Raw genomic sequence first — 72089 nt, forward strand, 5'->3', positions numbered from 1 at the left:
ACATAGCTACACACGTTGGATGTGTTTATCTTGGGCAAAGTCAAGGATTCCCATTATAATCTAGCTTACACACCAAGCATGGGGAGTTTGGAGATACTGAGCCTGATTCATGGGGCTCAGTCTGTGTACAGAACTAAGGGATACATACAAGTTGAATTCCCTTACTTAAAATGCTTGGGACCAAAAGTGCTCTAGATTTCAGATTTTTCAGATTTTTAAATATTTACACATATGCAGTGATATATCATGGGGATGGAACCCAGCTCTAAACACAAAATTTATTTGTGTTTTACATACTTTATGCACTAAGCCTGAAGGTAATTTTATAGGACATTTTTAGTGTGCCTGCCTTTTGTCTGCGACCGGTCACATGAGGTCATACATGGAAAGTTTTATTGTGGCCCTATGTAGCTCTCAAAAAGGTTTGTATTTTGGAATTTACATGAGGGGTGTTCAAAATTTCTGTTAGCTTTCCCTGGTTCAGAATCTCCACCTTCTCACTTACCTTAGTTCAGTGCCTAGCCCTTTCGATTGCTTCACTTCTGTGTGCTCTATTTAGAGGTCTGAAAACAGATGAAGGCCAAGAAAAAGAGTTGGTCAGTAGCAGCTGTGGGTCTACACCATCTCTGTTACGGCTGTGTCTAGCTGCCCACAACACCTCACGCAGGCAGTCATCGAGGGAGCGCTTTCCAGAGGTGGCTGGATCTAGAGTGTGTGGTGCTGGGATCAAAGGTGCAGGATTAATCAGCCCACTGATGGGTTCGGCATAGTTCTGGGTAGGGTTAAGGGTGCGAGTCTAGGGTGGGTAGCCTGCATAAAATGTAAGTGACAGGAAGAGGACTAATGTGCTCTCACCTGCCTGCTTGCTGTGGACTGTTTCTCCCCTGCCAGGCACCCCTGACAGGTCACCCTGCCTTGCAGCCAGCTGACTATGGACTGAAACCTCTACAAACAGTGAGCCAAATAAACTTTTGGGTATTGGGTATTTTGTCTCAGCAACAAAAACAGTAACTAAGACAATCATCACTAATTTAAACATAATTTAAAATTTCCAAGTGTGACTTAGACAAATGCACTAAGGTACAGAAGCAGATCAGAAATCAAAAGCTCTGTTCCCCAAAGCAAACTGTGGCCAGAGTGGGACAAAGCCAGCCTGTGAATGTACGCCTTCTCCCCCTCCTGGCCATGCTGGTCCTTGCAGACTTGGCTTCCTGGGTTAGAAATGCTCCAGAGGCCTCCACCTTACACAGCAGGACGCAGTGGTCACTTCCGGGGGTCACCACAAGAAGAGTGAGATCCTTGCCATCTGCCAGTGACCGCCTTGTGGGACCTGTGGGTTCCCTCCCCAAGCATAGTCTGAAGGAGAAAGTGGGCAGAGAGCAGAGAAGCCGCCCCAGGAGGGGCACGTAGGGCCTGGGGGGTTCTGGGCTGACTTCCCTTCCTGTAGACATGAAACCATTTTCAATCAATTCCACACTCACTGATTTTAAGAAAGGACAACTAATGAAAAGACAAATTCTCTTTTGAATCCATTGGGTGTATATTATTCCCACAATTCCCACACACACTTTACCTTTGTAAATTCTCTGATCCCTGCACAATGATGTCATTAGACCTAAAATCTACCAATGATATAATACCTTCAAATAAACTTAAAAGGAAGACTGTAGCTTTCACTAGAAAGTAAACAGTACAGAATGTGATTGCAGAGCATTTTCAGCCCAATTAAAGAGTTACTATGTTTTTTCATTTTATTACAACAGTGATCTTCCCTGCTTTTGAGCTTTATCTTTTCCCAGAAATGTATATTGATCTTTAATTTTCCTGAAGTGGATTGAATAGTGTCCCCTGAAATTCATGTTTCCCAAAACCTCACTTTGTGACTTTCATTAATTAGAGTCTTTGCCGGTGTGAACTCCTGACGCTCTAGCCTGCACAACTTCATCACTTGATCCCCTTCCCATTTGAACAAAATGCATATCTCCTTACTTCCTATTATCTAGCTTTTATTTTGCTCTTGATTTATATTTTCAACTTCTCATATAAGCTTGTGTGTCTGATTTATGTCACTTAACATTATGGTCTCAAGGTGCATCCATTTTCCTGCACATGATTCAAGATTATCCATCCTTATGCCAGTGTGGTGCTCCATTGTGCAAATACCACATTTTCTTTATCCCTCTATCTGTTGATGGATATATAGGCTGCTTCCAAGTGTTAGCTATTCTGGATTGGGCTGCTATAAACCTGGGCATCCATGTATCACTGTAATGTGATGCTTTTAACTCTTTCTGGAAAATACCTGGAAAGGGACTAGCTGGGTCAAATGGCATTTCTATTTTTAGTTTTTTGAGAAATCTCCCTACTGATTTCCACAGTGGTTGTATTAGTTTACACTCCCACCAACAATGTAGAAAGGGTCCTTCTCCCCCCGCAGCCTCTCCAACATTTGTTATTATTTGATTTTTTGATGATGGCCGTTCTTTCTGGTAAGATGGAATCTGAGTGTTTTAATTTGCCTCATCTTGAACAATACTGAGCACTTTCCCTGTATCTATGGGCCATTTGTACTTCTGAGAAATGTCTGCTCATCTCAGACATTTGCCCATCTTTGGACTGGGTCTTTTGTTTGGACGTCGAGTATTTTTCAGTTCTTTGTAGATTCTAGAGAGTGGTCCTTTGCCTGAGGAACAGCTGGCAAAAAAGTGTCCCATTCTGTTGGTTGAAAGTGAAAGAATGAGATTCTGGCCCAGCAGAAGCTCGCTAGTCTCCGTGGCCTCGAGGGGGAGCCCAAGGCTCTTTGCCCGAGGAAGAGTTGGTTAGAAAGCAATGATGCCCAGGTGTCAGAGGAAAGACCCACCAGCTTGGCCTCCCGGCCTCAAGCTGCAGCTCTCCCTCCATGTCTCCACCTTCTGCAGCCCAGCAGGCCCCTGCTTTCTGCCTCTCCCAGCAGGCCTTGTTACCGGCTCCTGGACACGGACTTTCCTGCGGCTCTTTCCCTTGCTCTTCCTTCTGCCCCTAGCTGGGCGTGCCCTCGCACAGGATTGCTAACTTGAATTTGAATTTAAGATAAGCCACCATTATTTTTTAGTGTCAGTGGTTCGAGTGTCACCTGGGCCCCACTGTCCCTGGGTGCAGTGCCGACGTGGTGAGGTTGCCCCCTTCTGCTGATTCTGCTCGGCAAGCGCCTCGGAAGTCGGCCCCGGGCTGGGAGCGAGAGGGTGAATGGGTCCTGGCCTTCACAGCCAAGTCAGTGTGAGGCTATTTCGGAGCCCAGCTTGGAGCTGCTGAAGTTCCCCGACGACAGCCTGGCTCCTGCCAGCACTCTGAACTCACGTTGCCACCAGATCTAGTTTGCAGATCCAAGCTCACGCCAGACCACTGGTGCCAGGGGAGAGCGGTGGTGGCCCCAAAGTTAGCATCCAGCAGACCCGGGGCTGATTTCCGTCCTGTTAGGCCTTCTGTGCAGGGCTTGGTACAGACAGCTGCTCCCCCTGTAGTGGTTAAATGTATCAGGTTGAAATTTAGATTAAAAATAGAAGTTTTAGATTAAAAATTACAGTCTTACATGCTGAATAAAAAATGGGCCCTAACCAATTGCCTGCAGCTCTGACTGCAAGCGGGTGACATTCCGCTGGTGGCATTCAGAGTGCTATCTTTGAATGCCATGGTAATCACTCGCTTCCCTTCTAGGCTGTCGTGTCTGGCATGAAGTTTAAGAATTTTAAATACCAGATCAGCAGGCTCATACTCAACAGACATGGCACATCTAAATGTGCAGTTAATGATTACTTGCTGCATCTATTTCAATGTAAAAAGGGAGGCAAGTGGTGATTACCGTAAAATGAAAACAAACAAACAAACCTAAGCTAAACAAATAGAAAAAGAACACTTCTACAGAAAGGGAGTGGGGTTCAAGGTTGCAGATAGAAAGTTTCAGGCTCATTCACCCATTGGGTTCCAGGCTGCACAAATCCAGCTCCCTCTTCATCTGTCAGAGCCGAGCCAATTTCCCAAACCTGCTCTAGCGCATGAGCTACTTGTGGACCTGAGGGTGCGGAGCCTCAGGGGCAGGCTTTGGAGCTGGACCTTGCTTCTTAGGTAGTGTTTTGCACCAATACCAGTAGCACAGAGTAGATGCTCAGTTAGTCTTTGAGGAATTAATCTGCTGGCCTAAAATTGAGGGAGATGGTGATGTACATCTTGGGGAATGCCTTCCTTGATAATTCCAAAAATCAACTAATAATCCAGTGAAGTTAGCATCTCTCCAAATTGCAACCTTCTCCTATAACTGACCTCATGTGTGCTGAAAATAGATAGATAGATAGATAGATAGATAGATAGATAGATAGATAGATGTATGTCTCCAAAATGGACATGGACAGAAATCCACCCTGAGAATTTTCTGGTACTTTCTGGCATATTTTGTACAACCACTATAAGCATTAAAATCGGTATATACTGTACTCTAATGGTGTCCAACCCCACTTCAGAGCTAAATGAGCAAGTGTAAAATCATTCTCTAATTCAGAAAGGGTGAAGTCTCACATTTGGGAGGACTATTTCTGATTTGCACACATGGCGTCATTTCAAATAGAGCCAGGAATTAAATATGAGCTCGGAAACAATTTAGTGTAGCAGTGCTGCAGGTGAAAAATAATGTGAGCAAGAGCGAAATGACATCTGCTCTTTGAACTCTGGGCAGGGCTCTGAGGAGAGGACCAGCAACACACTGTAGACTGTATCCTGATGACATTGCTTAGCTGTGCCACAGGCCCCCAGGAAGGTCACCCAGAGCACTAATGCTCCAGGAAGGATGGGACTATCCAGATGGCATGCTGCTCCTGTGTGCAAAGCCATGGTGTGTCTTGCACCCCGAGTCTGCAGTTGCCTACAGCTCTAGTTGCTAGACAACAAGAAACTTCTTGTTTCTGTTGCAGAATCAGATTAAATAAAACAAACTTAAGTAGTTGCTATGATGGAGACATGTATGAGAAGGAGAGGCTGAGTCTCTTAGATCAGATGTTAAATAATGAGATAAATCAAAACTGATGAAAGCAAAACATCAGACTTTAGCCAAATAGCTAAATAAATTCTTAAAATCTTACCATAAATACATCTTTTCTATTTTGTTCTAGTGAGAACAAATAATATTGGGGGCAGTACTTTGAATGAAACAAAAAGCTTGCAAAAGGCTTCACCCTGGGAGCAACACTCACTGCCACCACCTTGGATTCTAATTCTGTTCTCCAGCAAAAGCAGTAAGGGTTCCCTGGAGAAATGGCTGATCCTAGAGGGACAGATATACAAGAAGAGCCTCTTTATGGAAGAAAGCAAGGAAGTGCTCAAAAAGTCAAGTGATAGGTTCATAAATGGAACAAAGGAGGCAGTTTAGAGCTGCCAGTGGTCAATGCTGGAACAGCGTGAACAATAAAATGAGTGACAGTATCCTGAATTATAACCTGAGGCACAAAATATATATCCATGAGTCTACAGTGGTGTAAATGTGCTTGAATACATACATAACCTGAGGAGAATAGGAAATTCTACATGCAAAAGAGTTCCAAAAAAATGTTGTGGCCATTCTGCTCTTGAAGAGGTGGAATTTAAACTCTTCAGCTGCTTCCTTCCAAATAGTACAATACAAAAAAATGGGGGTAAAATCGTGGAGAAATCTGACAATACTATCTGAGCAGGTGGTCAAGTTCAGCACCAGTAGCACTGAGTCAGGTTGATTGTATCTACCCTTGATGTAAACTCCTAACCTCCATGTAAGCATGGGGGGATCGCAGGGAGACTAGTATTAGCAAAGCTGTCACAGCCAGCAAGAACAAGGCCAGGCTGAGAATCTGTCACAGCCAAGAGGAGCCAAAGCAATGTGACAACTGAATGCGACCTAAGACCCTGCATGGAATCCTGAAGCAGAAAACAGACATTAGGGGAAAAGTGAAGAAATCTGAATAAAATAGGGACTGGACTTAATTTTGAAATGCTTTCTAGTGCCATGATAAGACCCAGACTTCCAGGGTGGGCATTCTTCAAATTATTTTTAAAATGAGAGAAAATATGGAAGTAAACATATGGGAGGAGGAGGACTGAGGCAGGGGAGCCTACGATCAACTGTTCTCCTTGAAAATGTAGGGCCACTGTGTCCTGAGATTCCTTTTGGAGGTAAAATTAGACAGAGCAATTGTTTGCTCGACACAGCCAGTGAATCAGCTTGTCAGCTTCATGGCAGCAAGAAACCAGGAGGGGTTTTCACTCTGCCTTTCTACCAGGCAGTCATATTCCGTAAAAAGTGGATTGGACACGTGAGCCAAAGGGGAACGGTGTGCTCATAAACACGGGCTGGCTTTCGGCACAGACCTTCCAGTGAGTGCCTGCTGTGGCCACAGTGCAGGCAGATGCAGTCCCGGGACCACGCCTGTCCACGCCTCGGGCAAGAACCCGGGGAGGAAATACGAGTTTTGCTCTATTTTACAAAGCAGTTGTGAGTCCCAAGCGCACAGGTACCTTGTTTGCTGATTATTTAGTCACCCTGGTGCTGCACTCACGGTGGAGACAAGAAGACGCCTGAGGGAGGACTCTGGGAAGTGGAGTGTGGGGAGCACCAGGAGGTACGGTTTAGATTTTTGATGTCCCCCAAAAGGCTTTGTGTTCTGGGCCCAGGCTTCTAGATCACAGGGTCCAAGTTATCATGGACTCACCTGCTGCTGAGTTCCTGAGAGAATGTGTGGTTAGGAGGGCTGGATGGAGTAGGCAGGTGCCTGGGGCGTGACTGGAAGGTGGGACTGTGTCCCCAGCTCTCTCCCCATCTCCTGTGGTGAGCAGTCTTCCTCCCTCATGCCCTGCTGCCATACTGCTTCTGCCCTGGAGCCAGCACAGCATGGCCTGACACCCTGAGCCAAAATAAACCTTTCCTGCTGCTGCCAGTGTCGGGATTTAACCCCAACAATGGAAAAGTGACGAATGCACCAGGAGCCTGTCTGACAGGTTCTGCACATCAGGAACCTCATGGACAGAATCTGAGGTGAGTATTAAAATGCAGGAGTCTATTGCAGGCTTGCATCTTCCAAAGAAAGTGAGGCTGCAAATTGTGATTAATTTTGGTCGAGGTTAGCTCTGGGCACCGGTGCGCCCTCCCGTTCTCACTGTTGGCCTGGTGGCTCCAGCTGCGCAGTGTTCCTGGAGGAACCTACACTTGGATGCTGGGCCACCGGAGCAAGAGCACAAGGGCATGTTCTGTACCCGCGATCCCAGCTTCAGGAAGCGGAGTCTGGAGCACTGTGAGTCTGCGGCGGGTCTGGGTGACTTAGCCAGGCTCCATCTAAACCGACAGACGCATCCTGTCCTCCACTTGTGGGGGCCGCTTCTGATCGCAGAGCTGCAGACCACCCCCCTGCTGCTGCGGCGCCTCCCCTGTCTCTGCAGGCCCCACCTACCCCATAGCACTGTTGTTACGCCCCCTCATTTGTTTGCAACTCCCCTCTTCTCTGGCTGGAGTGACTTCCAGCACATCTCTCATCAAAATATAAAAACTGACCCTAAAATGTACATGGAACCTAGAGGGACTCCTAATAATTAAAACAAAAAGCTTGAAAAGAAAGAAGAGGAACGGAGGACACATATTTTCTTCCACCTTACTCTCTCAAAATAATTGCCAAATGAGACAAAGAAAAAGATAGTGACTGGGGGAAAATATTTTAAACATCAACAAAGCAAATTCACGTTACTCTTATGATATTTACATAGGTAAAATGGTAGATAGACAGTTGCGTAGTAAGCACTAGTTAAATGAATAATAGTATTGCCCTAGTTTTAAAAGTGAATGACCTAGTGATAATAGAGGTAAGTTACAGTATCTATTGCACAGTGAAAACAATGGTGTGCTATGAATTAAAAAACAAACTGGAAAATGGATTTTAAATGTTTTCATCATAAATAAATGATAAAATACTCTAGGCATTGATATTCATTTTATTTTTTAGGCATTGATATTCTTACCATGAATTGAACATTGTACAACATATACATGCATTGAAATACCCCATGGCAGCCTATGAACATGTATAATTGTTGCATGTTGATTTAGAAAAGAGGGGTAGGACATACAGGAGGTAAACTTGGGGGGGTGGAGCCCTCGTGTATTGAAACTTAATCCCCAAAGCCAGGGCACTAGGAGACGGGCCCTTTGGAATATAACTGGGCCCTGAGGGTAGAGCCCCAGGGATGAGATCAGTGCCCTCACTCCAAGAGCCCCAGAGAACCCCTCCCCTTCTGCCAAGAGAGGACACAGCAAGAAGGTGCAACAGTGAATCAGAAAGCAGGCTTTGCCAGACACCAAACCTGCCAGTGCCGTGAGCGTGGACTTTGCAGCTTTCACAACTGTGAGGAATACATCCCTGTTGTTGACAGGCCATGCAGCCGATGGCACTTTGTACAGCAGCTGTGATGACCAAAGACTCAGGGCAGCACTTTGGGCAAGGGTGGAATGCTGTCACAGATCACCGCGGGAGGGGACGGAAGTAGTTGGAGCTCTCACTGGTGTCCTTCCAGTGCAGGAAAAATCTTACTTTATGCACAAGTACATTCAGCCGCATAAAAATCAGCAGATGGGCTTTGATTTTAGCAGCAGGAAGGTAGTTCTCCTCAGTTTTAGTTTTTCTTGTACTCAAATTTATTTTCACATCTAAAAGTCATTTAATAGGACTGCAGCAAAGCTCATTTAAAATTATAGACATTCTCAGGGCCTTGCTTATTTTCTACTAAATAGCAGACCCTACTACAGGCAGCATGGTGGGCATCTAGCCAGGTGGCAGTTTTCCCCCACAGAGATAGAAAAGCCGCAGCAAACTTCGGCTTGCAGCAGCCGCGGGCTTCTGAGTCAGTGGGAAGGCCTGCCAGGGGCGGGGACAGTGCACAAGTGTCGGTGCTGTGGGCCATGGCTACCAGCTTGGCGACTGGAAGCTACTCGCTCTCAGGACAGCACAGCTCTGGGGGTAACACGCTCACGCAGGCTCCTCTGCTGCTCGCCGTTCTGGATCTCACAAGCCTAGGCCAAGTCTAGGCTGGGCTTGGCCCTGACCTGGAATCTGCTTCTAAATACATTCAAGTTGTGGCAGAATCGGTTCCTCACGGTTGCGGACTGGAGTCCTTCCATTCCTGGGGGCAGCCAGTCAGTGGCTATTTTCAACTTCTAGAGGTCATCTGCGGACTACAGCTACTTAAGCCAACCACGCATGCGCAGGTCTCGTCGCGCGTGGATTCTGACTTCCTCTGTCAGCCGGCGAAGGGCTTTGAAGGACTAGACCGTGGGGAGAGGCCCAGCGCACGATGTCTGTCTGTCTCTCAGCCTCCCTTTCTGTAAGCACATTGGACTGGGCTCGCCCAGTCACACGGGGTCAGGCCCACCGCACTCTGTGTCTTCTCCTTACTTTAGAGAACTACATGGCAACGACTGTTTCCAAACAAGGCCACATTCAAGGGTACTGAGGGTAAGGACTTCAAGACATCAGTTATGAGTGCACAACATCCCACCGCTGCCCTTCGTTCTCCTCCAGAGGTCGCCCTCCTCCCTTGGGATAGCGGTCCTGTCACCCGCGATTTTCCCCAGAGAGAACACGCTACAGAGTTCCGCGCTGGGCTTCCTGCAGTGAGGTCCTCAGGAGCAGCTTCGGCCCTCAGGAGCTCCCCGTTTGTGCAGTCGGGGGCTGTACCTGACCTGACTCAGAGCCTGCATTTTAACAAGACCCCCAAGGGATTTTTATATCAGAGCTTGAAAGGCACCGCTTAATATACTTGATGAGGAATGGTTAGCGAATTCTTCAGGGACCATATTGTCAACTGCAAAGTAATGCTTGTAAAAAATTGGAGTAAGATTTTGGCAGAGGGGACACAAAGGACTTAATCTAATGTACTTCTCATAAAAGGGTAGATTAGGCTCAGAAATATACTAAAATTGTTGCTTGTTTTTCACTTTTTTGCAGTGCTGGGGATCAAACCCATGGTCTCAGGTTTGCTAAGTTTTATGGTTTGGCTCTGGATGTCTCCCCAAAGCCTCATGTGGTCATAGCCTGGATCTAGAGTGTGTGAGGCTGGGATTGATTCACGGGGCAGTGCTAGGCTCAAGGGCATTAGGATTAAGGGTGTGAATGCTACCCGCCCTAAATCTGAATAAGATAAAAGAGGCAGGAGACGCTGTTAAGCCTGTGCGTGCCATGCTGTTTCTCCTCTGTGAGGCCTGTTTGCCATCCCTGCCTCAGAGCCAGCCAGCTATGGACTGGAACCTCTACAAACTCTAAGCCAAATAAACCCCTTCCCCTCTAACTTTGGGTGTTGGACATTTTGTCTCAGCAATGAGAGAAAAGTTAACTAACACACTAAGTATGCACTTTATTGCTGAACTAAATCTCTAGCCCTAGTTATTTATTTGTTTAAAATAATGCCACCAATTAGCACTAGGAGAGGATTCTGCACGTTCGTTTAGCTACACTTAACATGAGAGCTAGGCATCACTTATTCATGCTATAAAGCTTCATGGAGCCTTACACTGTGCCGTGTGTGCCAGTGAGCAGAACAGGGATGGGCATCCTGGCCGTGCTACTCCTTGGATTATTCACCCCTGTAGGTGAAAGAGAGTGCTGATGGGGGAAGCAGGGGCCAGAGTCTCCCCAGCTGTCCAGTGGGGGCAGCCTCTTCTGGTCTGCTGCCTGGTCGCTGACTCCTGCAGGATCCAGGGAGGGCGGCTCAGCCCTGGCTCATCTGTCAGGACTCTGGTGCCTGCCTGACCGACATCAGCAAAACCCCACTGTTCACCTGGAGCTGCAGCCAGCCAAGGCCCTGCCCACCCCTCACCTGGGCCTCCAGGGGCGGGTGACCAGCCACTGTGGGGAGATTAGGGAGCTGCACACATTTCCATTCACCTTTCCTTTTATTTTTGCTGATTGGTCTCTTTTGTTTAATGCTGAGTCCCCACTGAGGCTTTGTAAGCATGTGTCTTTTGGTGTAGAGGAGGCAGCGAAGTGGGGGAGCTGGTCTGGGCCAGCTGATGCACAAGAAGAGGTCAGCAGAGGGGACCTGCTCGGAGGGCACTCGGCCCCGGGCCTGCAGGTGGCGGAAGCTGGCTTAACTTCTGGGACCTTTTGTGGGTTCTTGAAGATCCCTAACCTGAGAACCTCTTCAGCTGTGATTCACTGCCCACTCCCCAGCCTCTGCTACCACAGCCACCAGCTCCTCTTCCTGCCTCTGAGGTTTCCAGTGTCTCCAAACCCAAACTTTCCGAGAACTCTGCCTGGCTCCGAGGCAGAGAGTAATGGTCCAGAGAAACCCTCCAAGCTGGAGGCCAAGAAGATCAAAGCTCCAGGCCTCCTTCCCTGCCTCCATCTCTGTCCCTGTCTCCGTCTCCCTCCCTCTGGTCCCCAAGTTCTAGTCTCTAAGCGTTGAGAGTGTAAACCTGTACGGAGCATCTCCTTTTCTGAATTGTGCGCAACACGGTGGTCGCCACCCTCCCCACTGTATGTCGGCTCTAGAGGAGACTTCAGTTTACATAGCCCTTCACTGTGTCTGCACGTGGAGAAGCCCTGCCAGGGGCCTTGTGGGCAGGGAGAAGGCGGAGGCTGGGCCAGGTGGGGGAGCTGGGATGTGGATCATCTGGTAGGAGACCATCACCCTGAACGTTGTGCGCCGCTCCCAGGCAGGATGTGAGTGTGAGACACGGGAGGCAGGGCCCTAGGGCTCACCGGCAAGGTGGAAGTGAAGGGGGCAGTGTGCGACTCAGGTGTGAAGGCAAAAGCAACCGTGGCGATGGGAATGGACAGGGCCATAGGAAGGTGCCACTCGCTCACTGGAAGACTCACCCCGCCAGGGCCCCTGGACCTGAGGGACTTCCTGCCTGTGCTGGAGCTGGCTCCTGAGAAGCCCTCCTCCTGGTGGAGCCCTGGAGTCCCACAATGGGCTCTCACAGCGCCGTGTCGGTGGGTGCACTTCCCCCGTTCTGGTTAAGGACCCTTGCTTCACCCGCATGTGTCCTGATGTGCTGGGCCCTGCCCTCAGTGCTGGGGCTGGGAAGCTGCCAGGCAGCTCTGTGCCTGGTGAGGCCTCTTTCCTGGGTCGCAGGCTACACCTTCTCTCTGTGTCCTCATGTGGTGAAAGGCTCAAGGCTGCTCGCTCTGTCCTCTTTAAAAGGGATGAGTCCCTTCACGAAGATTCTGTCCTCAGAACTTGATCACCTCGCGTTTCTTAACCCAGCTGTTACTGGACAGTCCATGTCTCGCCCACCAGATATCCAGGTCCTTTGTATCCCAAACCAAGGATGGAGCAGGACCTGCAGAGGTAACGTGAAAGACAGGCTTATTACAGGCAAGTGTGCGTCACAGGGTGGAGTAGGCCTATGGGAAACTCAGAGTGAGTGTGACCCAGAGCAGCCCTGGCTGTTCAGGATGGAGATGCAAGTTCACTCGGGGGATTTCCAAGCAGGCAGCACCTAGAGTAATAAAACCACACCTTCCAGAACAGAGTACCTGACCGCTCCCCAGATTGTATGAAAATGAAAGAAAAGCCAACCCTGGAGCTCCAGCCAGTTGCCATCTCTCTCTGCTCTCTGTTCTCCAGGGCCTTTCATTCCTGATGGCTGCCAAGCTGAACTCTGCCTACGTGCACTCACCAAATGCACTTACCCTCATACCTCTGCAGTCTGCAGCGTGTACTTCCCTTTATACATCTCTGCCTTCCCAAAACACCTGTGCAAACCATTCGATCTTGTTCAGGAGATAAAGAGCCTCCATGTCGAGTGAGACTAGAATCAAGCAAGACCCATGTCCTGTAACACCCTCACCTCAGGGGTTCAGACATCAGCAGATGAATTTGAGCCACACACAAACACCAGCAAGGAGCTGCCCTGTGGGTCGTCGCTATCTCTAGAACTCCAGGGTGCTTGTGGGAGTATCTGGAGGTGAGAGTGCTGGCAGTCACCTGAGACATTTCCAGCTGAGACAGCTCCAGACCTCAGGACCCACGGGGGCTGGAAACCTGGGCTCAGGGCCCTTCACAGAAAGCCTTTGGGGCTTTCAGGGCCAGGCAGGAGGTTTGGTCTGTAACTCACCTGCAGCACTGGGCTCTTACTGAGAAATGTGGGGTAAGGAAATTATATGAGTAGAGCTGTGTTTTAGGGAAAAGAATTTGGCTGTTTTGTGCAGAAGAGGTTGGCTGGAAATCAAGGACCTGTGAGAAGCTGTTGCAAAAAGAGATGTGTAATGAAGCCATCAAATGCAAGCTAAGGGCCAGGGGGAAATTCCAGGTTCTAAAAATACATCCTGGCTCAGCAGGGCAGGTGCTGAGGTCTGCACCGCAGTGGGGTGCGGGGCCTGGGCTCTTCTCAGTCTGCACACGTTCCCTGTTGCTGGGGAGCAGGAGGCTGCTGGCTGATTAGTGCTTCCTGCAGGACAAAAGCAGCTGGTATTTTCCTTTCTAATTCCAGCCACTACATCCCAGCTTAACATAATAAAAGGACTCCCTGGTAAGGGAGGGGCCGGTCAGATGGAAGACAGAGAGGAGCAGGGGATGCCTGTGGTCCAGAGCTGCTGGGGACCCACACAGCCCCAAGCCCTGCCCAGGCATGGCCAGGATGCTTTACAGCCTGAGTCCTAGGCTGACGTTCTGTGGGTGGTGGTGATAGAAGCCCAAGGAAGATCAGAAGTATCCCTCTCATCTTCCATCCTTGGAACCCTAAATGTTGCCATTTATCTTTAAGAAACATGGAGAGCACACAGGCCTAGGCTTGCAGTGGTGATGTGCTGTGTGATTCCTTTTTATATAACGTTCCTGAAGTGGCACAGGGTAGAAATGCAAAACAGATTTGAGATCATCAGGAATAGGACAGGAGGGAGGGCCGAGATGGGCGGGGGGTGAAGGGCCAAGAAGGGACCCTGGTGGGGACGAAAATGTCCTGTACTCATGAATAACAGGTGTGCGCATTGCAGCTGGTGCGGCCCATTCATAGGCATCATGTTTATTTTTAGGTACCAGCTAAAAAGTAATTGAATTAAGAAGAGCTCTGTATCTCAACTAGTGGTGGAGACGTGAACTTCCACAAATGATAACACTGTACGGAAATAAACACATAGAGAGACACAGGTGACTGTCGGTGAAGCAGGGGAAATGTGAACGTGACTGGTACGTGACACACAAACAGCACAGATACCCTGGGTCTGGTCCTGTTCTTCTGGAGACGTTACTACTGGGGAAAGCTGAATAAATAGGGTCTGTCTGTATTATTTTTCACAACTGCATGTGGATCTACAATTACCTCAGTAAAAATTCCAATATGACCATCACAGGGAGGGCTGGAGAGTGGAGCGGTTGTCAAGGAAATAAATACATGGGAGCTGCGGGAAGATGGCCAGGAAGCCAGGGAAGCAGGCAAACAGCCACTGCGGAGACCCTGAGCTGAGATCCACGTGCCCCGGGCGAGCTCCATGCCTGGCACTGAAGGAGACAGGAAGCTACTGGAGGTGCAGGAGAGAGTGTAATGCTGACGTAAGAGCATGTATTTACCCACCTTCCCAGCCCCTGAGAAGGTGGGTCTGAGGCCAGTCCCTTCCGGGAGGAGAGAGTGGAACAGGCAGACGCCACAGCTGGAGCAAAGCTAAGCAGAGTGTGCTGGAGTCCCTCGCGTTCTCTTTTCCACTGCCACAGCTCCCTAGAAGCTGAGTGTTCCAGAGGACAGGGCTGCGGGAGAAAAGCGAGCTGCAAATTTGAGTCACCTTTAGAAAGGACTCTGCCAGAGCTGCCCCTGCATCACAGAGCGAAAGCTACACTGGAGTGATGAGGTGAACTTTGTGTGTCACGCCCCAGGATCTCAGGCCTGGCTTGTATCTGCAGCGGACGCAACTTGGCCCGCCCACTGCAGCAAGGTCTGGACAGGGAGTGGACTCACTTGGTTTTCATTTCAGCAAGGGCTCTCGGCCTTTTTGAGAGTGGGCTGAAGTGCGGAAGAGGGGGATTCACTCCAGAATATAACTCAAAGGCGATGGCAGCTGGAACCACCACGGTTAGACTGCGGGTGGTGGTTTCTCAGGGTAGACGTGGCAGCGTTTCCGGGTGGATTAGATGTAGCGAGCCTAAGAGAAGAGTCAGAGATCACACCGAGATTTCTACCCTAGGTGGGTGGAAGAATGAGGTCTCCTTTGAGTATCGAAGATAACGGTGTCGAGCGCTGGCTGGGCAAGACAGAACAGGGTTCAGAGAGCACACTTTGGGAACATGAAGGGCGCACTGAGGGTGACTCCGCTCCCTCTTAACCACGGAATGAGTCAGCACGCTGGCCCGGGCCTTCCACTGGTCCTGCCGTCTCCCACAACTGCTCCCGGACCTCATGGCTCCGGACTTATTTTCATGTTTTGAGTAGCATTATAAGCATGGTGCCTCAATTAAGACCATGATAAGGTAGGGAGGTACAAGCATTTAGCTTCCTTTTCCTTTATTTTCCTCTTGGAACATGCGTGGGCATCTCATCTCTCAATGTGGAGCATCAGTGGCTGGGATGATTCTAGACTGTGCTTTAGATGGAAAGAGTCGGGACGGATTCTTGAGAGAACCCCGAGTCTGCAGCTCAGATCTCTAAACTTCCACAACTGTGAGAACGGAATTCGTGTTGCTTGTGAGTCACCCAGGCTACTATATCTTCTTACAGCCTCCTAAACCAAGTCAGTCCCCGACTCACAGAGGTGTAACTTAAAAAAATTTAACAGTTGATGCAAAATACTCACAAGTGTGCATAATACATGATGATGTCTAAATTCATGTCAGTATCTGTTTACTAGGGAAGTAGCATGTTTCCACAAGGGACAGTCCACAGGCCCACCTCTGGTTTTGGAGAAAGAAAGAGCAACACCGCATACCTCCCATGTACCAGGGCACCTGTTGGTGAAGGGTGGTTGGCAGCACCATAGGAATAATGCTACTCTCTCTCTCTCTTTCTCTCTCTCTCTCTCTCTCTCTCTCACACACACACACACACAGAGCTCACAAATGTGATCACCATGACAACCCTTTGTGCTTAAGGAAATATATCCCATGTTCCAAATAGCTACCTTATGAGACATTGTTAGAGCACAGTTCCTGCTTCTGTTCTCCTGATATCTCCACATCCCAGTCAGGGCCAGAGTTAGTCATCTTGATCATTGAAGGGCAAGTTCTTTCCTGGCACTCCCCAGTCCTAGATTGAAAATATTCTCCCTTGGTCACTGGATCCCTGTGACTAGCAGTCTAAGATTCATTCTGCACAGCTTCCTGACCATGAGCTTCCTGACCATGAGCTTCCTGACCATGAGCTGCCTTTGCCTTGGCAACCAGCCAGTGGGCCAACACTATTAACAATATAGTTTTATTTTTTTATTTATATGTATTAATTGTATGTATTGATAGGCTTCATTGTGATAGCTCTACTCATGCGTAGACCATGCACTGGTCAAACGCAGTGTCCCTTTAGCCACCTTCTTCTCCCCACTCCCAACTTCTAGTAAGCATTATTCTATAGTCAGGTCGACCTTTTTTAGCTTCCATGTATGAGAGATAACATGCAGTGCTTGTCTTTGTGTGTCTGGCTTGTTTCACTTAAGACTATGTTTTCCAGTTCCATTCAGTTTGCTGATAATGACAGCATTTAATTCTTCTTTGTGACTACAGTATACTCCATTGCATATTCATCCGTTGATGGGCATCTAGACTGATTCCATAGCTCAGCAATTGTCAGCAATTGTCTTAGTTGCTTTCTTGTACCCAACACCTACAATTTAAAGGAAGAGAGGTTTATTGTAACTCACAGTTTGTAGAGGCTTCAGTCCAAGGTGGCAGGGCAGAGGGGAAACAGTCCACGGCATGGCAGGCAGGAAGCAGTGAGTATTTCTTCTTTCCCTTTTCATTTCATCTAGGCTACAAGCCTATTGATTGGTGTCACCCACAACTAGAATGGGTCTTCCCTCTCCAGAAAGTCCACCATCCACACCCAGAACCATGTTGAACCAATCGGTGGACTAATCCAGTATCACATGCCCATGATCCAGTCACTCCAAAAGACCCACCTACCAGCCCATGAGGCTTTGGAGTGTCATCCAGATGACAACAGTGCTGTCCCTTTGTACACTGATTTCATTTCCTTTGGATCTAACTCAAAGGAGGATATCTGGATCTCACAGTAAATCTATTTTTAAGTTTTTGAGGAACTTCCACACTATTCTCCATAATGGTTATGCTACTTCATATTCCCACAGACAATGTGTAGAGTTCCCTTTTCTCCATATCTTTGACAGCATTTGTTAGTTATTTTTTAGTAATAACCATTCTAACTGGACTGAGATGGTATCTTGCTATCAGTTTTCATTTCCCTGATGGCTAACAATAACCGAGCTTTTGAATATATGTATTGGTTGGGTTTTTTCGGTACTGGGAATCAAACTCAGGGCCTTGTTTCGTGCTTGCCAGGCAGGCACTGTGCCACTGAGCTACATCTCCAGCCCCTTGGCTATCTGTGTTGTTCAGAAATGTCTGTTTGGACAGTTTTACACATTTTTGTCACTTGAATGGAAAAGCTCAGGGTTCCACATACATCACCCTTTCATCGGATGGGGACCACCTCTAAAGACCATGTTCTGGGGCTTCAAAGTCTTGTTCAGGGTCCACATGTCTCAGGTAAGTCTTCCCCAGTTCCCTATCACACCTTCATCAGTACTGGGAGAGAAACAGCATGATTGTAACTCTCACACTTTGATTATTTCATCGGAAACACACAAGGCTCTCAGACCACTTTGCAATAGTAAGCGATGAAGTCATCGCTGCTTCCCGTCTATCTGGGTTAGTTTTCTGCTTCTTGCTCCTCTGCCTCCTTGCTGGTGCCTGCTGCCTCACCTGTTCTGAGGTTATCGCTTCTTACTTAATAGGAAAGAAGGGAAATATTGATGTTTAAACTACAATATACTTTCTAGGTGAAAAAACTGAAATTGTAGGCTTTAGGGACAACGAGCAGTCTCATAGGGAGTCTTTAAATAGACAGGTTGTGCATGAGCCAGAAGGGTTCTTTGTGAAAATGGGTAAGGGTGTTAAAATGGAAGTGTTCCCGTGGCTGTTGGCCATCCTATAAACAACAGAAAAAAATACTTCACTCTTACTCTTCCTTCCTAAAAACTTATTCCATTGTATTTACTCTATTGTAGTTAGCTAATTACGGAACAGGGATCTAAAAAACATTGCACACTGTACATCCAAACATTAGATATCTCAGAATGTTTTGGACAGAAATCAGTGCAATGCTAAAGGTTTCAGTTCACCCATGGATTTCCAGGGTTGCTCGGAAGATTCCACTTACAAAAAATATCTAAGGTGAATTCTGTGGAGAATACTGCATTTCCTGAAGAATTAAAAAGAATATTTTAAAGGGAGATAGAAACTGAGATTATCCTGCCAACAATTCAGGGACCCAGCAGCTGAGCACCCCAGAGCTAGGGGTGAAAGGAGAGCAGCTCCATTCATAGCTGGGGGAGTTGAAGCTGAACTTTTCTCAAGAATTACTCCTGAAGCAAGAGCTTTGTTCCTCTCATTTATGTTCTTTACTCTTGGCCTTTCTGACCCACATCTGCGTCAGGAGCCTAGAGATTCTCTCACAGCTGTAGATGTGGGTCTTGAAAATCTCCATTTACAAGAAAATTTCCCAGTGATTATTTCAAGTGGGACATGGCCTTGGTGAGAGTGTGGACCTGCACCATTGGCTCTGCCCTAGGTGAGCGGAGGGGAAAGTCTTCATGTTGAAGAGGGAGCTGTGATCTGGGGACTCTGGCTTTGGTCTTTATTTTTGTTCTTGTTATTAACAGGTGTAAGTTGTCTATGGAAGGTAAGAAGTCTTCCAGAATGGGGTTCATAATAAGAATTGAGGGAGTTTGGAGAGAACGAGGTGGAGGGATATGTTCGGTGCCACAAAGAAACCCAGAATACAGAACTGTTTGTGGGTCTGGAGATGGAGCTCAGGACCTTGCACATACTAAGCAAGCACTCTATTGTTGAAATACATCCCGGGCCCAGAACTAGTAACAAAAGTCTTTTAATGACCAGATGCTCTGTATTTGTGATCAGTTAATTAGTAGGAATCTTAGACTAGACCTCTGAAACCACGTAAACCAATGTCATTCAAATCTCTGTATCCTTTCATGTGTCTAAAGAAATGGTATTTTTTTTTTTTTTTGCTAAGTTCCCAACAGTTGGGTCTATGCTGTGGGAAGAATAAACAGTGAAGGAAACCACACTCTATGTTACAATGTGCAGCCACCTGATGAGACTCCACTGTAGTGTTCACGTAGCATAACAGTAGCAGAGCTTTCACTTCAAAGGCAACACAGGTCTCTGTCATTCCGAATTCTCCCCTTGGAATTGGTGGGCACACTCACAGTTGCAGATGTGGCAGTTACATTTGCCCAGATTGTGAGAGATGTAACTGTTCAGCAAACGTCAGACTCCCAGCAGCCACTGCCAACATCCAGTGCTGTTGTTGTGTACATCTGGAGCTGTAGCCGCTACACAACTATGTCAAGTGTGACAGTAGCAGCTTAATACTTGGGAAATTCTCCTGAAAAATACGCTTTTCTCCCAAAAATAAAAGCCACATTTTAGGTCTGTGTGTGCTATTGAGGAAACCGTATGAATGGATGCAGTTGTCCTAGTGAGCACCCTTTGCTGGGGCACTGTCTTTGGAAGTCCTAAGAAATGTCACTCAGTCCTGCCTCCTGCTTTTGCAGGTCTGTGTGTTGTGCCATCAGCTAAATACAGCAAAGGGATTCAAACCAGAGCGTGAAAACAACTCCAGTTCTGAACCAGCAGGGCTGGTTCCATGACCTTCCCAACGCTCTGCGCTGGAGAGACCCCTGTGGGCCCAGAAACTCATGGAAGACCAGCCACCCTTTTCCTTCACCAGCCTACCCTTCCCTCATTACCTAGCTCGCGTGTTTGGGGATTTAACACCTTGAGATGGGTCTTGAATTGCTGATTCTTTACCTTTCCTGTTGAGGTTTGTTTGTTTGTTTTCAGTTGTGTAATACTGAGCTCCTTGGAGGGATGAGTCAACATTTAAAACTCCTTTATAAGTCCTATTACATTGAATGTGGTGCGTTGGTATGCTCTGTTAGTATTTCTCAAATCTCTAAAAGATAATTGAAACATAAATGCAACCAGACAGTCCGCATCTACACACAAACCCTTGTATGGCCCAACGTGGCAGCATTGCAGCCCAGGAAGCCCCATGGCCGCCTGTACACTGTCTCGTGGCCTTGGTCACCATCAGTTTTCAGGGATTAAGTTGTGGTGGGCTGTGGGTGGGCAGAAAACGGATTTCTAGGCCTGGGATGTAGCCCAGTGGCACTGGGCCTGCCTGGGAAGTGCAAGGTCCTGAGTTTGATTCCTGGTACTGAAAAAAATGGGATTTCCAAACCTTATTTTCTTCAGTTTAAATCATTAATTGTGCTTAACCATCCAATTCCTTTCACTCTCTGAGGTCCTTGAAGAATTCTCTGATTTGTTCTCTCTTCACCAAGTAATGTCTATGTCTAATAGGATCCCTCATAAAATGTAAAGATTGTTTTTACGCCTAAGATTCCTGAGGAATCAAGTGCAAAGGACATTTGACTAAAAGGCACGTGCTTCATGTTTGAAGGCAGCCTCTTCTCTGACTTCTGGATTAAACAGGCTCGGTCAGCAGCCTGGTGCCGGAGAGGCATCGCGCTCCCCACCCCAGCTCCCAGGCCTCCTCTCTGCAGAGACACAGATGTCTCCCCAGGAGCACCACTGCACTCTGAGCCCCCCTAGGCTGGAAGATCCTGTGGTCCCCATGTCAGCTCTTTATCTTCCTTCCTACTCAAGCACTTGTCCACCAATGGGTGGTTTGGAAGCGGAGAAAGCGGCCTCTCTCTCTGACTGCTCCCTGGGGGAGAGGTGTCTATTTCCTTGTACTCAATAGGCTTCTTTGTCTGAGCTCTACTTTCATTTTGAGTCCTACCTTCCACTTGGATCTTTTGTCCAGTGTACAGGGAAAAGCTGAGTTTATGAAATACAATATAACCTTAACCCTAACCACCAACCACACTGAGAAAGGAATTCTTTCTATATTTCCAGCATTAGGGAGTTACATGATATTGCTTTTAACTCTCTTTAAAAGTGGTAAATGTTTATATGACTTGGGTTTCCGTGAGTGAATCAATTTGTCTGATATGTCAAAGCTTTCACACGCAACATAGATCTCAATAGCCAATAAAATGTCCATTATATTTACCTAGAACACAACCATCCATAAGTTACATTCCCTGAATGCTACTTCATTCTTCAAAGACACTAGAAACCATTCGTTGTCTCAGGGAGTACATTATTTTAGTCTAATAATGGCATAAATTGTGCATTTACTGGAGAATGTGCCAAGGGTGAATCCATCCAGCCAGAGCGGGGTCAGGTCTATGGTGGAAGCATGCGGCATGCGTGACTGCTGCCAGCATTCTCTGTGCCCCCTGCATCCTCTGTGCCCCCTGCATCCTGTGGTCAGGACTCTTATGACCATGTCCTCTCTGAATTTCTCAAGGACTAGTACACAAAATCAAGTGCAAAAGAAATCTTTTATCTATTTATTCATTTTTTTTTCTGTTTTTGTTTTGTTTTGTTTGAAACAAGATCTTACTATGTAATCCAGGCTGGCCTTGAACTCACTATGTAACGGGCTGGCCTTGAACTCATGGCTGCTTTCCTGCTTCAGCCTCCTGTGTGCCACCACATTCAGACCAAAAATATTTTTTATTATTAAAACACATCCTAAAGCAATTTTGAGCACTAAAATGATTCTGTATGTTTCAGCTAAAAGGAAAGGATTAGAAATTATCTCCTAACAGACTTTTTTTTAGTGCATGTCAGCAGTATATAATGATCACGTTCATCGTAGGGAGTTGGTACATGTACGGAATACATCTCAACTGAGATTCTTCTCACATCCCTTCCCCTCTGCTCTCCCCTCTCTATCTTTAACAGATTATTGACTGACTCTAGTCACAGTGCTAGTGCTTACTTGCAATTCTGAAATCCTTGAGCTCTGGGCACCCAACACTGATTTTAAATTAGGCATCAAAAGTTATCAGCCAGGCAAATGTGATTCAGTGGAAAGCTATTTGTGGGGCTTAATTATTCCAACATAGGTACTGATCTATTACACTGCAGAAATATCAATGTGTTGATAATGTGCTATTCTCTTGGACATTGCTGGGGTGCTATGTACCATAATACCTAAGTCAAAAATGCTCTAATTTCAAAATATATCTGGCTCTGAGTTTTGTATAAAATATTGTAGACTTACCACTTACAATAATAATTTATATTACAAGATTTCGTCACCTGAAAGATTACATTTAACTGCTATCTACATGCAACCAAAATAATTAATACTATGAGTAAAGCCATACAAATAGTAACGTAGTTGTGATCAGTTTTCTGCATTTTTTATTTTCTTTTCAAACAATTGAGTAGAAGTAGCTTTAATATCCAGTATGGGAAATTCTCTTTGTCCAATCTAAGGAAATTCAAGATATTTGAGAATATCCTCCTTGAAATGCCTTGTTCTAGGTACTGTTGGGAAAATAAAGCTATTGACTACACAGGCACTAGAGTAAGTACTTCTGAAATTTTTAATATAAATCTTAAAATGATAATTCATGCATTTGTAATTCATCCAGTAATAATCCATCCAACATATTCCATTTTTACTGCCTCAGTTTCCAGTCATTGCTAAACATGATAATAAAGGTCACTAAAGTTTTGTATACATTTGTAAATGTTACTGCTCTTACCATTAAAGTTGTCCTTCATTCTGTTTCCTGCAGTTTTTGTTATAGTTATGTAACAGCTTCAAAAACTTCTTTAGAAGTTTAAATTAGAAATTTATCTTGAACTTGAAATCTACCGCCCCACTGTTTATCTGAATTCCTTTGATCTAACATCAGACTGAATTTGTAGAGAAGCAACAGATTTTTCTTTACAAATATTGCTTCTGGTGGGATCAAAGTTCAGTGAAAAAGAAGTTTTCTCAAGGGATTTGGAAAGGATTTCTTCTAGGTTAGGTTGGATAACTTTGTGAAATCTAAAGGAAGAAAAACATGTTTTCTGAGCCACTCAGAAATTCTGAGGAGAATGCACTCAAAACAGAAGCCAAAGTTCTGGAAAGCAAAATTTAATACTTTTTAAAGGACTTGGACATGTATCTTTATTAAGAATGCTTATTTTACTCAATTGAACATGTTTTATTCATTTCAAAAGCTGCATGATGACTATGTAAAGTTGGAAAATAGAGATTAGAACAATAAACAAAAGTGAAATGCATTCTGCTACCAACCAGAGAAGACATTGTCCACCCTGGGGGACACACCCACAGCTCCTTTCTCTACAGAGAGACACATGTCCTTACCAAGAGGAGATGGTACCAGTTATATTTTAAAGCAAATAATATACAATTTTTATGTAAAAAATCCCCTATGCAATAACAAAATTCCTCAACTGTCTGTTAAGTATCTTCCAGAGTTGTTCTGGCTAAATCTGGACCCAAATCCATGGCCACGCATTGAGTCTGGTGGCAATGGCCCTTGTACCTCTTTTCAAGCAGCATGGTTTATTTCCTGTCACCTTCCTTGATCCATGATACCAACTTACTGAGAAACAACTCAGAGGCTAACTTCTCTGGGGAAAACTCTCACCCTCTTTTATTTGTGTGGTTACTTCTGTGCGGTCTTTCTCAGTTTAACCCTCCAGCTCTTTAGTTTCTACAAATAGGCAGATAGATCTGAAAGCTCGATCGTTTCAGAGTTCATCTTCTGCAATGTCACATACTTGATATTTGCAGCACATCAGGGGCTTGGACATCTGGCTGACCAACAGCTGGTGACAGGAGACACCAGCTGAATTGGGATGGTGCCAGTCTGCCCCTCTGTGTGCAGTAACATTTCCCTCATCCCTTGCAGGTAGGCCATGTCCGATTACTTTAGTTGCATGCAAATACCTGGCTCCCCATGAATGATATAAATAATGTGGTGGATTAACTAATGGTCAACTTGTAACGCCCAGCTGAACTGAACAGTGTGGTCTAGGCATGAAAGACCCACCTGAGGATTACTGCCAATGGCATAAAAAGAGACCTGGAGGGGAAGACTGTGGGCTGTTGATTTTCTAGGAGAAGCTTGCTGTGGATGGTTTCCTGATGTGAACTGGGCTGTTCTTATTGAAGGAGGAGCTTGGGGCCTTGCTGTCCCTGGGAACGGCTGCTGTTCTGTCAGGGGAGCTCTGATCTTCACCGTGAGCATCACTTCCTGTCTCCAATTTAGGTCCCTCAGCCTGGTGGCCCAAATCCTTCCCCGCACTGGTGCAGGCTTTCTGGCTTCCACCACTCGCCTTTGGGCCTTCCGGGTGTTGATCCTCAGTCTGAACAAGCATGAGACATGGCTGTGGGCTCCAGGCCACTGGCTGCACTTGTGGAGGACACTACCTTAGGCCCTAGGCCTTCAGCTGGATGTGTGCAGGACACTGTCGTGGAATCCAGGCCCTCAGCTGGATTCTTTGGGTCTCTAGAGTGTGGCTAGACCTCTTGCCCTCCTCTGCATTTGACTTTTTGGGTGAATATTATAAAATAATCCTATAAATTATGTGTCCTGCAGTCAATCCACTCCCCTGCAAACCCTGATCACCAGAATTAGCCTCAATACCACTTAACAATCCTGTCCCTGAGTGGTATCATGATAGCGATTTTTCCAATTAAATCATCTTTCACCCCTACTACTATTATCTGCTTTCTCATACAACAAAAACTCTATCACCTGGTATTATTTTGTCACCTTTCCTATATTTCTTTCCGGAAAAGTAAGATAAAGCACCCCTTTAAGAAAAATAGCATGACCTTTAATTATTTTATCCTGGTACTCTTTTTGCTGTGTGCAGAGAACTGGTCTATTTTATTGATTGAATAGGTTCCCATCTACTCAGTGGGACTGCTGAGTCCTGTTGCCATGACCCTGTGAGGCTGTAAATGCTTTCTTCATTTATGGCACTTTGTACCTTCTGGTGTTCCCTGTACCATTATTTGTCCAAGGGTCCAGGATTTACTCACAAATAACTGAAGAAAGCCAGGCACAGTGGTACATGCCTGTAATCCCAGCTACTTGGGAGGCTGGAGCAGGAGGATCATAAATTTAAGGCCATCCTGGGCAACTTAGCAAGATCCTGTCTCAAAATTCAAAATTATAAAAACGAGGAAAATGAGCTAGCAGAGAGCTTGCATAGCATGCGTGAGGCCTTGGGTTCCATGCCCAGTACCTACTCATCAACCAATAAATCAATAAATTAATAAATAACTGAAGAAGGCTAAAGTTTAACCCCTGAGAGCTTTGGTTAAATGGCAATTTTTGTGCTAAACAGGGAGTTAACAGTTATTTCTGTCGATTTCTCTTGCTTGAAAAGATCTGAGGAATACAGGGCCAAACTATTATTAGAAATGTAAAGTACATCATCTAGAGTAATCACTTCATATTTGTACATGGATAATTCAGAACAAAAAATTAGCTGTCTTTCCTCCAAGAACTATAAAAATTTGCTTAAGTAAATTTTAGATATGCAGCCAGGTCTGATTTCAACTCCCTTTTTCATTTCCTCTTGCTGGAAAACTGGATCCAGACTTCCACAACTAAGTGTTCAAGCCCATCTGCTACAGAAACATTCCTATAATATTGGAATTGATTCAGTGGGAGGCAGTGGGGTGATGATACAGCCAGCTGGACTTGGGACCCAGGAGAAGGGGAAGCTACTCTCTGGAGGAAGGGACTGTCCTCAGGAGAAAATGAGTTCAGCAGATCCTTCGATCTCTAGAGGTCCTCAATCCTGACAGCAGAGTTCATGCAATATTTGGGACATAGTTATACCAAAAATTCTGTCTCAACACCTGTCCTTCCATGGCTGGAAGGGAGTCAGCTCTTCTGTAGTTGTCCTTGGCTTATCCAACACCAGCTGCCTACCTGCTGGGAGCTTTATAGCTACTGCTTATGTTTGTGTTCCTCACCTGCTATGCCTGGATCTCAGGTGGAATCAGGATCTTAACTGATAACCATGCTCTACCTCTCCTTCCTACCTTGAGTCACGGGTGTATATATTCAGATCCTATGTCCCTAAATTCCTGACTCAAACATAATCCACTTTTATTCCTTCCTATGTTTGGATGTCCTGTTTTTCATGGTCCTGAGTTCTGCCCTGACTCTTTGTTCTAGGTATCCACAATCAAATACACATTTCTAATGCCCAAACCCATGATTTGGAAGTCTAGATGGCCTGCATGCATGAACAAAAGACTGTGTCTATCACAGGAGAACCTTACTATATGTTATGTTTACTCCAAGAGCAGCAATAGCTTGTGCTGTATGTGTCTGTTCTGCCTTGTCACAAATGGCTGTCATAAACTATACTGTAAAGGGGACTTTTTGTGGTTGGAGTTTTGCTTTGCTTTATTAAGAAGCAGTGGGTTAGATTGTCTCTGTTCAAAGCTAAATGGGTCACATGGGTATTAACATTTGGCCTGTTAACATTATAATTTGACTATCTTGATCCTGAACACAACGTTGTTGTTTGTTTTCATTGTTCCTAAATACTGCCTTCACCTAGCTCTAAAGAATCTGATTCTGTTGTTCTGGAGTTTGACCCAGACAATCGTATATTTCAAAGTTTCTCTCATCACCCTAATGTGCATGTCAGTTAAGAACCAAATGGTAAAATTAAGCACAAATTGGATCCACGTATCATGGCATAGATTTACTAAATATCTACTTCTGGGTGAAAGAAACTATTTCTGAGAAGGTAGAGAGTTCTGGGTAGGATTTTTAAATAATTTCACTCTAAGAAAAATAAAAAGAGTTATGTAGGGAGGGATAGAAGAGCAAGCAGAAACCCACTGAAGGAACAAGGAGTGTGATCTAGAAATGCAGGAAGCACCCCAACAAAACAGGCTCACACTGGGCCTCACATTCTTACTCTGGCCACCTGGCTCCCCAGACTGTTACGGAATCCACACTGAGAGTGCACCTGCAACAGTCCTTGTTCGCTTGGTTTAAAATTAAGTCAACAACTAAGTTTTCTCTCAATTAGAAGAGAGAATCATGTCAGAGAAGACCTGGATTAGGGTATTGGCAATCACCCTGGAATCGTAGCTATAGATATGGATGAATCATGGAAAGATGAGAAAGAGAAGCCAAGCCTGAATATTGAATTGCTCTCAACTGGACATTGTCCCCAAATTGAATGGCACATCCTGTCCCAGCCTCCTGGATGATGCAACTTCATAGTGCAATTTCTCCACATGGTTGTGCTTGTGCATGCTGGGCCTCACCCACACTCCTTAGCCTACTTCTCCACAGCTGGTCCCAGCCATTGCTTCTTCCCTCTCCTGGAGAGGAATGGAAAGCTTCACTCTAACCATTTTAATGAGAACTCAGAGCATAACAAGAGAAATTATTATAATCATTGTCTTTGTCTGTGATTAAGAGATGAAAACATTTTTCTGGTAATTTCTTCCCAAACAGGAACAACTTAAGATGGATATGAACCATCCCTCTTCTCTTTGCAGTATCATTTTATTATGGTTGATGTCACCCTTAAAAGTCTTTCTATAAACAAGGAAGAAGTAGTAGTTGCTGATGTCTGGAAGGCTTTAAAAAGCTGTACAGGTGGACTTGGAAGCCCCATGGGCTGTGCCTCACTCTTTGGTCATGGAAGATGATTCTGGAGGTAAAAGAGTACAATGCTGTTCAGGGACACCATGGAGGCAGACAGGGAGAGTGCATGTGGCTGACTTGAGAAACTCACGGACAGAGAGGTAAGGGGGAATGACAGGATGCAGCCACCCACTGTGCCTCCTTCTCTGCAGGCTCACTTCCTGTATTAGTCAATTTATTGTCTGGGGCAGAATACCTAACATTCACAGTTTAAGGAAGGAGAGGTTTAGCTTGGCTCAAGATTACAGGTCAGCTGATCCAAGGGGGAAACAGCATGGGAGAAGGGTCTGAGCAAAGAAGAGCTCCTCACAACGTGGTGGCCAGGAGGGGAGAGAGAAGGGAAGGGAGGAGCCACGTCACACCCCAGTGCCCACCTCTGCTGGCCATGCCCCATCTAACTGCAAGTCAGCTCTATCGCCTCATGATTCACTCACCTTTCAAAAGCCCCACCAGTGAGCACCTGAGGGCTTTGGGGCATTCTTGATCTAAACCACAACACATTCAAAGAGGTACGAACGCTTAGGAAAGACCCTTTGTCCCAAAAGGTTTAGAATTCAAGCAATTCATAGATGTAAAGATTGATCAAGCATGTAGTATGGGAAGAGAAAGATAAAATGAGCATCTAAGATGAATGTATTTGTTTTTCAGAAAAGAACATAATAAATCCACCCAGGGAAAGTTAAACATTCTTCACATAGACTGTGACTATTAATAAATTTAGCTAATGGTAATGAAAATTAATACATCGCTGGATTTTTTCATTACCATTTTCTTGCTCACAGGACTGGCATTTTATAATAAAACCTGAATTATTCCTGGAGAGTTTAGATAGATACGGTATAAGTTGAAACTACACTTTCTTCTGTGACATTATACATGGGCATTTTGCCCAACTGCCAACTAACTCTCCCAAGACCCATTTTTAATCCATGAATGAGTTAATGGGCTGTGCAGATGATGGTCAGGGGAAAGGTTCACCTTGTGTAGCCTTGACTCATCGCAATAAATTTTAAATGTTACCAGAAATAGTTGTCCTCTTTGTGGAAGTGACCTACATGCCATAATTCAAACATTTGTACATCCAAACGTCTTGATGGAGGGCATTGTGCTTGCCTGGAAAGATCTCTCTCTCTCTCTCTCTCTCTGAAGCCTGGAGGAGAGAGAAGCGGGTTGGAACCTAGTGATGTCACAAGGAGACAGTCCAAATCACACAGCACCAGGAGACCAATTAATAGTGCAGTCCATCTGTGAGGTAATTGATGCTAATGGAAATCTTTTTAAGTTCAACCAAAGAGACACCTTCTTTGCTCTTCACAATGTAGGAACTGCCTCTTGCCTTCTTCATGCTTTCATATATACTAAATATGTTTTATATCTGCCTCAATCATTCATTCAGTAATGCTAGATCACAAATGAATAAAATAAATGATAAGAACTTTAAAGTGAGACATTCGTGGGGGAAAGATTTGGCTGTATTACTGTATTATGGTATAAATCTGGACAAGTGTCCTAATTCATAACTTCTTAGAGCTTAGGTTTCCGTATACATATTGATGGAGAAGTGCTGTACAATAAGACGGGCCCTGGCCTTGCCTCCATTTTTCCTCCCTGAGAATGTTTTGTTTTGGAAATGTAGATTTGTGCTGCTGGGCTCCTGTCAATGTATCGAAACGGATTGTGACTGTTTGAATTGTGTGATCTCTCAGGAATGTTCTGTTAAGCTCCGCCCCCTCACAAGAAGGTTCTGTATAACAAAGGATAATATTCCCTTTATAACCAAGCCATGGTGAGAAGGAAGTGAGACAATAATGTGAGCTTCCATGGCAGCACTGGGAGTCTGTGATGTACAAAGACGATACCAGGTATTGGGGAGACATAGATGGGTAAGCAATTCTTTTTTTTTCATAAATTCTTTTATGGATAAGCAATTCTTATGCATGGCCCATATGCACAATGATCTCTGTGTACTGAAAACTTTATGAACTACAGGGTAGAAACATTCCATCTTGGCTCATTTTCAAATATTTGCTTTGTTTTTATCTCAATTTTGAAAGATCCTTTATTGGAATGTATGATTTCCTGGGAAACTCAATTCCCCTAGTTTCTTTTTTCTTATGAGGATGGTAGTTACATCTTTGTATATTGAAGTCTTTGTTGAACACACTATAAAAATCCTTTCTATCAATAGGATGAAATACGTAGCAAAATTTTCAACTGAAAGTTAAAATTGTATGGAATCAATAGTAGATGAATGTCAAAGCTGTACAGAAGTAAATAACAGTTTCTGATACTCACATTTTAAGCTAGAGTCTTAGGAATTTAGGACATGATTTGACAAGTTATTATGACATTGCATCTGTGAGTGGTGTATTGGACAGGCAGAATCAACAACTGAAAAATAAATGGCTTACAAAAACAAGTCTTTGTCCTTCACAAGAGGTCTTTGCTGACATCATTGAGGTCACGTGGGTACTTGAGCTAGCACGCATCCCACAGCTACCCAATTCAGACTTCAGGGTGCACCATGATGGGAAGAGAAAATATAGAATATTGGTCACCAGTTCTTAAGTACTCTCCTCAGAAGGGATGAACTTCCTCAACCCATATATCATTGGTCAAAGCAAGGCATGAGGGCACCCTAACCTTAAGGGATGGAGATGTGTTGGGAAGAAGGGAGAATCAGGCATGAATGTCACCAATGAATATCCACCACAGTCAATTGTTTTATTTACTCTTATTCCCTACTACAGCCAGTCTACACCGATTCCTTTCCTAAAAATTCCATTTGCTTCATCAAGAGTACATGGTAGTGTCTTCATCAGAAATGTGTGCAACTCATTTTGATCCAAAACTCCAGGAACTGAAAAAAAAAAACCAAAAAACAACCGTTGTCTAACACCACTGAGCAATTGGAGGACAAGGACAGGACCTGACAGCACATGCTATCCCTTGGAAAGGGGAAGGTGAGACACAAGCAGTCACTAGCCCAGTGTGAACCACACTGGGCAGGCCGTGGGGTTGTCCCCAGAATGGAGGCATGTGTGTAGCTTCAGGAAGAACTCTTCATCCCACTCCAAGAAGCCTCCTCCTGTGTTCATGTTTCCTACCTTCACCCTGGAGATTCTTCCTTCTCCATTTTCTTCCTCACCCACAGCTGAAGAGGTGTTGGGAATAGAGCTCCCTCAGGAGGAAGAGAAAGAGGGAATGGACATGAGGATTTCTATGCCACATCCTTCCCAAATGGTTACGTGCCTCAGGAAGGTAGCCTCCTGGTTTCCATGCCAAAATCATACCCAGTTTCCTATTACTTAATTCCAGAAAAGAGCAGGTGCAGGCCATGCCCACATTGTTTCTGAGATGGTCTCTAGAACACCACACAGATAGTCCCAACTCACAATGGCTCAAATTACAATCTGTTGACTTTATGGTGGTGCAAAAGCACCCATAAAACCATTCTTCTTTTTTCATTTTCAGGGCAGTATTCAATAAATCCCATGAGATATTAAAAACTTTATTACAAAATAGGCTTTCTGTTGGATGACTGCACCCAACATGGGCTAATGTAAATATTCTGCACACATTGGGCTAGGCTAAACTAGGATGTTGTGTAGATCAGCTATATTATGTGCATTTTCCATTCACAATATTTACAACCTGCAGTGGTGATTAATTAGGACATGACATCAACATAAGTTGAGAAACATCTATACTTCTTTGGTTTCCTGATTTTTAGAGGAATGTCACACATTGGAGTGACTATTACATTGGGAGGGACACGATGATTGTGTCCTCTACTCTGATTTTAATTCAATTTAAAAAACATATTGCCAAACTCTACTTCTTCTTTTCCTAAAGCATTTTAAATAGTTGAAAGGTTTTACTGTCATTTCAATGTGGAAAGCTTTCTCAATCTTTTACTATAATATCAAGAATATTACTGTCCACTTTGGCAGGCCCTGAGATTTTGGATATTCTATATTTCTTTTTACTTCTGCTTGCATGCTGGTCAGTTCTTTCCTAAGCTCACCTTATCTTGTAACACCTTATCAAGCAAGCTTACATCAACATTGTTACCAGCGTTAAGCTTATTGACTTCTAGACCTCTAAATCCATTAGGTCTGTGGTTCATTGAGTCTGTTGGGTACAACTTCCTCCTTGGGGCAGGTGAGTATTGGAACAAATGTTTTGCCACTGAACAATAAGGAGAGCCCTCTTTTGGACTTCTTTCATCAGAATCCTCACTGCCTGCAACTAACTGTTGTCGTGCTAATGCCACACACTTTATGTTTCTGCCATAGCTATATTTCCCTTCAGCATGACAATTCCCATATTTGTCAAGATCATGCTGCTATCATAAACAATATCCAAATTTTAGCAATGAGCAATAATAGTTTATCTCTCAATTATATTTCTTGCCCAAGAGAGGTCAGGGTGGGGGAGAGGACAGGAAATGCTTTATGCATCAGGTGTCCAGGCTGACAAAATTGGCACTTCCTGTATTTCCATGTAATGCCACATAATGAGGCTGCATGGCCTGCCATGGAGGTGAAGAGGAAGGAGCCTTGTGCCAGGCATGGGCCTGCTTTCTCCCAGAAGTTCCTCATGTGTCCCTGACTCAAGCAAGTCACAGAGGCATCTATAACTTCAAGAAAATCTTAGGCTAGCAGAAGGAAGGTCTTGGAAGGCATTGATAGTATTTCCCACAAGTAGTGAAGGAGGAAAGGCATTCAATGCATTATCTAAGGGATAAAGTGGAGAGCTCAATTCTTAAATGTCCTGTTCCACTAGAGGTTTGAATCAAGGCGTTCATAGACTTATGTCTAAATCACAGACCCAAACTGTCATATTTCTCAGCCACAACCCTGCTCATTATCATTGGCTCCCAAAATGTGTGCTGTCAGCACTGGAACACAGAGTGTGGAACATGGAAGGGGAAGAAAACTCAACCCTTGAGACTGTGAAGGACTGGGGCTGGGAGAGGCTTTGGTAATCACTAGTTGAACATGTTTTGGGAGACAGTTGCCCTCAGCACACCAAAACTATATCAATCTGAGTGTTTTCATTCTTTTTATGTTTATTTATTTTGGATGTAGAAATGGTGTAGGGAAAAGACACTAGTCTTTATCCTTTTCCCTAGTTTGGGAACAACTTCCTCTGTTACTGTGCTTTCATCTGTTCGCAGATAGTAACCAAAGATCATTTTTGAGGGGCTACACCTTGCATGTTTGAAATGGACTGCTCCATACTTTAGCCTTCAATCTCATAATGCCCATCAAGAAACATGTTACTGCTGGGAACCCAAAATCACTGCTCTTGTTAATTATTATCTAATTGTTGTTCCTTTCAATGATATAATCCAAGAAGATACCTTGATTGGAAGCTATTGCTTTTAAAGTAGCACAGGATAGCTTTGAATTTTTGTCACAGAGTCCATTTCCCATTCATAAGTCTGTATTATTTTTTCAAAGTTAGGATATTAAGGATACACAAAAATTTGTGATTATAGCCTCTTATAAGTCAGTTATGAAAGTCTGAGTCTTTGTAAACCCAAACCATATCCCCATGAACTCCTCTCTTGTATAGCAGGCTCTTTTCTTTCTTTCTTTTTTTTTTTTTTTTTTTGGTACCAGAGATCAAACTCGGGTCCTTGCGCTTGCACAGCAGATGTCAAAATCACTGAGCTAAATCCCCGGCCCAGCAGGCTCTTTTCTTGATGGTGTCCTTCTGGTCTGGAAGTGAAGAAGAGGTTCAGAAGCAGTTTGGCTGGGCACACATGGGAGGTCATCCATAGTGAGGTTTGATACAAGATCAAAAGTCAGGTAATTTCATGTCAAATCTACATGTGCACAGAGAAAGGGGGATGCAAAGGTGGGGCTTCTGTGGCCTGTGGACATAGTCTTCTAGTCAATCAATCATCCAATCAAAAAACATCTCCTAAGGGCTTCAGGCTCTATGCAGTGTCCCAGACACAAAGAAAGACAACATGGGGCTTTTCTAACACCAAAATTACATTCTTAATGGGAGGTAGATTAACAAAGTAAGCAAAAGCTATGAGTAAGACTGGGATGGTGCAAAGGATGAAAGATTACTTAGAGTCAGCACCTAATTCAAATTCCAAGAATGCCCAGAGGGGTTGCCCTTAACCAAGGTGTATCAGCATGGGAGAGTCTCATAAAGACAGCCCCAAACTGAAGCCTCTGTGGCCTTCTAGTGATAAAATCAGGAAGCAAGGATAAAAATAAAAAGAAAGGCATCTTGACAGGAGCTCATGCTGCAGACAGAGGAAGCAGAGGGACAGTCAAGGTGGTCTGTTAAATGACTGACTTTGGGACTAATTTAAATGATAAATCAGAGTATGGGAAGGACAAAGGCCAGAGCATTCATTTCTTAAGGCAATGCATTTTGTTCCTGCTGGGACTTGTGGTCCTTCAGGCTCTTTTAATTTCTAACCATGCATTCTGGGAAGTTTTGGGCAAGTGGCACCAAAAGTCTCTTACCTCTGCATATCTGTCTCATACATACCACTGGCCAATCCCCTCACAGGCATTCAGAAAGGATGGAATGCAGTAACTATGAGCAGATTCTCTCTACCCTATTTCATACTCTCCCTTTTACCCCATGTGCCCTAGACATATGAGGAGTCAAACATGTGCCATGCAGGCCCTTTTCACTTATCGTCACCTCTTTCTGGAATGCTCTCCCTCCTGAACCTTCATAGGGAAAGTCTGTCCTCATCTCATTGAGATCTTCTCCTCCAAAACCCCATCCTATCTCCAGCAACAATGCCAATTCATGTCAGTTTCACACCAGCGCAGAGCCCTCTGTCCTGTCCCTCTTTCATTCTCCATGGTGCCTATCACTGTATAAAACATTTATGGAATTTGTTATTTATTTATTACTGATTCCTGCTATCAGGACACAGACTGCACCACAGCAGGGATGTGGCCCATTACCTGATTATCCACACCCAGTGTCCTGAACAGAGGACAGCCCTGTGACAGATGCTGGATGAATGGCTGTGAGTTATGATATCAATGTCGGAGTAAGAGCAGATGTGACATTTCTGAATCTCTCAGGCATCCTTGCTCCTCCTCAGAGAACTGCCACTAGCCCCTTAAGACACTGCCCAGTGCCAATGAGTCTGCCTTCTACTCTTCATTTTAAAGTAAGACTAGAGTGGGTAGCAATATGTCCATTACATGTGTCTAACTTCTAGCAGAATGTGATTGTGAAGTTTTGTTTTCCTTAAAAGGTCAATGTGTATATAAATTATTTCCTGTGGCTGCTCTATCAAACTTACTGCTTGACAACAGAAATTTATTCTGTCACGATTCTAGAGGCCAGAATTCCAAAACCAGTACCAACATGGTAAAGTCAAAGTATTAGGTAGGCCACACTCTCTCCTGAGGCTCTGGGGGAGAATCACCCTTCGACTCTGCTGGTTTTTGGTAGATTCCAAGCTTCCTTGGCTTTTGTCTGCTTTGCTGCAGTCTTCAGTGTCAGGGTATTCAAATCTCTTTTTCTCCTCTCCCTCTTCACTTCTCAGGGTGTGTGGGTCACACTCCAAAAACTCCCTCTGCTTCCCTTTAATAAGGACACATGCAATTGCATTTAGGGTCAACCCAGATAATCCAGGATTACCTTCCCACATAAAGATCCTTAATTTATTAAATCTGCAGACTATTTTGGGGGGATGGGGAGGATATCATATAATACTCACGAGTTCCAGGAATTAAGATGTGGATGTCTTTTAGGAGGATATTTTTCAATCTACACATTATAGATTTTATAATTTCTTTTCTTTTTTTTTTTTTTGGTATCAGTGATTGAACTCAGGACCTTGTGCTTGCAAGGCAGGAGCCAGAACCACTGAGCTAAATCCCCAACCCAAGATTTTATAATTACTACTTTAAAGGCCATTCATAAAACATCTTATAATTTCAAAGACAAAATTAAATTAGGAAACAAGGAATTAACTTTCAGTATTCCTATGTAGACTTGTGTAGTTTTCTTCTAAACATCATTCTCCAAATAATATGTGTTTCTTGGAACTACTTTGGGTTTGGCATAACATCCAATATGGAAAGATTCATTATAGTTACTTCTAGCGAAAGAAATCACTGGCTTTAGAAAACCAAAATGCAGGGCTGGGGATTTAGCTCAGTGGTTTCGCCGCTTGCTGTGCAAGCACAAGGACCTGAGTTCAGTCCCCGGTACAAAAAAAAAAGAAAAAAAAAGAAAGATGCAATTATATCATATTGGAAAAATGAAATTTGTTTTTAGGATGAAAAAATGTCTACTATTCTGGTTTTACTAGCTATGTGTTCATGTGTATGTTTGTTCACACAATCAAAGAATATCTGTGAAATCTGTGGTGGTGCAAACACCTCCTTTCATCTTTCGAAGAAATTGATATATAAAAGTGCATTTCATTATGCAAGTATAATGTGTGAATGGTAGTATAAATATATCTTTAGTCATTATGAATTGTATGTTTTATTTTTTAAAGGATACTGTTTTGCTTTTATTCATGGATTATGAATGAATGAGAGACACTACTCTTCATTGACTACACTTACATTGGTGGAGAACAGAATCCTTTCCTTAATAACATATTTGATCTCTGGCACAATCATGTAAAAAGTTGAGAATGTTATGAATAATACTGAATATTCAGACATAGATCCAGAAGAATCTTTAACTGCCCCAGATTTTAAATGATTTTAGAATCTTTTCAAAACCTCTTTAAAAAGCAGTTATTTGAAATGCCACCATGTGTTATTTTGGATAAAAAGGCATTTATATTGAGAGTTGTGAAGAAAAAGAGAAAATGGTGTGAAGTACATTTGGTTGAGATTATTCTAATTCCCTTTCACCCTTGAAATTCTGGGGTTTTATTGCTTTCTTTATCCTGGGCTTCTTAAAAATCTCATATTGCACATTCCCTCCAGTTCTAGGACATGTATGTTTATTTGTATGTTTTAATTTGCTGAGAGTGTAGATCAGTGGTACAGCACTTGCCTAGCAGGTTGTAAGGCCCTGGGTTCAAGTCCCAGCATCACAAAACAAGAAACCAAAACAAAAAAACACATTATTTGTATGTTTTAGCATTCCCAAAGTTGTATCTCCCATAAAGAAGGGAATAAATTATTATACCCAAGGCAAGTTTTTCTCTATCCAAATAAAAATAGCCAATGGGGTGAGGAATATTTTTATTGATTATCACTCTAGTTGAGCTACTTTCACTGGCAGTTTCCATAAGGCGTTGACTTGTAAATTTATTTTATAACCCCAGCTGGTGACTAAAAAGGCCTTCCATGAGATGACACTGCAATTCTGAATTGAAACAAAAATTGTCTGTACGCAGTGTTGCCTGCCAGCAATCTTTCACAGGAAGCATTGCTAGGGCTCTTAGAATGGCCTCCAGATATTTCATAGGTGGTTCATGTCCTTGGATATCATCATGCCAGCATGAAAATCTCTGCCAAAGCATTGTGATGCTATTCACACATTGGGAGATGACCCTCCATGATGTTAGTTGTCATACCTCTGAGCCCTGGAAGCTTTTAGCTCAGGCTCTACTCAGAGGGCAGAGCTGTTAAGAATGATAGAATTACTCCCAGACACCTTCCTTGAAGGCCGAAGTGAAGTGCTCACAACTGCAATATGCTCTGCTCTATCTGAATTAATGTTTCTGCCAAGTAGAAATGTCAATACTGAAACCTGAGAAAGGGGACTTCTGGGAAGATAGTGGAAGGGTAAGCAGCAGAGAAATAGCTTCTCTGATATTTGGAATCTAGATGCTGAAATATAGCAATGTGAGGAAGAACAGGAGGAGGGAGTGGGTTCTAGGACCCAGCAAGGATCTGCAGTGGGAACTGGCACCCACAGAAAGAGTGAAGAGAGGGACTGGAATGCAGAAGAGGGAAGTGGCCAGCAGCACTTTCTCCCTGAGCTCTAGCTTACATCATGGGAAAGATGGCTCAAATTTACAGAGGCACAAAGACTGCTGGAGACCCCAGAGGTTTCCATAGAGAAACACAGCAGTGGGACAAAGCAGTGGACACTGAAGACTGCAGTGGATGGTGAGTTATTCAGATTCGGACTTCTCCCAGCAGAGGGTGACTGGCCAGTCGCCATTTTGGAAGGGGCTAAGAACTCAGAACTCAGAGAAGCTGTGGGTTGGCTCCATCTAGCAGCTCCCAGTGTCAGACTGAGGCAGAAGCAATTTCAAGCTGACAGAAAGCACTCAGAGAATTGCAGGCTAAAAAAACTCAAATCCTAGCCTTGCAGCCAGAAAGCAGAAGCAGTTTAAGCTTCAGGAGAACTAAAGGCCCAAGTTTGCTAGGATTATTCACCACCACTGTAATTTTACTGCTGATGTGCTGGGATCAATCAGTATGGGTCTGAGCTCATCTGCCGCCTCTGTCTACCAGTGACAGAAGAGACACAGCCTGAAGCAGACTTTTAAAAAATCCTTTTCTTCCATTCTTTACCTTTTTCTTTATTTTTTTCTCTTTTCCTTGATTATTTGTTTTTGTTTTTATGTGTGAACATTGTAGTTTTGTTTTTGTTTTTTGTTTTTGTGTTCTGTTTCTGTTTCTTCCTTTGTTCTTTCCCTCCTGTCTTCTTCACCAGTTCCCAAAGCTTGTGTAATCTTCCTTTGTCCTCCAGCCTTGCTTCTAATTTCTTCCTATTCCTCTATTTTCCCTCCTACCCTTTTAAATTTTCTCTCCAAGGGTAAAATCTCCTTATAGAGGGCATATTTACTGTATACAATTTTCTAGTTTGTTTTAGATTTTGTTATGTAACTACAAATCTTGTTCATATGCTTAAAGGTGGCAAATAATTATTACCACAGTTTGTCATTTTCTAGGATGTGTTCAATGCCACAGTTATTACTGATTATACTACTTTAGCCAAGGTGACATAATTATTCTAATTTGTTGTTCTTCTTTGTATTCCAGGACTGAGATTGACTAGGGGACATAAAAAATATGATAGGCCCGTGTCAAAGAACCAGAGCCTAGGTTAAATAGGCAGCAATTTCACATCCCCAATAAATTGAAAAGATAATATTGTGCAATAAACTCAAAACCCAAAAGCCAGCAACCTCCAAAGACATCTCTGAAAGTAGTGATTTCCTAAGGGTTCTCATACTAGCAATAAAAATACGTGCCATAAAAAATTTACAAGCCACAATGCAGGAATTAAATAAGAAAGAAAGAAAGAAAGAAAGAAAGAAAGAAAGAAAGAAAGAAAGAAAGGAAAAATCAGAAGAATGGAAGCAAGATGTAAACATAAATTTCCAACTCACCAAAGGCATACCCAGAGGGCAATGAGGTAAAACAGTTCAAAAGCCACTCACCTGGACTCTGCAGTGATAACAGCAGAGGTAACATAGCAGATGAATGAGGCTGTAGAAAAAAATCAAATCAGAAATAATTTCTCAGATAACTTCAGAGAATATGACCATAGCGAATCTAGAGTAGAAACAGATTTAAAAAGAAAAAAGAGAAGCTGAGGAAAATGATAGATTCCATGACTGCCCAATATAGAAAAGAAATTGAATCTGTGAAACAGATTCAATCAGATATCCAGGAGATTAAAAATTCCTCTGAAAGTATACATAACAGAACCAACCAATGTAGACTTCTGGGAAGATGGTGGAGTGGTGAACTGCAATCATCTCCCAGATTTGGTGTATAGACACTGGAATATAGAAACATGAGGAGGGGAAGAAGGAGGGAAATGGGTCCCAGGACTCAGAAAGGATCTGAACTGAGAATTGAAGCCCACAAGGAGAGTGAGGAGAGAAATTGTAACACAGGAGGTAGAAAGTGGCACTTTCTCCCTGAGCCCTAACTCACTGCAGGGGAGGAGTGGCTCGAAATTGATGCATAGTGACTACTGGAGACCCCAGAGGCCTCTGTGGAGAAACATACTACTAATAAAGCAATGGACACAGTGGATTGCAATGGCTGGTGAGTTATTTGGGTTCAGTGTCCCCCAGGAAAGGTCTATTGGCTGCTCACCATCTTGGAGAGGGGCCAACTAAGCTCAGAACTCAGAGCAGCTGTAGGTAGCTCCATCTAGTGGCTCCTAGTGTCGGGGTGAGGCAAAACTGAGTTCAAATCAGCAAGAGGTCAAGGAGCTGAGTTTAAGATGGCAGGGAGCCCAAAGTAGGGAAGAAATGGAATCCAGGAACCAAATTCAAACAGATATCCAGGAGATTAAAACTTCCATTGAAAATATATGCAGTAAAATGAGCTAATATAAGGACAAAATATCAGATCTAGAAGATAGGATTGCAGTTAGCAATCATGAAAAGAAAGATTTTTTAAAAAGAGCAAGGGGTCATGAAAAATCAATCCAGCAGTTGTAGATGATCTAAAGAAGAATAACATAAGATGGATCAAAGTCAATGAAAAAGCAAAAGATAGCACAAATGACGTACAAAACCTCTTCACAGAAGTAATGGTACAAAGATCTCAAGCGTGCAAAAAGAATTTGACATACAAATATGTGAAGATATAGAACTCTAATTAGCCATGATCAAAAAAATCTACACCAAGCATATAATAGTCAATATTCCAGAAATTCAGCACAAGAACAGAACATTGAAAGCTGTTAGAGAAAAGAAACAAATCACCTATTAAAGAAAGCACATCAGAATTACAGTAGACTTTTCGACACAAACCCTTAAGTCAAAAAGAGCTTAAAGTGAAGTATTTCAAGCTCTAAAAAAGCCACCTCCAGCACAGATTGATGTACCCTGCAAAACTGTCTTTCAAACTGTATGGAGAAATAAGATATATCCATGACAAAAAACACCTGAAGCAATTCATGACCGTCAAACCAGCACTCCAAAATGTTCTGAAAGACGTTCTAAAAAGAGATAAAGAGATCTACAACTTCATGAAATCCACATAATAAATCCAGCAGTCAAAACAAATAATTAAATAGAGGGGAAAAAATAAAAGGAATGAGGGCTGGGGATTGAGCTCAGTGGCTCTGCTGCCTGCCTCACATGCTCAAGGTCTATGGAGTTTGATCCCCGGTAGCAAAATTATAAATAAATAAATAAATAAATGGAATGAACAACAGAAAAATAACATGACAAGCACAGGTCAATACATATCTGTTATAACCATCAATGTAAATGATCTCAGTTCACCAATCAAATGACACAGACAGAAAGAATGGATCAGGAAGCAAGATCTAATGCTATGCTGCATACAAGAAACACACTTAACTAAAAAAAGAATCTCATAGATTGAAAGTTAAAGGATGGAAAACAATACTCCATGAGTCAGGAACTTGGGAAAAAGCAGAGGTAGCTATACTATTTGCAGACAAAGTGGATTTCAAGCCAAGAGTGATCAAGAGAGACAAAGGTTCCTTGTAAAGGGAACAATCTGAGAGAAAAAGGTAGCAATCATAAATAATTATGCAACAAATACCAGTGAACCTAACTATATAAAACAAACACTAAGCGATATGAAAAATCAAATAAGCACCAATACTATTGTAATGGGGGACCTCAATACTCCACTGTCACAAATAGATCACTAGACAAAAAAAAAATGTACAAATAGCAAAATTGAACCAAACTTTTGAACAAATGGACTTAGTAGATGTCTACAGAGTGTTGTAGCTCACAATATCAGAATTCACATTCTTCTCAGGTGCACAGTGACATTCTCAAAAGCAGACCGTATAACTAGCTCATAAAACATGCTTAAGTAAAAAGTAGTTTAAATTATCCCATGCATATTATCAGACCACAGTGCAATGAAATTAGAAATCAATAGCAAAAGAAGCCACAAAAACTCCATAAACATATAGAAATTAAATAACACACTCTTGAACAACCAATGGGTCACAGAGGAAATTAAAGAAGAAATTAGACAGTTTCTACAATTAAACCATAATACCAATACAACACACTGAAATTTATGGGATGAAATGAAAGCAGTCCTACAAGGAAAATTTATAACAGTGAATTTTCATATCAGAAAAACAGAGCAAGCTCAAATAAACAACCCAACGTTGAACCTCAGGCTTCTAAAAAAGAAGTGCAAGTCAAGTTCAAAGCTTATATGAGGGATGGAATAATGAAGATCAAAGCAGAAATTAATTCAATTGACACCAAGAAAACAATACAAAGGATAAAGGAGTTGAAGTATTGTTTCTTTGAAAGATTAAATAAAATTGCCAAACCCTTAACCAACCTGGTCAAAAAAAAAAAGAGAAAGAAAGGACTCAAATTGATGCAATTAGGAATGAAAAGGCTAAAATCACAATGCATACTGGAGAAATCCAGAAGATCATCAATACCTACTTCAAGAACTTATATTCTAATAAAATTGAAAACACAGAAAAATGGACAGATTCTCATATATATGGGAATATATATATATATATATATGAATTACCAAAGCTGAATCAAGAAGATATAAAGATTCTAAATAATCCAGTATTAGCCAATGGAATTGAAGATGTAATTAAAAACCTACCAACTAAGAAAAGACCAGGTCCTGATGGATTCACTGCTGAATTCCGAAAAAATTTAGAGGAGACCTAATTCAAACTCTATTTCTCAAACTCTATAATGAAATTGAAGGAAAGAAATATTCCCAAACTCATTCCTGGAAGCAAGCATTACCCTGATACCAAAATCAGGGAAGGATCCAACCAAAAAAGAGAGCTACAGGCAAATCTCTCTAATGAACATAAATGCAAAAATCCTCAGTGAGATACTGGCAAACAGAATGTAGGAAATTATCAAGGAGATCATACACCATGCATGACTGAGTAGGATTCATCCCAGGCATGCAGGGATGGTTCAACATATGCAAATCAATAAATATAATACATCATATTAACAGAGCCAAGGAAAAAAACCCATATGATCATCTCTATAGAAGCAGAAAAAGTATTTTACAAAGTCCAACACCCATTCATGATAAAATCACTACAAAACAATTAGAATAGATAGTTTTTATCTCAATCTGATAAAAGCTGTCTATAACAAGCCAACAGCCAACATCATACTAAATGGTTAAAATCTGAAGGCTTTCACTGTAAAATCAGGAACAGACAAGGATGTCCATTGTCACCAGTCCCATTCAATATATATCTGGATACATTAGTCAGAGCAAGTACACTAAAGAAAGAAATGAAAGAAATATGTATAGGAAAGGAAGAAGTTAAATTATTATTTTTGGATGACATGATGCTCTACATAGAAGACCCCCCAAACTGTACCAAATTAATTAAAATAAAGAAAAAGAAATCTAAGGAAGCCACCTGGCTTTCTATGGTATCCCTGATAGTTCATAGGATTCATTCAACCCTCTAGTTCGGGGAATCCTGGTGGCATGGCTAGGATCAATATTGTAGATTGGTTTCATCCTGTTTCTTAGAGTCTTGTTGGTATTAAAATTAATTAAATGCCTTATGAGACAAACCAAACAGATTTGCTACAAAGTCTATCAGGTAATCAGCTTGGCTGACAAGGTAACATGCTTTGTCATAAGTCCTGATGATATAAAAATCATAGTTGAGTTGTGTTGGGTGACACTCATCCATGAATTGACAATGCTCATGTTTCTTCGTAACTTGTGAGCAAGCCTCCTTGTTTAGACTGTCTCTTGAGAATGTTTGTATAGAGAGAGATAGTGCCTCTCGGGAGCAAGGGAGAGGCATGATGAACAATCTGGACTTTGAAGGTCAGAGCTCCTCTCCTGCAAAGCTTTCACTGCATGTGCAGGTGTCAGCTGACCCTCTGTGTGATCCTGTGGGACTGGAGCTCAGAAAACTGTCACCCTCCTGGCTATGGCTACTGCCATTGCTCTGAGCAATATTCTGTCTCTTGTCTCTTACTCGGGAGTCTTGTGTCTTATGCCAGTATATATTAAATAATAAAAAGCTAATATGGTAGCTTGCAAGAATGGTGAAATCTCAGTCCTTTCATACTTCTTGACGTATGAGAAAAGCTATTTAATTTTAAGCAAGTGTTATTCAGTTAAAGAAAAAATGAAATGGAGTTTAGCATGATGAAAATGCATACAGGATTTTTTTGGCCATTTCTTATATGCCTTTGAGAATTAGAAAATATCCATCCTAAAAGTAATAAAACTTTCAAAATCTCAAACTCCATATGTATAAAGAAAAGTATGTACATGATCCCCTGTATAACACTAATGTGCAAAAGGGATTTAGAAAAACCTTTAGCCTAAAAATACAAATAAGATTTAAGTCAAAGTTTGATTATAGAAATGAGGGGTGGAAGGGAAGGAAGGGCAGTGGGAAAAAACAAAATCCAAGATGTACAGGTACAGAATCCCAGTGAGGAATGTGATCATAATGCATACCTAAAATGTACCAAAAACTTAATGAATAATAAATAAATAAATACCAAAATACCATATGGAAAAATGTGTGTGTGACCACCACCCCAGAGGGTCAAGGAAGTGAGCCACATGGGCGCCAGCACATCCCCCCCTTGCCAGGCTGTGCCAAGCCATTACCTGGATCGACACCTCAGAGTTGCAGAGGTCATAAAGGACATTGTTTTGAGCTTGAGAAGATAGAGTAGAAGTAGAAAGAGGGCCTCTCTGAGGACCCTTGATGAAAATTAAAGCCCACCAGAAAAGTGAAGAAAATCTCTGCAATCAAGGCACACAACACCACCTTAGTTGGCGGAGCAGAGGTGTGGACCAGAGTGGCATGGCTGCAAGCAGATCCCAACCAGGGGTCCACCCTGACCCCAGAGGCTGGGGCACACTGGCCCAAGCCAAGGGCCCACCTAGAAAAGAGATGCACAGGCACACAAGCAACAGCCAGAAGTTTGCCCCAACACTATCAGTAAGTGCATGAGACCCTAGCCAGAAGCTTGCTCACACAATAGGAACTGGGGTGCACAGCCCCCAGCCAGAAGCCCACTCAGACAACAGGTCAACTCAGGAATCCAGAAGACCACTTTTCTGAACCCAGGAATTAGTGTACTGGTGAACAGCAGAGAAAAGGCTGCTCAATGGGTTGCTCAGAATTGAAGACCACTGGGTGAGCAAAAAGTTGCCTCAACAAAGGCACAGCAGGCTGCGTCTATTGAAATGAGAAGAAACATAAACAAGTCTCAAAACTAGACTTCCAAATCACCTAAAGCAACCCCAAAGAGAAACAAGATGGAACAATCTGATACTTAACCACCTGGACTCCCTGAACTGGCAAGAAAAGAGGATCTGGAAAAAATGAAATCAGAAATAATTTCTCAGATAAAGACTGTGCCCATAGTATAAGACATGATTAATAAATCTAGAGAAGACATAGATTTAAAAAAAATGTAGGAGCTGAGGAACATGATGGAATCCCAACATAGGAAACAAGTGGAATCCATAAAACAGATGCAAACAGATTTCCAGGAGAATTAAACACTCCATTGAAAGTTTATGCAGCAAAATAAACCAATGTGAGGACAGCATTTCAGATATAGAAGATAAGATTGTAATCAGTGACCAGGAAAAGAAAAATTTCTTTAAAATAGTAAGAGACCATGAGAAATCAGTCCAGCACCTGCTAGATGATGCAAAGAAGAACAACATAAGACTGATCGGAATCAATGAAGAAACAGGAGAGAGTGCAGATGACATAAAAAAAACTGTTCACAGAAGTGATGGCAGAAAACTTCCCAAGCAGGGGAAAGGAACTTGACATACAGATAAGGGAGGCATACAGGACTCCAAATAGCCTTGATCAAAAAAATCTACACATAGGCATATAATAGGTAAGATTCCAGAAACCCAACAGAAGAACAAAATTCTACAAGCAGTTAGAGAAGAGAAACAACTCACATACAAAGGAAATCCCATCAGAATCGCGGCAGACTTCTCAAGGCAAACCCTCAAGGCAAGAAGAGTTTGGAGTGATGTATTTCAAGCCCTAAAGGAAAACAGCCTCCAACTCAGGTTGATGTACCCTGCAAAACTATCTTTCAAAATTGTTGGAGAAATAAGATACTTTCATGACAAAGAGCACCTTAGGAACTTCATGAATACCAAACCAGCACTCCAAAAATTTTAGACAATATCCTAGGAAAAGACAACAAGGATCATAACCCCTGGAAAGCCCAGCAGAATGAATCCATTGGGCACAACAAGAAATTAAATGCAAAGAGGGAGACTCCAACAGAAAGAAAAAGTCATGACAATGGTAAGTCAATACATAGCAGTTATAACCATCAATGTTAATGGTCTTGACTCACCAATCAAAAGAAATAGACTGGCAGAATGGGTCAAGAAGCAAGATCCAACAATATGCTGCATACAAGAAACACACTTAATTCAAAAAGAAACTCATAGACTGAAAGTTAATAGGGTGGAAAACAATACTCCATGCAACCAGAACCGGAAAAAAAGCAGGAGTAGCTATCCTCTTGGCAGATCAAGTGGATTTCAAACCAAAATCTGAAACACTTCTGGTCCCAAAAATTTCAGATAAGGGACAGTCAACCTGTACGTACAACTCTATTGTGAACATGTGTTTTCATTTCTCTTAAGGAAAAACTTAAGAACAGAACTGTTGGTTCTTAACGTTAATACAAGAAATTTCTATATTTTCTAAAATGGTTTTTATCATTTTACATTCACATTAACAGTATTAGAAAGTTCTAACTGGTTCACACCTAAGCTGACATTTGTTCTTTTAAAACTTTTAACTTCATCACCCTAATGAGTGTATAGTACAATCTTGTTATTGTACTGATTAGTATTTTTCTGATTCTGGTGTTGCAAATCTTTCCTTGTGCTGTACTGGCTATTTATCATCTTCTTGTGTCTACTTTTTAATTGGGTTGTCTATTAATCAACTGTAAGAGTTCTTTATATATTCTGGTCATAGGTTATACGTATTATAAATATGTTCTAGTTAAGGATTACTTTTCATTTTCTTAACGATGTTTTTTAAAGTTCTAAATTTTGATGGAATCTCATTTATCAAGTTTTTTCTTTTATACATCATATTTTTTGTATCCCTAGGAAATTCTAGCCCACCTTAAATTCATGAACATTTTCCCTTCTAATTTCTTCTTAAAGTTTTATAGTTTTAGTCTTTCATATTTAGGTTCACAGATCCTTTCAAGTTATTTTTATGTATGGAAATAAAGGGTTGAGGTTAATTTTTTTTACATACGGATACCAGGTGTTCTATTTTTTTTACATATGGATATCAGGTGTTCTAGTACCATTTGTTGAAAACATTATCTTTCCCTCTGCTCTTGAGTTGAGTTTATGTTCTATAAAATGTTAATGTTAAATAATCTTTCAAAACTCAGTGAACCATATATGTGTGGTTGTATTTCTAGATTCTCTGTTTTATTCCATTGACCTATATATCTTTCCTTACACCAACACTGCCTTGATTACTGTAGCTTTAGAAGAAGTCTTAAAATTAGGTAATAAATGTCTTCCAACACTGTTATTTTTTTTCTTTTTACTTTTCTAGGTCCTTTGTACTCCTACATAACTTTTAAATTTCAATATCCAATTCTTCATATATAGCAAGTATACATAAATCCAAATTTTTATATATACCTTGCATTTTCTAATCCTGCTAAATTCAAATACAAGTTCTAGGGGCTCCTAGAGATTTCTTAGTATTTTCTCTGTAGATGATCATTTCATCTACATAGAAAGATTTTGCTTCTACCTTGCCAATGCTATCCTAATTGTGTCATTTTATTGCCAGACTATTTTGGTTTGGGCCTAGGTTTCAAAGTTTAATGGACAGATGAAGAGTAGGCATATCTGCCCTTATTCCCCACCTTAGGGAGAAGGCATTGTATCTTTTCCATTCATATAAGGTGTTTTTCCTGGAAGTATGGAGTACATGTCTTTAATCTGTTGAGAAGGTTCTGTTCTACTTCTAGTCTCCTGATAGCTTTTACCATGCACAGCTGTGGAACTTAGTCCAATACTTTTTCTGCAATGACTGACAGGATTATATGGCTTTGTCCTTTCCTCTGTTAAAACAATAACTTTTGGGGGCGAATCTTCCAATACTGAACCAACACTGCCATCCATATAACAAAACTGCTTTCTACATACTGCCAGATCTGACTTCTAATAGTTTGTTTTGTTAAACAAATTTTTATCTATGTTCATACTTTTCTCTTCTATTATCTTTATCCAGTTTTAGTATTAGCACAATGTTGAGTTCCTAAAATGAGGGGAGAAGTGTTTCCTCTTTTTTCTGCTTTAAATGTTTGATATAATTTATCAGTTAAAATGTATATGAGCCTGCTGTTGTCATATAGGTAGGTTTTCAAGCTAGGAATATACTTTCCTTAATAGGTGCTATTCAAATTTTATATTTCTTTCAGAGTCAGTTTCACCAATTTGTCTTCCAAGGTACTTCATAGAAGTTGTCAAATTTATTTCAAAAAAGATTTTTGAAATATGCTTTCTATATCCTTTTAAATTCTGTAAAATCTGTGCTAATGTCCTCTAAATGTTGATAATGTAATTTAAAAATGTATAATTGATATTGTGCAATAGGAAGAAAAGGTCTAAAAGAGTAGGGGAAGTGGGAGGGGTAGGGGAAAGGAAAGAAGGGAAAAGAAAAAATATGAGAAAGGGATAAAAATGAAAACAAAGTCTTTGTAAATAGGGAAGGGTGGAGGGGGTGAAGGGAGGGTAGGGGAATGGGGGAAAAAATAAGAACCAAGATACTTCATGTAATGGTACAAGATCCCAATGATGAATGTAACTGTATTTTATACCTAAAATATACCAATAAACTTAATTAAAAAAAAGAAAAATGTATGTTGTTATATTTTTAAAGTACACTGAGTGTAAAATATCTTTTTTCTTTAAAAATTTTTCATACTTTGAAAGTGCATCACAATTAATGATTTTTTTCAACTTGATAAGTTTTAATTCTCTATCTCAAAGATAATGGAAGGAATCTACAAAAATAAAGGACAGTATTATATTGCATAACCAGCAATAAAGCAAACAAGCTGTAGAATCCTCAAAATTTCAGAAAGAAAAAGGAGAAAGGAGAAAGAGAGAGAGAGAGAGAGATCCTAAAGAAGTATGTGAGAAAAGTCACAAAAGAGAATTGGTTTACATCACAATTAAATATGTGAGGTGAGGAAATACTTATTTTTCTTGTTGTTTATTTCCATTTTTCTTCCTTATAGCACAAAAGATTGCTTTATGATTTGTTTTATAATTTCTGGAATCAGATAACCTTTTATTTTCATTTCTCTTCCCAGTGTATTAAAACTGATCATGGAGTAACACTTCATCTTTATTTAGCTTAATTTTCAAAACTTATGTACATTTAATACCAAAACATAATTGGATTTTTTCTTGAGTTTCCCAAAAAGATTGCTTTATGATTTGTTTTATAATTTCTGGAATCAGATAATCTTTTATTTCCATTTCTCTTCCCAGTGTGTTAAAATTGATCTTTGAGTAACACTTCATCTTTATTTAGGTTAATTTTCAAAACTTCAATTTCAAAACTTTTAGGTTAATTTTCAAAACTTTTCTTGAGTTTCCCAGAGGAAACAGTATTTTTATCAGTGAACTACTTGCAATAAGTTTCTGTCTTCCTAGTAACCATTCCCCAAGGGTTACTTCCCAAGGACATTGCCCAGATCAGCTGTGGTAGTAATATTCTATGTAAGTAAGCCTTAAGTTAAACTACCCTCTCCTTCGATTCAAACCAGAAACAGTTGGACTGAATCTCAATAATACTGATATTGATGAAGATTCTGGCTACCCTTGTTAAGGAAAGCAATCAGAATCTCATTACTTGTGTTTCTTTATTGCACAGTGGAACTGTTTTTCCATCAATACTCATTACATTGTATTCTACTACTTTTTGTCATCTGTTTCAAAGGTAAAATTACATTTTGTTCATTTGCGTATGTTTTTACTTTTTATGAAGTGCCTGCAAATGTTTCTTTAATCAAGGATTGAAAAGCAAGCAAATAAAAATCTATAGTACAGTCAATTCTCATTATATTCATAGTTATTACATTCTTTAAAGTTGCCACAAATGCTGAATTATTAAATACCAAACCATTGCTTTTAGGAAAAAGACAGAGTAAGTTCTTGTATACCTCTGATCACAGATATTTTAAAATTAATGTTATTGGTACACTTTTCATATAATAATGATCATATTCATCATAGGCAATTCTATACCTGTATATAATATATCATGATTCTTTATTTCCTATTCCCCTTCCCTCTCTTCAATCCTTCTTCCCTTCCTTATTTACAAAAGCTTTGTTTCCACTTTTTCCTTCTATTTTCTTTCCTTTTCTCTTACTTCCCTTTCCCTTCCCCCTCCCCTTTTCTCCTTCCAATTTGAACATTTTCTTCCTACTTCCCAATATCTATCATCCATCTTAGTCCTTATTTATACTTTCAGTTTCCCACACAAAAGAAAAAATGCAATATTTAAACATATGTGTACGATTTATTTCACTTAAAAGTATGACCTCAAGGTGAATCTATTAACGTAAAAATGTCTCAATCTATCCTTATTTATGGCAAAGTAGTATTCCATTGTATATAAAAACCACATCTTCTTTACCCATTCATCCATTGACAGGCATCTGGACTATTTCTAAGATTTAGCTATTACAAAGTGTGCTGTTATAAACATGGGTGTGTATATACAACATGAAAGGTTGGCTCATTGACATTAAACTCCTGGCACAGCCCTATCACTCATCCTTTAAATTTCAGTCTATAAATTTCTTTTTTGAGTTAAATGTGTTTCTTGTATGCAGCATGTTGTTGGATCTTGTTTCTTGATCCATTCTGCCAGTCTGTTATTGGGTTTTTTTGTTTTGTTTTGTTTTTTGGATAGTGAATTGAGGTTATTTTCACATTTATGGTTATACCTCATATGTATTGACTTATCCTTGTCATGGTTTTTTTCCTATTGTTGGTTCCCTTTCTTCCCCTTCCACTTAAATGCCTGCCTTGCCAGGTGGATTCATTCTATTGGAATTTGTAGAATTATTGTCCTCATTGTCTTCTTCTAGCATGTCCTTCAGAACACTTTGTATTTTCTTTCTTTTCTTTTTTTTTTTTTGGTACTAGGGATTGAACTTGGGACCTTGTACTTGCAAGGCAGGCATCGGAACCACTGAACTAAATCCCGGGCCCCTTCAGAACATTTTGGATATTGGTTTGATGGTCGTGAATTTTTTCAGGTGCTCTTTGTCATGGAAGCATCTTATTTCTCCATCAAGTTTGAAAGGTAATTCTGTAGAGTACATCAATCTGGGTTGGAGGTTCTTTTCTCTTAGGGTTTGAAATACTTCACTCCAAGGTCTTTTTGACTGAGTAGTTTGTGTTGAGAAGTCTGCTGTAATTCTGATATGTTTTCCTTTATAAGTAATTTGTTTCTTTTCTCTCACAGCTGTTAATATTCTGTTCTTGGGTTAAATTTCAGGAATCTTGTCTATTATAATGCCTTGGCATATTTTTTTTTTCTGATCATGGCTTACTGGGGTTCTATATGCCTCACTTATCTGCATGTCAAATTATTTTTTCCGTGCTTGGGAAGTTTTCTTCTATTCCTGTGAACAGGTTTTTATATCCTTTGTGTTTTCATCTGATTTTTCATTGATTCTGATTAATCTTATGTTATTCTTCTTTGCATCATCTAGCAGCTATTGGATTGATTTTCCACGGTCCCTCACTATTTTTAAGAAGTCTTTCTTTGGGTGGTTGTTAACTGCAAACCTGTGTGATCAGATAGACTGTCTTTGCATTGGCTGATTCTGCTGTGTATACTTTCAATAGAATTTTTGATCTCCTGAATATCTGTTTGATTCTGTTTTATGGATTCCAATTCTTTCCTATACTAGGCATTCATGGTTTCCATCTCTTTCCTAAGCTCTATTTTTAAAAATCCGTATCTACTGTAGATTCAATATGTCCTTCATTAAGGTTGTCATCTCTTTAGTGAGCTGGGAAATTGTTTCTGATTTATTGTTTTCTGGAGCCTCACTCATCTGCTTCACGACTTCTGCTGCTACCATTTCAGAAAGTTCAGCTGGGTGGCTTTTGATTTCTTCTACCTCACTGCCCCCTTGATTTGCCTTGGGTGAGCTGGAGGTCTGAGATTACATTTTGCTTCTGTGTTTTCTCATTTTCTATTTTTTATTTGTTTTCTGCATTATTGTTTGTAAATTGCTTATGGTTGGTAACCTTGTGACTATTACTGAGACTTCTTTAGGAGATGATTACTTTTCAAAGACACCTTCTACATATAGCTGGCTTTTGGCTTGTGAGTCTGTCCCAAGATCCTCCCTCTTCTATTTGTTAGGGATTAAGGGATGGTGTCTGTCTAGCTAAGCACCCAGTTCTTTGGCACTGTTCCATGATACTGTTTATGACCCCCATACAATCTCTGTGTTGGCACCCAAGGAAGAACAACTGATCACTACAATATGATACCTTGGCTAAAGTAGCATGACTTATAATAACAGTAGCATCAAGGATAGTCCAGAGAATGACAAACTATGATAACCATTAATTTGCCACCTTTAACCATAGGTACAAGTTTTATAGTTATATAACAAAATCTGAAACAAATCAGAAAAATTATACAGTAAAAATCCACTTAATCATTTTACCTTTAGCACAGAGAATTTAAAAAGGATAAGAGAAAAAAATAGAGAAATAGCGAAAGAGATTAGAAGCAAGGCTGTAGGGCAAAGGAAGAGTACTCAGGGTTAAAGAAACCGATGAAGAAGACAGGAGAGAAAGAAAAAGCAAAAATAAGAACAAAGAAAAACTGAAAACAATGTTCACACTCATGAAAGAAGAAAAACAATCTATATTTAAAAAAAAAAAAAAAAACACATGAGCTGGGGATGTAGCTCATTGGCACAGTGCCTGCCTGGCAAGCTCAAGGTCCTGAGTTTGATCCCCAGTACCAAAAAACAAAATAAAATAAAATAATGAACAACCCCCCACAAAAAAATAAAACACAAAGAAAAACTGTCTCTGGGACTGCAAGCCTGTGGTTATCACCTCACTTTCTTTGCAGGTTCCAATCTTTCCTTCAGATCCTTCTGGGGTTCCAGGGATCCACCTCCCTCCTTCCCCTCTTCTGCAAGTCGCTATTCTCCAGTGTCTGAATTCCGAATCTTGGAGAGGTTGGTGGGTTGCTGCTTACCACTCTGCCATCTTCCTGCAAGTCCCCTCACAAATTTTTGTCACTAACCAATACATGAGTTTGATTTAGGTGACCATCTATTTAAAGACACCTTTTCCAACATACAGTGTTGATTCACTAACACTGAACTCCTGGCCCAACCCAGGGAAAGCTTCTCTGAGACACAGACTGTCCCCCGAAGGCACATGACAGCCTTCCTGTACTTAAGAGCACTGACAGCACCACACGGGGACACCTCCATCAGGGAACTCATCTGCATCAGTGCGGCCTGTGTGGGAGGGGCACAGGTGAGACAGGGGCACAGGTGAGACAGGAGCACAGGATGGTGGAGAGGAACGCTACTTCAGAGACCTTCACTCTGAGGTGTCATTTCCTGAGTTCCCACATGGCCTCTATCCCCTCACCAGTGAGAGCAAAGGTGATGCAAGGCACCACACCTGGAGGTTTTTACCATGACTTAAGTTTCTACACATAGCTGGGGATTTAGTTCAGTGGTTCCGTTGCCTGCCTCTCAAGCACAAGGTGGTAAGGTTGATTCCCGGTGCCAGAAAAAAAAAAAAAAGATTTCTACATATAGCCAATAGCCAAGGAAGGAAGAAAGTACAGATTCAAGGTGCAACTATTTACCTACAAATACCTCAGGCGTATCCACCTTTACGGCAGAGTAGTACTCCATTGTTTGCAAATATCACATTTTTCTTACCCATTGATCTGTTGATAGGCATATACACTGTTTCCAAGATCTAGCTATTATGAATTGTGCTGCTATAAACATGGGTATGCATGTACCCCTGTAATATGCTGATTTTAACTCTTTTTAGAAGATACCTAGAAGGGGAATAGCTGGAATTTCTATTTTTATTTTTTGAGGAAGCTCCACACTGATTTCCATAGTGGGTGCACTAGTTCAGTGAAATCAGTCAGACATACAAGATCAAATATCATGTAGTTTCTCTTTTAAGAGAAAAAATATACATATATATAGAAAGAGAAATAAAAGATCAATAAACAGGAAGTAGGGAGAAGTTTAAATAAATCCCCAAATTATCTATTCCATAATTTCAAAAATATTTTAATATACATGCTAATTTATTTTATTTACACTATTAGTTTCTCTTAGTTCTATTCTCTGTTTCTTCTTTGTAAGAATCTTTTTGGCTCATGTTTTGTACTCTGAGTAACTACTTTGAAGATAATGATACACAAGGTACTAACTCTTCTTAATCTCTTACTATTTTGTTATGAAATTTTGTTCTATTTTTTCATAAAATAAAAAAAAAAAAGTTTTAAAGTAGAGATTCAGGAGCCAACTGGAAGTGTTGTTTGGACCCTGTTGCCCACGCGGGCCTTGAGGGGCGAATCTCAGCTGTGCTGCCGCCAGGGCTGCTGAAGCGCGATTCCACTGCCTGGTGAGCCTGGGTTCCCCTGACTCCACATTAAAATCCGATTTCCATGCGAAGGATACAGGCGGTGCAGAGGACCCACAAGCCCCATAATTCCTGCCCACTGCATAACTAAGAGCTTAACATTATGACATTTAATCCTAAAGTTATATTAATTAATTTCCATCGCCCAGCAGTCCTTCTGGAATTGATGTCGGGAAAGACCACAGCCCAGGACAGACCGACAGTCCTCCCGGAGTCTTCTGGCCCGGAGCGGCACTCGCTTTTGTCCGAGCTGGCGTTCAGGTGAGAGCACCGGGAGGGACACACAGATGCCGTGATCACAGCGGGGTCTGGGCTCCTGGGAGCAGGCTGGGCGCGTGAGAATCGGCCGCTCCCCAGCGGGAGCTGATGGCAGGAACCTGCTCCCGGAGACCAAGAGGTGACTTTTACTACCACTTTGTAGACTTATCAGGCTTACATTATACACATGGAATGTTTTACAGATCATCATCATCTTTCCGAAATGTAAAATGTAATGATGTATTTACTGTACAAATTTCTGTGATAATGAATGATCATCTGACCCGTTCCTAACAGAATTTAGAGACCCGTGGTGTGGAGAATCTGATCCGCTCAAGGCTGGAACATGAAGCGCCATCTTTGTGGCCGGAGCCTGGGTTTGTTCCAGAGGCTCCATGTGCTCCCTGCATGATGTTATTAGTAGTCTGTCTTCCTCCCCGATATGCATAAAGGATGACTTTATCTGAGCTTGGTTTTCTTTGATATTAAGGAAGATCTTCAATTTTTCATCTTTCCAGTTGAAAAAGAGATTTCTGCTAACAAAAATAGTGAAGGTTCAAGACAGCATTGTGAAAAAGAACAGATTTGCTCAAAGGAAGCCAGCAATGGTGGCCTGAGTGTCACATGGTGTACAAGAACAAGAGAGATGCACTGGAAACGTAATCACCCAACTCCACCCCACAGGGACCCACAGAGGAGCCCTGGGCGTGTGACCCTGGCTCTGGAGGAAGGTCTCTCTAGACCTCACCTGCGGTCCTGCGGGGGTATCTGAAGGCTCCAGGCCTATCCTAAGGTTTCAACTCCAGAGACTCAGAAAAGTTATGATTTATGAGGTGAAGAATACAAATTAAACCCGGCAAGAGGAAAAGGCATAAAGGATAAGGTCCTGGAGGAAAAAGACACCATCTTCCAGCTGGGGCTCCCATTGGAGCTGCATGGCAAATGCTCAGTTCTCCCAGAAAGAGTGTGTGGCCCTCGTGCTACGTATTACTAATCAGAGCCGTTCACTGGTGCTCTTGAGGTCTTCGTGGGGTCTGTAGGGAGGAACACAGCATTCGCATGATGACCCGGTCATGCTGCTCAGCTGCCAGCCCCTGCAGTCCCGGTGACACACATGTCCCAAAGCCGCAGCCACCCGACTCTGCTTTCAGGCTGCAGATGTCCTCTTCTGGGAGCCTGTGGGGAATGTGTGAAGTGTGAGCACCCATGTCTGCCACTGTGTAGTTGGTTACTCAGCTTCCCTGAGACTCAGTTCCCTTTTCAGCAACACTGGGCTAATAAAAATATCTGCTGAAAACCAGCACCATGATAAAGTTGATGTAATGAGTTCAGAACAATGCCTGGCTCATAGCAAGATCACCACTTCATGGTTGCTCAAATGTTATGCTTTCTTTTTGCCTTGTGTATCCGAGACTTGGACACAAATGAGTTGGCAAACCAGAAATACACTAAAAAAATAAATAAAAGCACTTAACCTGGTATAGTGGTGCACACCTGCAATCTCACCACTGTGCACGGTGGGGGCAGGAGGATTGCAAGTCCAAGCACAGCCTGGACAACTTAGTAACTTAGTGAGACTCCACCTCTAAATAAATAATAAATAAATAAAGTGGGGGTGTGGCTCTGTGCAAAGGACCTGGGTAACAGCTCAATCAATGAATTTATTTAAAAAAAATAAACAAATAAAACCACCTAGGAACAACCTGCTGTCTCTAACCAAAGGAGAAAGAAAGGGGCAGCCTAGCAAGATGGAAAGCTTTCAGATTGCCCTACTGCAGCCAAATGCCATGGAAAAACTGTGGCCACAGCTACCCTTGCCAGCAAGGGCCAAATGGGGACCCTAACTACCCTCCCGCTAGGCTGGAAACATCCTAGGTCATGTCAGAGAAGGCTGAGCAGGAAGCTAGGATGTCTACTCCTGATGGGCAGTGATGAGCCTGTCCTCCAGGGTCAGGGAGACTAGGCAAATAGCACTTCCTGGCCAACATGGTAACAAGAGGCACTTCTCCCTCCACTCATCGGGTGCTGTCCTAGGAGGCTCCATGCAGAGTCGGGAGGTGATGACCACACCACACCTCCATCCCTTGTGGAGGCCACATTTGTAACAGTGATGACACAGTCCTGGGCATTCCAGCCAGCAGAAGGTCAACAGTAACCCACGGGGATCAGAGGAGCTCTCTCTGCCCTTAGTAACAAGGTGGCCCTCCTCTCAGCTGTCAGTCAAGGCTGAGTGGGAAGGGAGGTGCTGAAAACAAAGCAATGGCTGAAAACATCCAAAATTTTGCAACAGTCATAAACATGGACATGTATGAGCCCATACAGACCACAAATGGGATGAACCCAAGACCTATCATAATAAAATTCTGAAAACTAAACACAAAGAAAAGAATCCTGGGAATAGTGAGAGAAAAATAGTGCCTTGCTTATAAGGGGAAGCCAATTTGCGTGACAGCAGACTGCTCGCAAGAAATTATGAAAGTAGTACAATACTTTTGTATGTACTAAAAGAAAATACATCTGTCAACTTATAATTCTATACCCAGGCAAAGAGGACAGAGTCCCAAAATAATCCTAGTCCAAAGGGGATAAGACATTTAGGTGCTTATTTCTCCCTTATCTTGATCAAAGGCCCCATTCTGTGCCCTGGATTCCATCGCTTACTACAATCAGTGGCTATGGGACATGGAGATCTTCTACATAAAAGCAGCTACTAGCTACAGAAATCCTTGCATGTGAGCCACGTGATCTGAACATGGTAATAATGAAACAGCTTGACCTTGACACCTTTGCCAAAGGTGGAAATTATTGTTGACCCTGTTGTACAAAATAATGCTATATTTAATTTATATGATGCTAAACTTTTTCTTGTAGAAAATTCATTTAGGAAGCTATCTGTACATTGCTTTTTACTTCTGAACTTCTTACATCTATACTTTCAAAATATAGTATATAAGTAAGCTGGGGACATTTCAAATGTCTGGACCCATCTTCTTGGGCAAGCCTGCATTACAGAGCTTGCAATCCAGTGCAGTTGTTCTAAGCCACAAAGGCTACTTAAATTTAAAGTACGTGTTCTAGTGGGGGCAGCTCAGTGTCACACATCTTTCCCATCCACAAGACCCTGCTTCCATCTCCAGCATCTAAAAAGTAGGTAAATTTAATTACTAAAACTAAACTTCAGTTCCTTGGTTGTACTAGTAACATTTTAACTACTCAGCATGGCTAGTGGCTGAAATAAAGTGCAGATATAGAAGATTTCTATCACCCCAGAAAGCTCTGTGGACAATGCTACTTTACAGAGGTATCTGGTTTCTTTTGCTGCTTTGGACATTCTCTCCTGGAAACACGGTTGTTTTGCATGAATTATAAGTATTAGAATTACGTACCTGATAATGTCAGATGGTCATTGTCAGTAATTTCTATTTAATGTATTAATGTTACCATCATATAATATATTCACTTTTACTTTAACCTTCTTCATCTTCTCTCAGTGTTTTGGTCTTTCTCTCTTTGTCAGAAAAGTCTATCTGCCCAATAGAATTTTTTTCATTAAGTCTTCAGTGAGTACTTACCATTGCATTTGAAGGAGGAAGTCAAAATAAAACCTTTAAAAATTATAATACAAAGGACATTAGTCTGGTCCAAAAGCCCTTCCCATAGCACATGTAGATAACACACTCAAAATTCAAGGTCTCCAAAATTGTCTGTGGGCTTTTATTTAAATGTTAAAACTTTGGTTGCAAAATTCATATGATTCTCTTCTTACTGTCTAAAATTCCTTCATAAATGCCCTCATGCAATTTTTAGAACTGCTTACTATATTTAGCACAAGTTTAATTGAAAAATTGTGCATAACTTCCCAAATAAGTAGACTTGGCATGATATTATCAAGATTAATTTTGATAATTAGTTGTGACTATTTCTGCTGTGTCAAGGAACATTTTACTCAAATGACAACATTAAAATATTCATGAATGCTGCCAAGATGGTGATGCTGGGTTACTGGCATCAAATCTAGACTCAGAATTAGGAGATCACCCCAAATGCATGAAGTCCTTGGGCAAAGTATTGGTGTGTGAGTGTGCAAGAAACAAAAAAATCTAAAAACTAATGAATCGTACTGTCCATAGCCCCCCCCAAAAAAAAACACTGCTGTGGCTTCAGTCAATAGAGCTCATATAGTAAATGAAAGGCTTCTGTCTGTCATTCAAAGGAGAGACCATGTGGATCTGCCCTCCACACTCACCCCAATGTGATACCATTTTCCTCCAGCAAAATGCATTCTCAATGACTTTTTTCATTACTGCTCGGATTTTATTAGGTTGATGATTCCCAAGCTTTAATGTACTTATGTTATCAACTGGAGAGCTTGTTAAGATGCAGATGCCTAAACTGTATCCTCAGAGATTTTCTCACTGGGTCTGGATCAGACCTAACAATCTACATTTGGAAGACACTCATAACTTAAAGCCCTGTACCTTGGCTCAAGGTCTCCTCATCCGTGGTCGGCTGTCTCCAAGGCAGATATGGCAGGGAGGAGGAACACGAATGGAGGAAAGCTGTTCCCCCATGGCAGCCAGGAAGCAGAGAAAGGAGAGGCACCAGGAACAGGAATACACCTCCCCAGGCCACACCCCAGTGACCACCTCTTAACAGCGCATTCAGCGCTGAACTTACCAGTGGATCAATCCACACATGAGCACAGTGCACCTATGACCCAAGCAACTTCCAAACACTGGAGACTTTGGGGAACACTTTAGTCTAAACCATAACACTTCGTGTCATTGGATGCAGATATTCCATGCACTACCCTTTGCAAAGCACAAACTGTAAAGTCTCCTTTTCTTCATAGATTCTCTTATCAAAATTTTAACCACTTTTGCAACATATAAATGCAAAAAAATAAGAACATGCATTAGAAAATTAGGCCGGCTTGAATTTGAAACTTACATCTCTATTCTAATTAACCTTTGGCAAATTACTTACTGTTTTTAATACTGAGGCTTTGGCCCCTTGTGTTTTAGTAGTTGTTGTTGTCTTTATCTGCTGTTCTCAGTGACCCTTACCAGCCCAGTAACACATGAACCGTTTCCATTATGAGTCTTAGGTGTGACAGAAGCACCTCATGTTCAGCTAGCTGTGTAGCATCACGCTGGATTCACAGCCTAATAATCACAGCAGACACTGGTTTTTCTTCCTTTCTATAGCTTTAGAATTATCACTATTTTTTCTCTTGCTGTCTTTCTCTCTTCTCTCTTATTTTTCCTCCTTCCCTTCTAATTTCAATTCTGATATTTATAGTTAAGACCATAATTTCCCCCATATTCCCCAAAATATCATAAAAACTACATATGGAACCTATTAGATTCAAATAAGAAATTTTGTTTCTAGAGTTTTTCAAGGGCTTGTAGTCTATCTTTAGGTTCATAGAACTACAGCCATTTTATTGAAACAAATTTTTAAAGATTGGTTCATGTGAATGTTCCTTGTCTTCTGCTTCTATCCTTGATCTTCCTGGCAGTCCCATAAAAAGAAAACTACCCTAAGTTCTTCCACCGTAGTTCACAGACAGTGTGCCTGCATCACTACATAGACTACTTCCTGGTGTATTTTTAAGCACTGCATTTATAATGTTGGTTTTTAATTCAGCTTGCATACTATGAAATTGGTCTGCTATATATTTATTGAAAACTGTTTTCACTTCATTTTTTTGCATTAGTCCAACAGTTAAATCATTTTTTCCATTTGTATATGGATTAATGTGCCAGGATATTGAGTAATTCAGCTGATTAAAAGGTCTAAACCTCATCCTGGGTAATTGATTTATGAAAGAAAATGGAAGAGAGCTGTGATATAAATAGTGCATTTTTGGTGCTCCTTTGGTCTCTCTTCATTGACATCAGCATGTAACTTCAAAGTTCTAGCCCATCAGGGCTGCCTGGTATGTGCAGACACTACCAAAATGATGCCAGCTCCTCCAGTTGGAGCCCAACTACAAGACTAGTTAAGACTAATCAACCCATATTCTTATCTCTATTTCCTGTAAAACTAAGAGTATGCAGTAGGAAAATAGTTAACCGGGCCAGATATACAATGGGTGTACAACTCAGTTTTTGTTGTGTGTCAAGTTCTTAAGAAAATAATCAGCAAGTCATAAGGAAAAAACCCAGAGCCTTGTGTCCTAACCTAAAGAAACTACCAATTGAAAATGAGAAGCAAACTTTTCTTATATTTTCATGAATATTATTCATTCATTCATTTTAACCCTTGGTTTAAAAATATGTACTTATTTTAAGCTTTATTGGGGTATAATTGACATACAAAAAAATTGAACATCTTTAATGATACATTTTGATCATCTTGAACACACATCCTTGACATCACAAGTCTGCAATTGAGATTCCAAACATATCCATTACTTCCTACTTTCCTTTTGTTTCTTTTGTTTGTGTGTGTGTATATGTGTGTGACAATGTGTGTGTGCGTGTGTATGTGTGTTTGGTAACAACACACACCATGAGACCTTTCTTCTTTAATATATGTCCTGATAAAAAACAAACAAACATATTATTAACTACAGACACTGTGTTGTACATCTGAGCCCCAGAACTGACTCATCTTGCATAACTGAAACTATAGCCATTAAGCAAGCCAGGTGCAAAGAAGACAATAGCTCTTTTTCTTTACTTTTCTCTTTTTGGGGTGTCAATTTCAAAAAGTTGTATTTGTATTCTTTTCACGTGTAGCTAGAGGCTACTGTATGGAAACTAAGACAGGTATGCAGCAACAGAAAAGAACTCATTGAGATGTCTTTCCTGAAAGATAAGGCCACTTGACAGAGAAATGTTGATATAAATAAGTAAAGGATATTTTTCATATAGGATGATATAGTAAAGGAAGTAATTATTGAACAAAATAGTCATGAAGTTGAGTGAGTTTAAACATAAAATATATCAAACTCATTGTGATAAAATATAACAGAAACTTTAAAGCAAAGGGCATAATTATTTGATCTAGCTCTTGTATTCAAAATTTCCCTGATCAAGTCAACAGAAAAGTATTAAACTTCAAATCAAGAAATTTTATTTAGATGTGCTAGTAATACTGCAATTACATTTTGATTTATTTTTAGTTATTGTTATTTTATTGAGGTATAGTTGACAACTAAATTATGTATATATTTAGGGTGTACAATTTGATGATTTGATAAATAAAACATATACATCGCCTCACATAGCTGCCATTCTCTTTCTCTGCTTTTTGGCAAAAACACAGGGATCTACCCTCTGGAATACTTCAAGCATACAATAAAGTGCTGATAGCCTCATATTAGGCCTCCAGAACCTAGTCCTCTTGTGTAATTGAAATCCTGTGTCCCCCCAGACCAACATTTTCCCATCTAGACACCTCCAAGACAAAGGTTTCAACTATTTATTTAACAGGTTTGATGTGATTTAAGTTCCCACAGGATGATTGGAAGAAAGCTTACTTTTCAGGGGATGCACCGTCGTGTCCGAGAGAGAGAACTGAAGAGTTTCAGCTCCACATGAAGAGAAGTTGCACTAAACCCCCAGAGTGACAAGGGCTGCAGACCCACACATGCTCGGTTTATCCTGCCAGCCCCTGCCACTGCTGAGCCGTGCTGGACCCAGCTCCTGTAACCACCTTCCCGGGCTCATCTGAACTCTGTCTTTGACAGCAAGCTGACCTATGACCCTTCCTCTGAGTGCTTCCTCCTCACTCTTCCTTCAGCAAGCCCACATCACCCCAGCCTTCCTGTAGACAACATCAGTGTCTTCTGCTCTGATATGTAGTACGTGCCCCTGTACAGCAGCCACCCCTTGATAGTGTGTGGCTTGTTTGTTTCTGATTGGACTGTGGCCTCTCAGAAGGCAGAGGCTGGTGTGCTGTGTCCTTGCAGCACCTCTGGTCCTCTGTGGGTGCTCACCAGCATGCCCTGGGTTGTGCTGTTCTGCCAGGAGTGCGGTCCACCCCAGGCTGCTATGCACCCTCTGTCGCTGCCCCAGTTCCACGGCCTCCTCATCTCTCTAAAGCACCACTGGGTGACTTTCCAACGAGGAATAATAACAGGTAGCCCTCTTGTGGAAGAGTCTAAGATTAACCAGTTCCTGTGTTAGTGAAAATCAGATGCATTCTCTCGATCAGACATACCCGGGGCTGGGCCCCGCGCCCAGGACTGCCCGACAGTGACATGCACCAGAACTCCAGGGTGTTGCCTGTGAGGCCTGCGTCTGTGAGCTTGGCAGGTCCCTGGCATTTAGATAAACAGGATGTGTGGATCTCAACTCAGATTTCTGTGCTTTAGCCAGGAAGCTGGGGCTGTGAGGCCGGTTGTCGGAAGCCTTGGTGGCCGATCAGTCCCTGAGTCCATGCAGCACATGCAGTGGACCTGTGTGATTCACAAAGTTCCTGTGTCCTTAAACCCAGCTGTAGCCAGCGCTCATCTTAGAAGTCATTTGAGATAAAATGAAGCCAGTGTCAAATATCAGTGGGGGCCTACTTCATGAACAAGCTCCAGAGCCTAACTGCTGGCTTCTCACTTTCTCTTTCAGGTAACTTTTAATATAATTCAGAAATCGGTTTGGGGTTTTTTTTGTTTTGTTTTTTTTGGGGGAAGGTGCATGAGGGCTTGCAGTTCTCTCTTTTCTTTTTGGAATATCTCATTGCTTTACATCACTGGGCAGGGGGGCAGTGGTTAGAAATAATTAATTTTTAACTTAAGCATTCTGATCATGGCTCAATGCAAAAAAAGAAAATCATTCTTCCTTTTTGGCAGTAAATGAATCCAAGGTCTGGCACATGAGTAACTGTCTCCTAGGAGACTCCAGTGTACATCATTGCCATGGAGACCAGCTCATCAGCCCTCTCTGCTTGAAATGATTAGCGTGGATCATCAGTTAAGGTTTGTTTGGAGAGGAAAGAAAGCCTAAAAATACATTGCCGAGCTTCACAAACTAGGACAGAAGTCCTGTGCTCCAGGGTGGTTTGGGATGCAGTGACTCTCGGGTAGGAAGTCTCGTGTGTGGTCCCCTTCGATCTCCTTTTGTGCCAGAGAGCTGGTGGAGAGCGTTCCGCGCCGGAGAGAGCAGGCAACAGTCACCTGGAACATGGGGGCTCCTCACTGCCAAGGCCAGGCAGGGAAGACACAGGAAGCCACTGTCACACTTCCCTTTGTGCCCTCCTCTGCCCATGCTTCCCTGAAATTTCCCAAGGGTGGGGACAGACCCACCCTGTCCCCGAGATGCTCTAGTATCAGCTTCGAGAAAAGAGCACACAATGTTGTTTTCCACTTAGTCTTCTGATATTCTCTTTTGAGAAAATAACAAGAGTCACCATCAGAACAATTCAAACAATCACACTGACTGTCAACTGCTCACCGAATTTTGTCCTTTTGAGAAAGAACGGCATGTGGCAGGGCATGGGTGACATTAGCTCAGGGTCTGGGGAGACTGGGAAATGGGGCTGGCTCTGCTCCTCCTTCCTGCCAGGCCTGGCTCTTGGAGAGAAGGACAAATGCTGAGGAGCCCGCAGACCTGGCCTCGTGGGACCAGAGCTGCAGGTGCTGGTGCTGTTGATTGTGGAGCTGCTCCTGGCTGGTCAGGAAAGAGGGAGAAGGAGAGGGAAGAAAGGCTGCAGGGCGGTGTCAGGGTGTGGGTCACTCTCTAGCAGGCAGAGACATAAGGTTGTCTCCAGATCTGGTACAGCAGAGGCTTGGGTTTTACAGATAATACCAGGAAATGTGCTTTCTGCTACCTGCTTTTATTTTGGGAGGTTGGGTGCTGATGGTCCTTACGTATCACACCTCTAGCCCTTCTGCGCATCGCTTGGGGAGATTTGCTATTCCTTCTGCTTGTCCTGCATTCCTGAGATGGTAGGCGATGCCCCGCCATCACCTCCCCTTCTGTGCCTTCTCCAGATGATCACAGCCAGGCAATGCCATCGCCTCGCACACAGACCCGGCTTCTTGTGGGTTATCTGTGTGTGGATGGTGCTGCTCTCCATCTGGCTTGGCTCATCATGGGAAGCACCTGGTATGACTCACCTCTGTGTGCTCCTTCCCTCCGGTCATCCGTTGCCCATTCCTGGAGCGCCAGGTGTTGGATGGGTCTGGTGGGCTCAAGGGACTGAGGCAAGAACCTCAATGAACAAAGGACCTCAGGGAACCAGGGCGGCTGCCTGGGCTCCAGGGAGTCTGTCTCACTTCTGGGGAGACACTGCTGGTGCAGGGGGCCACTGCAGCTGGACGCCCAGACCCAGTGGCAAAAGATGTGGCCCTGTACCCAAAGTGGCCAGTCTAACAGCAAACGAGTGGGGAGTCGGGAGCTGGATGAGCGTGGATGCTCTGCATGGGACAGGTGGCAAAGGTCAGTGAGTAAGCGTGTGGCCAGGGCTGCGCTTGGGGTGAGAAGGAGGCCTGGTCCTTGGAGGGCATTCAGCAAGGGATCTTGCAGCATTTAAGTTTGCAAAGGAACACTTTGACTCTCTGGAAGGAGTTGGAGGGAGACGGGAACGGAACTTCCTGAGAGAAGATGGCTGAGCCTCCACCATGGTGGCGCCAGACTGAGTGAGCTCCTTATTCAGGGCAGCTGTAATAAGGCCAGCGAGGCGGGGAGGGAATGGCTTGAGCTCAGCAGAAAGTGGAATCCTCACAGCATCAGCCCTTCGGGTTGCCGTTTTTGAGGAAACCAGCGAATGTGAGGCGGGGGCATATTATAAGGCAGTGTCGATGTGCCAGGCGCCCTTGTGTGCTGCACAGCAGGTCGTGCTTCGTCCTAAATACAGATCCCAGCCTGAGGAGGCTGCACAGGGGCTGAGGTCACTGGAGGCCCCCCCACCCCCATCTGTGCCACCCAGTCGTAAGCTCCTTCTTCAGTCTGCCTGGATGTGTGTGCAAATGTATCACCCTCCACAAGCACCATGAAACACGGAGGGCTGGGACAGCCAGCAGCCAGCAGACTCCGGGCATAGCCCCAGAAGGCTGCCCCCAAGAGAGTTCAGGGCGTGGAAGCCCAGAAGCTGCCCTCACTTCTCCTGGCCACTTGGAGGTCACCATGAGTCACACCACAGACACAAAAGGGCCCTCAGGGAAAGGCCTTCTGCCCACTTCCTTTAGCTTAGAGCTTCTCTGATATGTTTGTCCCCAAGGCCACTGTTTCCTACAGCAAAATGCCCATTCCTGCTCTAGCGTAATCATTAGGAAATGTCACTAGGGATAGCCCTAGAGGAAGAGAGGTGCAGAGGGCCATTGAAGGAATAGAGCAGAAAATGAAGGAGAAGAGAGAAGCCTGGGGTGAATGGGGGTGAAACAGTTGAATGAATGCTCATCTGCAGTAAGCACAAACAGGTTCCTAACATACATTCATTTTCAGAGCACATTCACTCCTGATGTCTTTTATTCCCACAGTTGTGAGGCAGATGAGGCAGGAATCAAAAACCACTCACGACAGGCACAGATGAGCTCAGGACGCAGTGCAGGCCATGAGAGACAGCCTCTGCAGGCCTTACTCTGCCACTGCTGTGACCATGCGGCACCATTCTCTATGCTGTGAAATCCCTGGGAATTTCGCATTTGCTCGAGTGAACAGCATAAGTCTTAGCCTAAAAGATAATCTCTCAGAACATCATCACAAAAGAAAATGGAGGGTTACAGGAGAAATCCTGCCTCAAACGGAGCTTTCACTATAAAATATAAAACATTCAGAGATACCTTTTCATGCATAAGGGTGCCAGCTAATAGTGCTCTAATTGAAATTTATTTCTCAGCTAATTGAGCAGAATAGCCACATCATTTACAAAAGGAATTGTTAGAAATCACCGCATTAATGACTGCATACCCTATGTTCTAGAGTTCACCTGGTGTAAAACAGTCTCGTTTAAAGCGGTGGGAAATGCTGTGTTCCCTTCACATCCCTTATACCATCATTGCCATGGCAACTAATGTGCTTTAATGAGAGAAAAGCACAGGGAGATTAAAATGAAGTAATAAAAATAAAAGGGATAAAGTATCATTAGATTGAACAAATACAAAACTAAAAATATGCTTAGATGAAGTGCTACTGATATTATTAATATAGTTTTACAGAGACATGTCAAATTCATGTTTTAGCTGCCCTTGAGTGATGTCAATAACAAACTATCCCTTATAATGAGATATTGCTTGCATTTCTTTCTTCAGGACCCAACTTTCCAAATTAATAAATATTTGTATTAATTTTCTTGCATGAGGCAGCTGCAAGTTCAGAATATCTCCTCCACTCAGGTTTTCTACAAATTAGAATTAAGTCAAATGCAATTTCTTCACTGGTAAACAACCAGATTTATCTTTCTGGCAGCGGTTAAGGGGCAATCTTTAAATGAAGCTGAAAAGCAAAAATAAAAATTAGTCTCAGCATAGGAAATAGTGCAGAGGTGGAAAAGTGGAAGAAGTAAGCTCCCAAAAGGAGGGAAATAAGAACTAAGCAAGAGAAGAGGCAGCAAGAGGACAGAGTTGTAGAGAAACCACGCGAAGGACTTCTTATCCCATCTAGAATGTTCTGACAGGTGCTGCAACATAGGTCAACCTTGGGGACATCGCACTAAATAAGTAATCTCGTCACAAATGGATACATATGGGGCGTGTCCATCTATGTACAGCGTTCCCAGGTGGTCAGATTCACAGAGCCAGAAAGTGGTGGGGTGTGGTGACAGCTGGTGGAAGCACAGGATGGAGCGCAGCTGTTCCAGGGTTAGGGTGTCAGTCTGCAGGATGGAAAGAGTTCTGTGAACGGCTGGGGCCCATGATCACGCAAAAATGTAAATCCGCTTAGTATCACTGAGCTGTACGCTTACAAACAGGGAAGAGAGTAAATGTTAGGGTCCTGTAGGTTTCACTACCATTTTACACATAATAATAAAGTGCATGAAATCGTCTCAAAGCAGAGTAATCTCAAACGGCCATTCCCTGGGTCAGGAGTTCGAGTGGCAGACAGCAGAGGTGGTTTGTCCCTGCTCACCCTCGGACTTCGCTGGGAGATACAGAGGACGGGGTCGGGCCGAGCAGGCCGCTTGTCACACCAGGTCCAGGTCCGGTTGGATCCTGGCTGCTGGCTGGGCCCTCGGGGCCTCAGTGGACGTGGTCCCCTCCTCTTTTGTTTCCTGACAGTCTGGGTGTCGAGGGCAGCCCGGGAGGGGTCAGAAGTCTTACCCTGCTTATGACCAACCCGGAAGTCACATGGCACAACTTCTGCACCTCCTAGGAGGCCTCAGGACAGCTCTGGGTTCAGGAGGAGACACAGACACTTCGCCCACACTTTTTTAAAATTAATTTTATTGGTACATTTTAGGTGTACAATATGACATTCATCAGTGGAAATTTGCACCTTTACATAATCCATCTTGGTTCTTATTTTTCCCCATTTCCCTGCCCTCCCTTCAACCCCTCCATCCCTCCCTATTTACAAAGACTTTGCCTCCATTTTTTCATTTTCTCATATTAATCCCATTCCCTTCTGTCCTTTCCCCTAGCCCTCCCACTTCCTTCCCCTTTGCCCCTTTTCTTCCTATTTCACATTACCTATTATACCTTTTAGTTCTTATTTACACTTTCAGTTTCTCACACCAGAGAAACTATTCAGTATTTACACATGTGTGTCCTATTTATTTCACTTAAGAGTATCACCTCAATGTGCATCCACTTAGCTATAAATGTCTCTAATTTCTCATTTTTGATGGCTGAGTAGGACTTCATTTTATTAAAAAACCACATTTTCTTTATCCAGTCTCCAGTTGATGGGCATTTGGGCTGTTTCCAAGCTTTAGCTACTACAAACTGTGCTGCTATGAACATGGGTGCACATATATCCCTGTGGTATGATTCTTTTAATTCTTTGGGGAAGATCCCCAGCAGTGGAATAGCAGGGTCAAATGGGACTTCCAGCCCTAGTTCTCTGAGGTATCTCCATACAGATTCCCACAGTGGTTGCCCACACATTTTCCCAGAGGATCTTAGTCCCCTCCTGGCTCTCAGTTCCCCTCTGTCTGCTGGGTGTTCTCCCCTCCCTCTCAGTGCTGCCACCCCCATCCCTCTCCTGACCATCTCACTGCAGCCCCACAGGACCTCAGGGTCACATTCTCAGGGCCAAGCAGACCCCATGCCCTCAACTAAATCGCCTTCTCCTTTGTTCCAGGTCTGGGACTTGGCACCTGCAGGTAATACCACCTGCAAAAATGGGAACCTGAACTTCATCTCCAGCTGCTTCATTCTCCTTGTGCCTGATCACAGCAGGGACCAGGCTCTGCCCAGCCATGAAGTCATCTGTCCCTCTCAGATGCACCATGTCACAGCCAACACCCAATGAGCTGAGCAGCAGTGATGTCACTTTCCTTCCTAAAACTGGTGCCTCCTGCAATGAAACACTGCACAAGGCTTTTGCTGTGGCTGAACTCACACAGCGGGTTCTGACCCGCACTCACCCCTGCAGCCCTGTAACCTGTTGTTTTCCCGTCACACTCCACCTTGAGCCTGAACCAATTATTTTCAGTTGCCCAAATGCACCAAGCGCTCTCTCTCACACCCACATGTTTTTCCATATCCCACTCCACCTATCTGAACCTACTTTCCCACTTCCCTTGCTTCCTTCCTGGCATTCTTGAGTAGCATTTAGCTGTCCCCAAGAGGTGTTTCCCTGGCTGGAAACTTCGGTGATGATTTTCCATCCTCCCAGAAACTTGGTACCTTTGTCTCTATTGTACAGACCAGGAAATGCACTGTCTCAATGTTTAGCCCACAGGAAATGATCTCTTCCACGGAAGGGCACATCTCAAAATCTGGTGGTGGCCCAGAATCTTTAACATCTTAAGCCTCACATTCCAGATCCTCCCCACCACAGCAGCAGCTCAACCCACAGCGTCACTGCTGGGCTCTGCCCCATCCTGTGCTGTGAAGACCTTGCCCTTCCATCGGTGGTGAGCACAGGCCAGAGCTTCTACATCTGTGTCGCTTCTGCTGCAGACTCCTCTGCTGGGGTTCTTCACTTTCTTCCTCCAGGCTGCCAGAAACCTCTCCCACTAGGATTGGCCTCATTTTGTAGCAAGGCTGGTTTCTTCCTCACTGAACTCTTCCTCGATCCTGGCTGTTTTCTCCATCTGGATTGAAAGGCAAGAGTGGGCTTTTGTGGTGTCTAACAAACCCATGTTTCATGGGGTCAATGGGCAAGTGAGCCACTCAGTGAAGACTGAGTATTATCCCCTTACACTATCCTCCCAGGCAGGGAAACTCCTCTTCCTGAGCATCAAAGAACAACAGATGTACAGACGGATGCAAAATCCCTTCTTAAACCTGCTCTGATTTCTGGGATGCTCTCAGCGCCAATTACAGCTTGTGGAGAATTCACTGGTCTCACTGTTAAGATCAATTTTACTGTGTTTCGATTAAAGAAACTCGGATGGGATGCTGTCTCAGTCTGTCTTCTGCTGCTGTAACTGAATGTCATAGACTGGGAAATTTATAAGGAATAAAGTTTCATTCTGCTTCTGGTCCTGGAGCCTGGGAGGATTGAAGTGGAGGAGCTGTGTCCACAGAGTCAGAGGTGGGCAGAGAGCCCCAGGTCTGGAGCAACACATTCGAGAGCCAGAGCCAGACTGGCTTTTATAAGACCCACTCTTGAGGTCCTTCATGAAGCCACGCCCAGCCTTCATGACCTCATCAGCTCTGAAATCTCACCTGGTCTCACCTTCGAATCTCTTAACATGAGGGTTGCACGTCAACATGAGTTTTGGTAACCATAGTAAATACCGAGAAAATCTCTGCTCGATATTAGACCTTTTCACTGAAAGAAATCTGTTCACATGTTTATGTTTGTTGGAAATAGACAGGTTGGAATTAAGGAAGAGTCAAAATCCAGACTGAAGCCGAGAATACCAACCAGTAACTTTTACTGAGAAACTCCCCTCAGAGGGACTGACTGTCATTTTTTCTTCACGACCTACAGACTGGAGCAGGATATGATTATCCCTATTTTACATATTTCACACAAAAGACTGTGGCTCAGAAAAGCGAAGTAACTTGTCCAAAATTACATAGAAGAGTCTGGATTCCAAGCCAGGTCTCATTCTTCACATTCTGCCTAACCCTAAGGGTAGACCTGTAATTAGCAGAGCTGGAAGGAAGGGAATTCCTCGGGGAAGTCACTCTAATGAGTAGGTGAGAGTGATTTCCAATTAGCACACCAATCACGTCTAAGTAAATCAGTGCTGCCCTCCACAGAGGGGCTTACCATCAAGGTCTGGTAGGCAGGGCTCCGTGCTCAGCTTCCTAAGGGCATCCGAGGCTAGGTCTGCACTTCGTCATCTCGGTCACCCGGGCACTGCGGTGGAGGTTAGAGCTAATTAGATTTGACTGCCTGCATTTCAGCCAACCAGAAGAGTATGAAGCACTAATCACCACCCTTCTTTTCTATACTATCAATTTGATTAATTCTGGGTTGGTTTCCCAATGAGCAGCAAAGCTTCCTGACCTCAGCTTCCCAGCCTCCACAGAGGGGAGGAGCCATCCTGGAGCTGCTGGTTATCCGAGTCCTAGAGTAGGGTGGACTCTCCTGGAGATGATGTACATCCTGTGTGGAGACCCTGCCCTGCACCTCGTGAGGGCTATTCCCTCTACCCCTGCCTGCCACCCTTTTCTAGAAGCAGGGAAAATAACAGCCTTCCTTCCTGGAATTGATGGGCAGGTGGAAGGAGTTAATACTTACATATGAGATAGTCTCCATCAACACTGCCTGTTGACACATTGCTGGGAACCCTATACATCTCACTTACATTCACCTGATGTTTTAAATTTGAGAGTTGACTGCATTGATTGCTGTGTTCTCTCAAAATCCATGCGTGGAAATCCTAATTCCCAGTGGGATGGTATTAATAGGAGCGGTCTTTCAAAGGTGACTACTTTATGAGGATGGAAGCTTTACGAATGAGATTTGTGCCCTCGTAAGAAGAGATAGGAGAGAGCTTGCTTTTCTCTGAGGACACAAGGGGAAGACAGTTGTTCACACCCAGAAAGGGTGCCCTTGCCCCTGACCTGCCAGTTCCTTCATCTTGGACTGTGGCCTCCAGAACTGTGAGAAATAAATATCCATCTGTTGATTAAGCCACCCAGCCTGAGACATACTGTTATAACAGCCCAAGTCATCCCAGATAGGAATTAAGAGAAAGAAAGGAGAGAGGGAGGGAAAGAGAGACATAAGAACAAGTTACTTAGAAATCAATTCTTTCTGGGAAGATTTTAATTTCACTCACAGCTCTATGTTTTAGAACCCAGACTGCTTATTCTACAGGGGCCTTAAAGATGCACTCCTTTGCCAGGACACTACCAGGGCAGTTCCAG

This window comes from Heterocephalus glaber, unplaced genomic scaffold (genome assembly GCF_053883595.1).
Source record: "Heterocephalus glaber isolate CG9 unplaced genomic scaffold, H.glaber_assembly_v1.0 deba00001531, whole genome shotgun sequence".
In the NCBI taxonomy this organism is placed as follows: Eukaryota; Metazoa; Chordata; class Mammalia; order Rodentia; family Bathyergidae; genus Heterocephalus; species Heterocephalus glaber.